This window comes from Protopterus annectens, chromosome 16.part0 (genome assembly GCF_019279795.1).
Source record: "Protopterus annectens isolate FY-2018-M chromosome 16.part0, PAN1.0, whole genome shotgun sequence".
NCBI classification, from domain to species: domain Eukaryota; kingdom Metazoa; phylum Chordata; order Ceratodontiformes; family Protopteridae; genus Protopterus; species Protopterus annectens.
The window spans coordinates 320,441,364-320,513,452 of record NC_056750.1 but is presented as its reverse complement, the minus strand read 5'-3'; positions in this window follow the sequence as shown (position 1 = coordinate 320,513,452).

Genomic DNA, 72,089 nt, shown 5'->3' with positions numbered 1-72,089 from the left:
TACTTCAGGTACAACTAACACTGGGTAAGACAGCAATACAATTCATAGCCTGCTACAGAACCCCAAACATGTCCCTAGACTCTCACTCCAAGTTCCTATGCACCCTGGAATCTATCAAGGTCCAACCCAATACTCTCATACTGGGTGACTTCAACTACCCTTCCATCAATTGGGAAAACTATTCAAGTACCAATGTACAGGCCCAATGTTTCCTGGAATTTATCAGTTCCAATGCCGTGGACCAGCTCATTCTGACCCCAACTAGAGGAAGCAATATCCTCGACCTGGTTATAACCAACATGGGAGACCGTTGCTCCAGACCTATAGTCAGTTCCTCCCTGGTTAAATCTGACCACAAAGTAATCACCATGGAAATCTCCATCTCACCTACACCACCCGCTAAGGTGACCACCCTGAAAATCTTCCCTAATGCCGACTTTAGGCCCCTAAAAACAGAGGTGGCTAACTTCTCGGCAAGCATGCCAATGGAAAATAGCTGCATGACTGCTGAATCATACACCAATGCACTGTATGAGCATGTACACAAATGCATGTACCTTGCCGTACCAAATAGAACTAAGATGCTCTCCTCCAAAAAAAGGAAGCCAGTCTGGTGGTCCGCAGCCATCAATAAACTCTACAACAGAAGGAAGAAACTGTTGCAGAAAAAAATAAAGTCACAAGACTGGAAAACCTTCCTTATCAATCTCAACAAAAAGCTGAGATCTCTTATCAAATCCTCTAAATCCAGCTTTGAAGGCAGAATTCCGGCTGACACTAAAAACAACCACAAAGCCTTCTATAACTATATCAAAAACCTCCAAGGCAATACCCAGATTTGCTCTGAGTTATTGCACAATGGCACCCCCTATACCGAGCCAATAGATATAGCCAACATACTGGCCGACAGATTCAATGCCAACTTTACCCCCCCCCGGGCCTTATCACAGTACCCAGAGGAAAGCCTGGCACCTACCATTTCTGCAGCACAGGTAGAAGTTGCATTGTCCAAAGCCAAGAATACAGCACACATGGGACATGATAATATCCCTGGCTGCATTCTACATGACAAAATGAACTGGCACCACATCTGTGTGCCCTGTTTAATCACAGCCTTACCTCAGGCTATGTCCCTAACAAATAGTGCACTGCTACAGTCATCCCACTCCATAAAATGGGGAGCAACTACAGACCCTGGGAACGTTTGCCCCATTAGCCTGATGAGTCTGGTATGCAAAGCTATGGAGTGCATCATCATGGACCTGCTTAACAAATATATAGTCAATCTCCAAACTCTTGACTCCACACAGTTTGGCATTGTCAAGGGGAGATCCTGCCTGCTGAACCTGGTTGACTTCTTCGAGGCAGTCACCAAGGCTGTGGATGAGGGTAAGGCAGTGCATGCAGCCAACCTCGACCTGGCCAAGGCCTTTGATACCATTCCCCACTCAGGTATTATTGATAAATTCACCAAACTAGGCATCAATTGTTACATCACTAGGTGGGTTGCAAATTGGCTTACAGACAGGACCCACAGAGTGAAAGTTGCGGACTCCAAGTCAGACTGTCGACCAGTCACGAGTGGAGTCCCACAGGGCTTGGTCCTGAGCCCTCTCCTGTTTGGCATCTATTTCTCAGAAGTCCAGGCCAACACAGAAGGACTCTAGCTGACCAAGTTTGCTGATGACTGCAAGCTAGAGTCATTACCAACTCCCCAAGTGATGCAGTCATCCTACAAAAGGGTCTCTCTCAGACCAATGACTGGTGTTGGAACTATGGCCTGAAGCTTAACTCCAAAAAAATGCGTTATCATCCCCTTTGGAAAAAACTCAGTTCCCATGAATGAATTACCCCATTGATGGGAGCCCACTGAACACTTAAGGGGCCATAAGAGATCTGGACACCCAGGTCAACAGCCATCTCACTTTTGACCACCACATTGCCACTGTGGTCAGAAAATCTTTTTACTTGGCACATCTTACAACCAAAGGTTTTGCATCCAGGAAGAATGAGGTCATCATCCCTCTCTACTCATCCCATATTAGACCAATCATCGAATATAACACCCCATTTGGCATATACCTGACCAGACACCTACAACAGCTGGAGAGGCCACAAAAGTACCTCACAAAAAGGATCCTAGGCCTTAAAGACATGTCCTACATGGACAGATTCAAGAAACTTCAGCTGTTCTCAATCTCTTATTGTCTACTTAGAGATCATCTCTGCTTAACTTACAAAGCCATGTCCAACCCAGCCCTACGTAAAATGCTACACCAAAAGAAATCCCAATCCCCCCAAGCCACACGCTCCAGAGATTACAACCTCATTACCACGATTAACAGAACATGCTGGAGGGACAAGTTCATCTCTCAAAGACTGCCCATACTCCGGAATAAGTTTCCCATTCATGTCAAGTAGAGCACCTCACTGGCCCTCTTCAAGAGGAATTTTGATGAGTGGATTGGTAACAGAAAGTTCACTCCAGGGATCACTCCGTTTGCCCTACTGGATAGGGGCACTGTGAACTAACATTGGGTGGCACGGTGCCTGGGCAGTTTTTTGGGGCTAGGCTTGTAAAGGCTCCAGGGCCATTAGCCTAGTACACACCTGCACCCCCCACACCCCCCACTACTTAAATATACCAACTTCGAGATCGCACTACAATGCAGACAATGGAAAACTTCCATGTCTGCACTGTACAGAGATTTCCACTGAACCATTCGACATTCTGATGGTTCGACATTTAGGGGTTGATTATTACGTGTTCGAACATTTCACTGTTTGATCACGTAATAAAAACCCGAACATGGACCACTGTAAGTATATATCTTTGAATTACCTTTTGCATTTACCAGTATTCACTCTATGTATCTACATTTCTGTCTTATTGTAAGCATTTACTTTTTATTTGCATTTATACCTAGGTCATGACTGAAAAAGGTCAATCAACCTGGTAAACATAGTAAAATAAATAAATGGACTGATGCTGTATGTTGCAGAATCTTTTTAGATGTGCTTTGTGCATTAAATGGCAAGAAAGAAATCCAAAGTTTATTCATATACAGAATTTAGAGAAGCCAGTCACAAATCTGATTTTGAGAGGTTGGAGGAAACCACAGTATTCAGTAGAAACTCACATGGAGATCAACAGAAAACAAAAAAACACAAAAGTGATAACTGGAGATCAGAAACAAGCCCCAGACTCTGGGATTGTAAGCCACCAGCTGTAACTACCTTGGCTTTAATGTGTGAACAGTGAATTTGGATTCACAAGTAGGGAGATAGGCCTGCATAAAAAGTGGTGGCAATGAATCTGGGAGGTAAAGGGTTGACCCTGGACAACAACAGTTGCATATAAGTACATGAGTTGGAAAGGAGTCATCGTGAGCCATGAGTATTAGGCATGAATTGTGGCCATGGGAGGGCATGACTCTGGCAACAACCACTAAACATAAGCTAATGAGGTAGAAAGGGGCTGTCCGAAATCATGAGTAATAAATATGAATTCAAGCCATTGGGGAGTGTGCCTCTGGACAGGAAGTATGAACACTGAATATGAAACCTGTGCAGAAACCCAAGGACAGGTGGTAGCATCAGATTTGATGTAAAAGTGCTGAATTTCATGAAGTTCTGATTAAATGATTAATACATTAATTGTATAAATATCATCTTTGTAATTAGTACCATTCTGTGACAAACATTTCATAATGATCATTTTATGAGTCTAAATCATGACCTTTAGAGTGTTATTGCTCAGGTCCATCTTAAAAAGGGGATTTTTGTAATTGCTATGTGAAATTGAAATATATAACTACTTTGCATGTATGTGTAAAATTAGATCTTACAGATGGAATTTTACAAGTACTGTAAAAATGGTGAATTTCAGTAAATGTTTCAAGAAAATGCTCACTAAATTAAATGCAAACTCATTTTAGTAGACGGTAAAATATTAGGACAAAGGTTCAAAATACCCACTCTAAGGAAAGGATCTCCATCATGAAATCTGTAATAACTCACAGATGTCATTTAGGAAATGCTAACCACTGTGCCATGGTATATATATATATATATATATATATATATATATATATATATATATATATATATATATATATATATATATATATATGGTTTACTATCATTTAATTGAAGTGGACTCGGCCGAATCTACTTCATGCGAAACCCGAACATGGAACATTGGCAATGTCGAACTCCGATACTGCCGAAGTACAAATCTCGCCCCTATCTTGACCCATGTTAACGCTCATCCCTAGGTCGCATTCGAGATGTATTTCGGCAATTCTGGAGTTTGGCATTGTGTGTTTTCGAGGATGTCGATCGATGATATGATCATTCGACTGAGTCAGTTTCAATTAAATGATAGTAAACCTATATATATATATATATATATATATATATATATATATATATATATATTAGAAAATGTTTCCCAAATTAAACACAGGCCCAAGGATTCAGAAAAATGCTCACCGCTCATGCTAGTCACCCACTGCAGGTTGATCAATGTGGAAAAATGCAATTCAGAGACAAGTTGGGCCACAATGAGAAAGATGTTATTATCAGCTCATCGGCATATCTCAGAATCAGCCACTAACACCATTAGGCCTGAACAAGCTATTGATTTCACTAGTGGTCCATGCATTGCATTTGCAAAGACATCCTCACACACACACACACACACACACACACACACACACACACACACACACTAGTGTAGTTTCATTCAAATTCTGTCAAATATACACAGTCCCCCATTCCTATGATTTTGTTGAACTTACCTGCACTGTAAGTACTCTTATATGAGTGAATGCATATCCACTTTATTTTATAGTGTACACTTTTTTTTCTCCTATAGTAAAATTGTATTCATCTGAGGAGTAGCTCTGCCTGCAAGTCAGTCCTCTGTGTTGAGGCCCTCATGACGGAAAAACCTCAGTAGTAGAGCATTTAATTCAAAAAGACGTAGCACTATTGGGAAACCTGCTGAGCAAAGGTTTCCCTGTCATGCTAAGCATTTCTGAATCCCAACCAGAGTGTCATGATACCAGCTTTTATTATTGATTTTGGACAAACTTTCAAACTATTCTTCCTATGAGTTTACATACTGAAACCTGAGGTGTTGTGCAGTTGTCTTAAAAGTTGATTTTGCAGACACTGTATGAAATTGTTTCCTATCTAAAATCGGGTCTATATTATAAGATCAACGGTTGAAAACATCGAACACCATAGGGTCAACACCATATGGTTAATGTCTTCAAACATCAAACTTATAAAAACAACAAATAAAAAAAAAAAAGAAAAAAGTACCCTAACGGGTTTAAGCAGGAGGGGGGAGCCCACCTGCACCCCCCACACCTCCGCTACTTAAATATACGAACTCCGAGACCACACTACATTGCAGTAAATGGAAATCTCCCCTTATGGAGATTTCCGTTTACACATTCGATGTTGTGCGCTTTCGCTGTTCTTGTGTCGACAATATCAGCTTCGATATTGTCCACTTTCGAAAATATAAGATAGACCCCTAAAATCATCTTTTGCAAAAGAAAAATCTAAGTACAGTTCAATTATTCATCAAGTGAGGCCCCATAGATGACATTCTGCAATTCTGTATACAAATGTGGAACTATAAAGTTAAAATTTTTGAGACCTAAACTATACCTGTTATTTGAGAATTGTAAGTTTGTGGCAGGGCTTAAGGGGAAACCTTGTGCTGAGATACCTGTGTATGAGCCTCTCCTACTGGCACACCAGAATGTTGCTTGCATATATATTCAAGTTAACACAAAATGTTGAATGAAAGAGCTTGAGAGATTATCTGAACTACTGACATTTTGCAGCTTAGAAAAGAAAGCTACACTTCCCCCTTGCATTCTCTTGCCCCAGGTATCTCAAAGATTTCTAAAATTCTCAGCTGTCTTAACCAGTTCCACCAATTCTAGCAACTCATTATACTCACCCATGCCTCTTTGAAGAAGTACTTCCTATTATTTATAGTGAACTGCATTCCCTAAATCCTGTGTCTTCTCTTACCTTCATTGTCCTTAATCCCCTTCAGTTCTCATTGCATGTCATCTTTAAAGTATTGTGACCCTCATCAGTTCCTCTTATCTCTCCCTTTTCACTTTTCTAATGAAAAAGAGAACAAACTCCTCAAACTGTCTTCATAAAACTTTTCCTACACTACACAATTCTTGCTGCTTTTTTGGACTCAGTTTAATGGTGTAATCTCTCTCTCTTTTCCTAGCAGTGAGTTGCTGTTGTGCTACCACTTTCGAATTCATTCTCAATTATGTCTCTACCATTTGCACATTTTACTACCTGCTTCTGTCCTGCCCCTTTCTGGAACAACCTTGTGGTAGGAGAAAAAGTTAAGTCTTTATTGAACTCCAGGTGCATTGTGCTTGGTGCTGACAGGAAAGCAACCTGGCACATTTTCTGGACTGAAGGAGTTAGTATTGTTGGACTTGTTGAGTGCCCCAAGGACTACTTAACATTGGCTTGGTGGCACATTTTAAGGAAAATCTCTTAATTGATGAGAACTTTTTTAGCAACACAGTGCTGTAGTTGTATTTTTCCCATAAACACTAAAACAATAAGCAGAGTGGAAAAATGTTATGGAGGAAGCTAGGGAGGACTGAGGAGATAAATGAAGACTGCAGCAAATAGATGAAGCCAGGAAGAAGATAATGCATTTCAGCATGGATTCACAGCAGGGAGATCTTGTCAAATGAATTACTAAGTCACCCTTTAGATGAGCAAAGGCTACTAGGCCTTATAGATTCACTACTAAACCAGTTCATGCTCATCCTCTACACTAGATCCATGCTTAAGGTGTGGAGAACTGCTGTTGTTCATCCCACTCCATAAGGACCCACCACTGACCCTAATAACTATGGACCTATGTAAGTCTAACCAGCCTTATTTGTGAGGAAATGAAGAGCATCATTATAGAATGTATTAACAATGATATCAGTACTCTAATATCCCTTGATCCAAACCAGTTTAGGTTTATTAAAGTTAGATCCTGCCTCCAACACTTAGTGGACTTCTTTGAACAAGTTTCTGATGCATTGGATGCAGATAAATTGGTACAATGCTGCTTACCTTGACCTACCAAAGGCCTTTAACACCATCCCACATTTTGTCATTATAGACAAACTAATAAAACTAAATGTACATCCCTATATAAGCAAACTGGCTCACTGAAAGATCTCAATCTATTAGTGCACAGAGTTCACTTTCACCTGAAGGGGTCATTACTAGTGGATTCCCTCAAGGAATTGTCCCTGGTGTACTTCTGGTCAGTATTGGCTATATCTGACCAAGTCTGTGGATAATTACAAACTCAGAGTTATGTTAAACTCTCCAGCTGAATCTTAAGATTCTCTAGGGTGATGTAAAACATACAAATAAATGGTATTAGGACAATGGCCTTAATCTAAATGCCAAGAAATGTAGTATAATGTCCTTTGGCAAGCATGAGCACCCACACATCTAAAACATAGCTAATACCCCTTTGAAAACTGACACAGTTATTAGGGACTTGGGCACACTTTAATTCATAATGAACTATCCTTTCACCACTGTGCAGCTGTCATTAGGGAATCCCTTTACCTAGCCAGACTGATTAGCAGGTGCATATCTGTTTCCTATTACATGATCAAATGCTAGAAATAGTGAATGCTCATTTGTCGAACCCAAATGCACAAAACCACAGAATATCGAAGGAACAGATCAGCAAATTTTTTTCCAAGGGAAAAATACACTGGGCAATTCTCCGGATTTTGCTGTTTTCTTCACTATAATGTGATCTCGGAGTTGGTATATTTAAGGTGGTGGGTGTGGGGGTTGAAGCCCCCCACTTTATGTTGCCTGTACATTTTTTTTTTTTTTGGGATCAGCAAATTTTTTTCCTGGGGAAAAAATTTGCTGATTTGTTCCTTTGACATTTTGTGGTTTCGTGCATTTGGGTTCGATAATAGATCGTTTGCTATTTCTAGAGTTTGATCATATGATATGCTGTCATATATATCATATATATTCATATATATATATATATATATATATATATATATATATATATATATATATATTCATATATCTTCTAGGTGAAGAGAAATTATTATTCCTCTATTATTCCCTCACTACACAGTCTTTATTGGACTCATAATTTAATATAATGTTCCTTTAGGTCTGTATTTGTCTAAACATATGACTCAATTCAAAAGACCAAAATGTTTCTTTACAAAGAAAATCAAGGGCATGTCTTCCATAAGCTATATAGAGTGCCTTAAAGCACTTTCTTCTCTGTTTTTTACATATGTTTGAAGAGGAACCATTACCTTACCACAAAACCTCGATGGGTCCAGTCCTATGCAACTTCCTGCACATTTGCAAAACAAATAACACCTTAAACATCTGCTTGAAGGATCAAAACATCCACTATAGCATAAATGGGACTGCTGCAGTATTCTTAACATATTTCTTTCTTTCTTTATTTATTTACTTACTTACTTACTTACTTTTCATTTGTTTACTGGGAAATTCAGACTGGGACAGAACCCATTTTCAGCAGAGACCCAGGGAGAATTGCTTCAGATGCATGTCTTTGGAATGTGGGAAGAAACGGGAGCACTTGGAGGAAACCCACACGAATGCAGGGAGGATATGCAGACACCGCACAGAAGGCACCCCAGCCGAGAATTGAACAGGAGAACCTCTTGCTGTGAGGGGGACAATGTTAACTACTGCACCACTGCAATGCCATAGAAACCCAAAATCTGGCCAGTCTACCAAAAACTCCTGTGTTACGCTGGACGTCGCCTGAATGCTCCTTGCATAGGGTAGGGCATAAAAGTGACGTTCAGGCCTACCATAATCAGAACATCTTTGCCTCCAGATCAAATGTATCTTCTCACCATTGGTCTGTTTACCTGTTTTTGTTTTCTGCCAGTTGAACGCATTTTTGTTCTCTAGTGACTACATACACCTGTTTGCAGGTAAATTCTCTGCTGGGGCTTTTGTTTATTCTTATTTTCTGCTCCTTGGGGTTAAAGCCATCCAGGAAGGGTAAATGCCAGTGTGGGAGACAGATTTCTTATAAAGATCACCACAATAAGTGCCTGTTTTGTGTAGGAGCTTCTCTTGACCATACATTTTGTTCAATTTGTCAGGCATTCATCATGAAAACTCTTTGCAGTAGAGTTCTTCCCTTTCCTTGTATCTTGAGAACCAGCATCTTAAGCTTCTCACTAAAGATACAATGGAAGGAATCTCCTGCCCTGAGGGACAGCCATTAGGAAAGGAGAAGGTGAAAAAGGTGCGACTGGAATCATCCGCTGTCCAGCCTCTGACAGGTTTTTCATCTCGGTCAGTACAAACCCAGAGGCTTGCCTGGCTGTGTTGTTGGATTTCTCTGCCATGACCGTGTTGGAGGCCAGTGAGGTTCCCACTGGTAGCATGTCCATCTTGGACATTTAAGGGGAACCATGGTAGATTTTTTTTCTGACAGGCCCAGAGGAGTTCCTCCATTTTTAGTTGGGGAAGAAGTTTTTACTACTGCTGTTGACTGTCATCCTGGTTTGAGACTTCTCAATATTTTGGAGGGGATGTTCCCTTAAAAAAAGAAGCAAAAACTTAAACATGTTTGTTCTGCTCCTAGGGATCCACAATGTGTCTGGTAGGCCTTTACTCAGGGGCTATTTACAGCTTTAATGTCCTTAAAGCCTCCTCAAGGAATTTCGGTTACTGCTCCTCCTTGGTCCTCTACTCCTCTTAAAAGGCCTAGAGTACAGGATTCTTCTGAGGATGAATTGGATTCTGATGACGAATCCTTGACTTATTCTACTCAAATTCCTTATCCTTTGAACTATGGGTCAGAGGAGGAGGAATCTATTAGTACTGATGTTCCTTTTGAGGAAATTTCCTTTGGCACCACACACTCTAGGATGATGGATTTTTTTAAGTGGGATTGTGTACAGGCCTCTGATATCCATAAGAGGTACTATGAGGTGCTGCAGTTGGAATCTTCTAAGGGTGTGGCTATTTCTCCTGTTTTGGCTGCTTTGCTGAATGCTTTTTCCAGTGCCTCTCATGTGCCTGATTCTCTGCCCCCTGCTCCAAAGAAACCTGACAGGTTTCATAGGGTGCCTGAAGATTGTTTTTTTATTATATAAATATCTTGCTACTCACCCCTCTGTGATGTCTGTAGCCTCTGATAATCCATCTCAATTGCTTCCTTCACCCAAGTTATTGCCTTCTGAAAAGGACAACAGAGCTACGGAAATCTGGGTAAGAAGATTTACACTTCTGCTACCCTAGCTTTTAGGGATATTAATTATCAGACCCTTATGTCTAGGTATGTGTTGGCTCTATCAACTTATTTCTGATTTTCCAGATTCTGATTTTCTGTTTTTTCCTTGTTAGGGATTTCCTCTCAAGTCATTTATCATGCTATTAAATGTAGTTATGATGCAACAGATGCCTCTTCTAGGGATGCCGTTTTTGGTTCAGTGATGAGGAGGTATTCTTGGCTTATGCTTCAACTTCTACATGATGATATTAAGGCTAAGTTGATGGATGCAAATCTGGATTCCAAGCTTTTTTCTGGGTAAGCTGCTGCTGGTTTGTTTAAGTCCCTTCAGGATAAGGGTAAGGCCTTACAGGAGCTTAAATATGTTTGCTACTCCTCTGCCTAAATTTCAGAGGAACTTCCCCACTAAGCCTGCCTTTGTTCTTAGGCAATCCTACCCTTCTACTAAAGGTAAGAAGAGTGGTAAGTGGGCTCCTCTTATTAAGGCGCCTACGTTTTCAGGGACTCCGAAGCCTTCCTTTCCAGACAGACCAGGTGCTATATGACTATCTGTCCATTCCCAGCCACATTGCTCTTTGTCTTCATCTTTCTCTTTCTCTTCTTGTTTGGCTTCAGATCACTAAGGATTCTTGGGTTTTGTCAATCATTCCTCAGGAGTACTTAATGGTTTGAAAATCCCATCCTTCATTTATGGGCATTCCTCAGCCTCCTCAGGAGCAACTTCCCTTTTTCCCAGAATCTCTTGACTCAGGGTACTATTCAAGAGGTGCCTGTGTCCCAAAGGGGGAAAGGGTTGTATGCCAGACTGTTTCTAGTGCCCAGCAAAGAGGGTTCTTGGCGAGGTCTTCTAGGCCTCTCTCATCTAAAGACTTTTCTAAAAGTGCCTTCCTTTCAGATGTTGTCCCTTCAGATTCTGTTTCCTCTCTTGCTCCCTCAGATCTGTATGGTGTCTCTGGATCTCAAGGATGCTTATCTCCATATTTTGATCCATCCTCTTTTCAGGTAGTTTTGCATTTCTCTGTTGCTTCCTGGAATTTTCAATTCCCTGCTTTGCCCTTTGGCCTTTCTACTGCCTCAAGGGTGTTCACCAAATGCCTTGCCTCTGTGATTGCTTTTTGCAGGCTTCAAGGGATCCAACTGTTTTGTATTTGAATGACCTGTTGATTCAGGCATCCTCTCCAGAGACCCTTTTCAAAATCTTCATTTTACTGTTTCCCTTCTTCACAGTCTGGGGTTCACTATAAATTTCAAAAAGTCTTCATTGACTCCTTCTCAGGATCAGGTTTTTCTGTTTTGCAGTATTCAGATGGTGCCAATGATGGCTTCCGTGCCCTCTCCAAAGGCCTTAACTCTCATTTCTTTCACACTCTTCTTCCTCTGGCTTCCATTACTACCAGGGAGTTACTGAGAATTCTGGGTTTCATGACATCCACCATGCCAATGCTCCCTCCGGCCAAACTTCACATGAGAAAGTGGTTTCTGAAGTCAGTGTGGCTTCAGCATGCATATCCTCTACACTTTGTAGTTCCTCTTCTTCCTTGTCTCAGACAGGAACTTCACTGATAGATTCAGCAGTTGTCTCTAAATCCAGGGATCCCTTTTCATCACCCCCTTCCCTCTCGGGAATTCTTCACAGATGCCTCAGACATGGGATGGGGGGGGTGACATTTGTCTCCGTAAAAGTTCAGGGGGTGTGGTCACCTTGTTAGCAGAAGAAGCACATCAGTATCTGTTTAAAAACTTTCATTTTGTGGCTTTCTGTAGTGCTTACTGTCTGTAGGCTAATAGATTTATTATGTCCTAGTCAGAATTGCTGGCTCTGGGCTTGTTTGTTTATACAGTGATTGTTCAAAGCACATGAACAGACCATCTTGAATTAGCTGAAGCCTTTCTTTACCTTGGCTAGATTGTGTTAATTGGCTACTGGCTAGTGGGGGCTGATTCTTTTGTGTTTTTGTAAAAAAAAAAAAAAGTTGTCTTAAGGTTGTATCTTCTGGTATTTAAGCCCTAACTTTGAGAGGATTTCTACCTATACACACTGAGAAGAGTGGAGGAGAGGTGTTGACTGCAACTCTTAGCTGAGATATATAAATTAGCCGAGATATATAAGTATGCTGTTTTTTTCGATTATTTATACTGATTATTGTTTCTAGAAATTTATATATAGCACTTTATATTGCCTGCTGCACAGTTTTTGAGTGTATTTTTATTGCTATTAACTAATCTGCACGGGTAACTGATTTGTTTGCAATTAAAAAAAGCATTCTGTAGAGTCTCATTGCTCCTTTATCTATTTAAAAACTTTCATTTTGTGGCTTTCTGTAGTGCTTACTGTCCATAGGCTAATAGCTTTAGTATTGTCCCTACCCTTCCTCCCTCCCTGTTGGTGTCTTGCTGCTATACTTGGTGGCTTTGCAGTTACCCTCCCCTACTGTAAATCTGAACTGGGACACTCCTCCCAGTCTAGTGTCATTAGCTCATTCTACCTAATACAGAGAGAACATCTGAGAAGGCCTTCTGTTTCTCCATTTTCCCTTTCAAAAAAAAAAATGCCTAAATCTCCTTGTGTTCTGACTGTGCTTCTCAAACATTTTGTGAAATATAGAATATATTTTAGGGCATTTATTATAACTGTAATTGCCTTAATATTGCTACAACTCAAGTGCTCTAGGTTGCACTGCATCTGAAGTGTTTGTGTGTTTTAGCTGCTTTTCTGTATATATAGACTTCTCTGTATATGTAGACTAGCTACTTATTCTGCTGTGTTACTGCCTCTTAAATCGTTTTTCAGTTGTGCACTTGCCTTGCTTCATTTAAAAAGTTCTAAATTGCTAATTTTGTAGAGTTTTAATTCCATTTACTGTTTAGGACTACACACTCAAGTGTGTTAGCCTTTTCTGTGTTTATTTACTGTATTGTTGCATTGTTTAACCTGTTTCAACAAAAAAAAAAAAAACACTGTCTTGTTTGCTCGTTTCCCATCTTTTCTAGCCAGTCCATATCCCAGGCTTTGCTTGTCTCAGGACTTTATTTTCTGTGCTCAGAGCTATCCAGACCTTGCTGTGGTAGAGAGAAGTCCTACTGCCTACCAGTGGGACTGGTGAGCATTGTACTGCCTATCTAACGCTAGAGAAGTGGTTTCCAGCTCTGAAATTGTAATTTTATTAGCCTTTTTGGGCTGATTTCTATCCCTTTCAACTTTCTGGCTTAAAAACGCGTGTGTTTGCACATTTTTCACATTGTGCAGCACTGCGAGACTACAGATAAACTATTCCAGGTGCCAGAAAGTCTGCTCTTCAAATTTTCCCTTAGAACTTGTTGGTTTCTCAGTAGTAGCACTAAAATCTGAACCCCTGTGACTAGCACTTGCTCTAGAACCTGCTGGAAAGCACTAGGAAGCCTGAAACTGATTCAAGCACTCAGCTCTCCTTGTCAATAAGGAGAAATTAATCATAGGCACTAAACAGCCTATAATTGCAAAGTACCTTGCAAAAGGTAAGGGAAAACAGCTCTTAAACATTACAAGAAATCACTAGGAAGCCTGAAACTGATTCAAGCACTCAGCTCTCCTTGTCAATAAGGAGAAATTAATCACAGGCACTAAACAGCCTATAATTGCAAAGTACCTTGCAAAGGTAAGAGAAAACAGCTCTTAAACTTTACAAAAAAGCATCTAAACAGGCATGTCCAAGGGTCAGCTTCCGGTGATTTCTCCTGTCCACCTGGTGAATCTGGGCAACTGCCTCATGTACACAGACAATCCTCTCCTCCTACCACCCAACACTACAACCTTCGAGAGATGCACTTACATAGCCAAACTGGAAGCAAAGCTCTCTCCGGCAAAGATTGTGCTAGACAGTCAAGAGGAGAAGGCTAACACATGCATTACACCTCAAGCAACTCATAGCCCTTCAAAACCCTCACCATCAACACCCACACATAGCAACACTAAACCCACATATGCGGAGGCCCTTAACATTAACCTGCCCAAGCAACAAGGACCTCCGAAGCCGAAACGCAAACAAACACCAGTCACAACCAAAATGACACATAGCTCATAACACCAGTGTGCCACCCAAAAACATCCCCTAAGGCAAGACAATGTACCCAACACTTTAGTCATAGGTAACTCTATAGTCAGGCACACTGATGTCCCACTCACCAGGCTGAACAAGGAGAAAATTACAGTCAGCTGCCTGTCGGGTGCCAGGATCCGCCACATAACGCATGCACTCAAGTCACTCCACAACAAGTACAAATACGACACTGTCATTGTCCATGCTGGAGTGAATGACTTGAGACGTACCTCCCTGGACTACATGAAAACAGACATGGAAGAGCTCTTGGATCATGTAACCCAGGCAGGTATGACCCTAGCCCTGAGTAGCATCCTGCCTTTGCCTAGAATGATACCACAGTATAAGGACAAAATGATTGACTTCAACAATTGGCTAAGCTTCTGGTGTCATTCAAAGGGGATCCAGTATTTATCTGCCTGGGAAGACATGATCGACAAACCACGATGCTTTGCCAGAGATGTTCTGCACCTGTCACCCCTGTGATTCAGGTTACTGGCTAAAGCTCTTGCCACCCCTATAGTGCCTTTTTTAGGCAAGGTTCAAAGGATAAAACCACCACAGTAACAGATACAAGCATGCAAAATCTGAAGGTAATGCTACTCAATGCTAAAAGTCTAAACCTCAAAATGCACTCTCTCGAGGCACTCCTAAAAATGGAGAACATCGATATCTGTACAGAAATTGAGACCTGGTTCAAGGCTCCAGAGAGCACCCCTGCAACACCAGGCTACAATTCTTAACACATTTTTCGGCCACAAAACCAAGACCGAAACACTAAAGTTCGACTGCAGAATCCTACACTAAGGCACTGTACGAGCACATCCACTCATGCATGAATCGTGCCATCCCAAATTTTTATTTATTATTTATTTTATTTTATTTTACATTTGTTAACCGGGCTGGTTTAACTGGATATATTTCCATTTTCAGTAGAGGCCCGGGGAGAAAAGCTCCATTGGCAACAAAAAATTGAAATATAACAAATTAAAAATTACAAATTAAAAAATCAATATTAATACTTAGTAAATGAACTGATTTCAACAGAAGATTATTAAAAGACAGGAAAAAATAAGATTATTAAAAAAATACAGCAGTATTAATAAAGTAAAGTAGGTATTTACAGTAGTCGGGTGACAAAATGTACAGGATAATGCAATATGCAGTAAGATACATGTAGCCTATCAGTATATCAAACAGGATAAAGACTTGCAGAGCATCAAGCAGGATAGAGTATGCCAGTATGTTGAATTCTATTAAGCAGTAACAGTCCTACTTCAATGAAAGGGAAATAAGTAGAGGTTCAAAAGGAGAAATAGCTATAGTGAAGGAGAAGATTAGTCAGGGTTGCTGCAGGGGCATAACCAATGTGTTTTCAGGTGTTTTTTGAGGTTTTGTTTAAAGAGAGGCAGTGAAGAAATTAAAGTTAGGTCATTAGGCAGTAGGTTCCAGTTTTTTCCCACAGAGTTGGAAAACAGAGAAACTCCAGCCATGTTGTAAGACTTGCTTATGCTAGCAAGAAGCTTGCTGGAAGAGCGAAGAGAATTTAGATTTTTATAGGGGATTATGGGATTGGAGAGTATAGGAGTGCTGTTAGGTTTATAAAATATCTTGTGGGCAATGGTGAGTTGGGAGAGTTTCAATTGGTTTTGAAATTCAAGCCAGCCTAGCTGCGTTAGATTCAGACAATGGTTCTAAAAGGATTTCCGGTGGCAAATCTGGCGATGTTATTATAGGAATTAGCTAGTTTGATGAGATTATTTATAAAGTAGGTTAGATATTTTACTTTCTTTACAGTGGGTTTATTGTATTTAATGTGGGAGAATCTATGGTATTTAGGTAGTAGATAGGTGGGATCAAAACTGATATTAGTTTGAATATTAGGGAGTATGGGACTATGTATAGCTGTTTGTTTTGGAGAGTAGCTAAAATTGTAATAATACAATTTTTCAAAGGAGGTGATGAGGTAGGTGGAGGTGAGAGCAATTGAAATTAAAGCTAAGAGTATTGGTTTGGTCATTTTAGTTTTTAGTACTAAAGGCAACTTGTAGTGATATGTATAAGAAGTTTTAGGAGTTAAGTCTATAATTAAAAAAGGTGGTGTTGGATAAGAAGAGAGTTTAGAGATAGGAGATAAAACTTGTTAGTTGAAAAGGAAGGGGATAAGGTAAAATACTCTAAGTATTGGGTTATAGTCACAGGTAGTAAAAAGATGTAGGGGTGTGGTTAAATTTGTAAGAAGGAAGGGAGGAAGGGATTGGTTGATTGGGAAAGAGGGTGTGGTTTAAGAAGTATAAGTGTAGGACCACTGGGAGTGGGTGGGAATTGGGGGTAAGGTAGGGGAGCGGAGTGAGCCCGCAGGGCGAACGGAGCGGGTCACAGATGAGCGAGACTGGAGGCAATCAGTTATACAGTGAGACTGTGTTCTACAAGCTTTGAGTAGGTAAGAGGCACTTTCTTTCTTTAACATAAGAGCTTTTAGTAAATATGTGAAGGGGAAGATATAATATTAGAGAGTTCTATAGCAGGAAAGAAAGGTTATCTAGAGAGTCAAATTAAGTAGCTCTATAATTGGGGTAGTAAGTGAAAATAGGATAAGTTGTCGGGTTCATTTAAATTTAAGGCTAACAAGGTTAAATTCCTTTCTACAATCCTTCAAAGGGTGTGTGTGGGGGGGTAGTTACCTGTATTAAGAGTACTAACAGGGTAACTAAGAGAAACTAGTATGCAGGGCTAGAGGAGTTTGGCTGGCAGTAAGAAACAGCTTTACATGCCTTGAGTTCTGCTGGCCTCTAGTGGTATATATAGGAAATTAAATGAGATCCACTAGTAAAGGAGCTAAAGGGAGGGGAAAAAAAGTAGTATATTAATAGCTTAACATATGGCCTATAGGGTAGGTCCACGGGTGTGCTAGCCCTTACAATTCGTACAACTTTAAAGCACTCACAAATTAGTAAAATACCTAAAAATAACTGTAGGTTGATGAGCAAGGAAAGACTAGGTAGTTCACGTAGGGTTTGCAGGTTGGGTATTCCCTCGCATTCAGATAGGATTTCTTACCCTTGCTAGGTTGCTGAAATGGGGCAGCCTGTAATTCAAGCACAAGGCTGAAAAGCTGAAAAAGAGACAGAAAAAGTAAGGTTATAAGATGGTAATTAGGTTAAAGTCTAAGCAGAGGTGGGAGGTGAAATGGTAAGGAAAGAGTGCAGGTCAGTAATGAGTGGAGGGTAAGACATAGTACAGTGAAAATGCAGATATGCAGCAATAGATACATAAACATCTGATTTTGTGGCACATAGGAAAAAAGAAGAAATAATTATGGTCACATTCAAGTCAATCCTAATTCCTATGAAATATCAAATAGAACCAAGATGCTCTTCTCCAAAAAAAGGAAGCCAATCTGGTAGTCCCCTGCTATAAACAAACTATACAACAGAAGGAAGAAACTGTTGCAGAAAAGAGGAAAATCCCAGGATGCAAAAAACTCCCTCACCAGCCTCAGTAAGAAGCTGAGATCCCTCATAAAATCCTCAAAAGCTAGTTACGAAAATAAAATTGCCAAAGATTCCAAAGACAACCACAAGGCATTCTATAGTTATGTCAAGAATCTAAATGGCAATGCTCAGATCTGCTCTGAGCTACAACAGAATGGCATTAAATATACTGATCCCCAGGATATTGCCAATATCCTGGCTGATCAATTTAGTGCCAACTTCACCCCCCTCTCACCCCCTAAAGGGCCCATCTCAATACCAAAAGATTGCCAAATTCCGATAATCACGTCCACACAGGTAGAAACCGCACTCTCCAAAGCTAAGAATACAGCATCCATGGGACCAGATGACATCCCAGGCTGTGTACTACATGAACTACAAAATGAACTGGCACCTCACCTAAGTGTCATGTTTAATCATAGCCTCACCTCAGGCTTCGTGCCCACTGAGTGGCGCACAGCTACAGTTATCCCGCTCCACAAGGCAGGATCCGCCTTGGATCCCAGGAACTACCGTCCCATCAGTCTGACAAGCCTGATCTGCAAGGGTATGGAACGCATTATCATGGAACTTATAAACAAAGACATTGGCAACCTTTAAACACTGGACCCCACCCAGTTTGGGTTTGTGAAGGGCCGATCTTGTCTCCTGAATCTGATTGACTTTTTCAAATCAGTCTCCAGAGCTGTGGGCGAGGGTAAGGTGGTCCACACAGCCTATCTGGACCTTGCCAAGGCCTTTGACACCATCCCCCACTCTGGAATCATAGTTAAACTTACTAAGCTGGGCATAAATCCCTATGTCACTTGATGGGTTGCCAACTGGCTTACTGACAGAACCCAGACTGTAAAATTAGCCGACTCCAAATCCAGCTCCAGACAAGTGACAAGTGGAGTACCTCAGGGTTCAGTCCTGGGACCACTCTTGTTTGGCATCTACTTTTCTGAAGTACAGGCAAACACTAAGGGACTCTGGCTAACAAAGTTTGCGGATGACTGCAAACTGGGAGCCATTATTGAATCCCCAAATGATGTGGATATTCTACAAAAGGGCCTTACAGAAACAGATGCCTGGTGCCAGAGCCATGGGCTCAAGCTTAATGCCAAGAAATGTATAGTTATCCCCTTTGGAAAAAAAAACATGTATCCATGAATTACCACATAGGTGGCAGGATGTTAAACATTGAAAGTGTGATGACAGACTTAGGGACACAGGTGGACAGTGGTCTCATTTTCGATAACCACATTGCCACAATAGTCAGGAAATCCTTCTATGTGGCACACCTCATCACTAAGGGTTTTCATCCAAAAAAAGGAGGTCATTGTCCCACTGTACTCATCCCTCATTAGATCCATTATAGAGTATAATGCCCCATTTGGTATGTACCTCACAAGACATCTGCAACAGCTGGAAAGGCCACAGAAATACCTCACTAAAAGAATCACAGACCTAAAGCAGATGCCATATGCTGACCATCTAAAAAAACTCCAGCTATACTCTGTGGCATATCGTCTACTTAGAGGCAACTTCTGCTTAACATACAAGGCCATGCAAAACCCTGTGCTGTTGGACATGCTCCACTTAAAGAAATCACAATCCCTCAGAGCCACACGCTCCAGGGATCTAAACCTTGTCATCACAATGAACAAAACATGCTGGAGGGATAGGTTCCTGACCCAGAGAGTCCCCATACTATGTAATATATTGCCCATACATGTCAAGCAGAGCGCCTCACTGGCCCTCTTCAAAAGGAACCTTGATGATTGGATGGGAGATAGGAAATCCCCCCCCCTGGGATCATGTCAGTTGCCCTGCTAGACAGGGGCCCAGAGAAGTAAATATTGTGGGAAGAAATATCTAGGGAATTGTTATGGCTAGGCTTGCATAGGCCCTAGGGCCGATAGCCTAGTACCAGCCTATGAACCTAAGAGATGAGGGCACTTCTGCTGGCTCTTCAGGCCTTGTATTCTCTTTTCTCTAGATGGTCTCTGAAGGTGTTCACAGACAATATCACAGTGATGTGGTATATCAATAAATGGAGGAACAAGATCTTATCTTCTTTACCAGTTGGCACTTCTGGTATGGGATCTTGCTGGCAAGTATCAAGTGACTCCTCAGGCAGTTTGTATCCCTTTCTGTCAGAAGATTGTGGCAGACACTCTGAGCAGGTCCTTAACTCAGTCCTATGAATGGATGCTTCATAGGAATGTGTTTCTGGACATTATCCACCAGTGGGGTACTCCTCAAGTGAATCTTTAAGCCTCTCCTCTAAACAGACAACTTCCTCTGTTTTGTGCCAGAGTTCCAGGTCCTCTGGTGTGGGAGGTGGATGACCTCTCATTTTCATGGAAAGGGATGTTTCTTTATGCATTCCCTCCCCCTTCTCTCATTCTGAAAGTCATGTTCAAAATTCAATAAGATGCTCCCAAAAGCTTGTTGGTTACTCCCTTTTGGCAGCGACAGGAGTGGTTCCCTCCTCTTCTGCATTTAGTCAGGGGTAATCATCACAACAAGTTACCTCACAGGGTGGATCTACTCTCACAAGATAAAGGGTCTCTCAACCATTTTCACCTGTCCACACTTCAATTGACACTGTTGGTGATAAGATTTTTATTTCTTATAGATACCTTTTTCTAAGGATGTGCTGCAAGTCCTGCAGGAGGCCAGGAAACCTACTACTAAGAAATTCTACTTATCCAAATTGAAGAGGTTTTCTATTTGGTGTCTTTCTCATAACCTGGACCCTCTTACTGTGGAGGTTCCTTTGATTCTCTCTTATTTGTGTAAGTTACTCAATGCTGGTTCAGCCTAGTCTTCTAGTAAGGCCCACTTATCAGCTGTCACAGCTTGTCTGCCTTTTTCTCATCCTTTAGTTTCTAGAATTAAGGTGAAAGAATTTCTTAATGGCGTACTTAATATTAGACCTCCCAGGAAGCCTATTACTCCTCCCTGGGATCTTAAGTTTGTTTTGGAGAAGTTGACTCAGGTTACTTTTGAGTCTGCTGCTTCAGCTTCCATGCAACATTGTTCCTGGAAGACTGTTCTTTTGTTAGCTCTTACTTCTGCTAGATGGGTGTTTGAGGTACATACCCTTATGGCTTCTCCTCCTTTTTTATCTTTCATGAGAAAAGAGTGTCCTTGCACACTAACTGTTCTTTTATGCCTAAGGTGGGTAATGAGCTATCACTTAATCAGTCCCTATTAATCTTTTTCCACCTCTCCATAAACTGACAGTGAGAGGGTGCTACATACGTTGGACGTGCATAGGCAACTCAACATTTATTTGGATAGGACTAAGGTTGTTAGAAAATTTGATCAGTTATTTGTTTCTTTTCATCATGGATCTTTGGGACTTGCTGTATCCAAGCAAACTATTTCTTCTTGGATTTCTAAGGCTATTTCTTTTTGTTACACTTTCCATGGCAAGAGCCTTCCCTCTTCAGTCAAGGCTCATTCTACTAGAACTGTGACTTCTTCTGGTGCTTTTTTCAAGGGCTTAGATACTAATTATATTCTTGAAGCAGCTATCTGGACTTCTGTGCATACCTTTACCAAGCACTAAAAGTTGGATGGTATCTCTAGAGGTAGGGGTGGTTTTGCCAGTGCCATTCTTCATGGCTTTTTAGGGGGCTTTTCTGTGCCTTCCCCCTACCAGGTTTTCTCTAGAGCTTTGGCACATATGTTAAGGATACTGCAGCAGTGAATGCAATGACATAGTATAGTTTTGTGTAAAATCTTACCATAACGGTAGATGTCCTCACTTTCACTGCTGCAGTATTCGCTCCGTCCCTCTTTCTCCCTAGTCCTTTGCCTTCCTGGATGTACAGATTACCTATTGGGTTACTTGGACTGGTGTTCCTACTGCAGCAGTGAAGGGAAGGACATCTACCATTATGGTCAGATTTTACACAACTGTATTATATCTTTGTTAAAGAATCCTTTTATGGAATACACTTCCTTAAATGTTAAACAAAGTAGCTCCCTGACCCTCTTCAAACTCAGCCTGGAAGAACAGATGGAAAATGTAAATTCACTCCTGGTATGCCCTCCTCAAATTCTCACTGATTGGGGAGGAAATTGTTTAGTTGTTATTTTCCATTGTACTGTCAAAATGAAATCTTGAGGCTAGGCTACAAATCCTCAGTTTGATAAACATCTAGTATGAAGCTTATAATGAGACTGTTGTGACCAATGAAACCCTATCAGTTATTAGTGTAGTCTGATAAATGAAATGTAAGTCAACACATTGAGCAAGTGCATGAATATTGGTGTTGTACAGATAGGTTATGAGGGCAAATAAGTCACTGAGACATCAAGAGGCACAGGTGCTTAAGTTGTAAGCCAAAGAATACACTGTTGTCTGTTTACTCATCAGGAGAACAACAAATCTGATGGTTCAACATTCTTCTGGACATGATGAAGTTGGAAAGCAGCTACCAAAAATTTTATTACTATTGTTACTTACAACTGTGTCATTGCTGGTTGTAACGTCAGCTGTGGGAGCATGTTATACAACCTTATGAATTAATCAAGGTCTTTGTAGTGGATTCCAAATTTTAGTACAATTGTCTAAAAAAGTGGCCTTGCCTATACTCTTAGTCAGGGAACAACTTCACCCCTATATTGTTGTTGTTATTATTATTATTATTATTATTGTTGTTGTTATTACATATGCTGCGGTGGTACGGCGGTAGCGTTGTTACCTCACAGCAAGAGGTTCTCCCATTCGATTCTCGGCTGGGCTTGGGAGTGCCTTCTGTGTGGAGTCTGCATGTCCTCTCTGCGGTTGGGTAGTGTTCGAAAGACATGCATGCGTAAATGGGTGTGCCTTTGTTGAAGGTTGAGCATCGAGCTGGCACCTCGGCGTTTCATAAAAATCTACTGCCAATCATTAGCGGACTGGAGTTCCACTGTGGCGACCCCATTGCTGTTGTTATTACATTTTTTGTAATTGTATTAATTTACTATGGCAGCAGAGTATTCAGTGATTAAAATTCATTAACTCAGGACATCAAGCACAATCCTACTAATGGACTGATTTTATATTTGTTAATTTGTGGTTGTGCTGTGGGTAATGTATGATGTGAAGAAGGGCTACTGACCTTGACAGCAGCAATCCTTTTATTTCTGGAAAATTATAATTATTACCAAAATCACAATCATGGTAATTGTAAACTAGACGTTTTAATCAGAATAACTGATTTTGTCTTGTAGTACCTCAAACAAAAAGTTTCTGAGCAGGGACCTTGGGCTACAGACTTTTTAGGCTAATATAGAATACACTGCAATATTTTATTTCTAAAGTTAAGCTGCTATCTCTTCAAATATGATTAAATTTCATTAAAAAATTCAAAATAATTACTAGATTAATACAACTAGCTATATACAGCTTTAAAACTCTCCACATCATTTTGACAGCAAAGATATCCATTTAAATACAATGTTCCATTCCAATGTTTTAAATCCCAGCCAAAAACTATATTTTAAACTAGTTCAAAGCAAGGAAAGATACAGGCTATTAAAAAGCATTGTAAGGCAAAGCCCCAGTACAAAATATGGTATAATATGAAGCCTGTTTTACTTCTTAGGACAAGTTTTACCTTTACTTAATGAAATAAAGAATAATTAATGGATTACTTCTAACGTCTTCAAAAGACATATAGTTTTTTTGTCACACATAACTAATGAAAATATCCTTATCTTATTTTCCACATAGAGCAGTTTCATTTCTTAATAGAGAGTACAAATATGTAATAGGAAATAAAATATCAAAGTCAACCTCCTTAACAAGAAAGAGGTACATGGTAAGGTTGTCCTTCTACAGCAAGAACCCTTTGCACAGATGATTAGGCATATAGATAAAAACTCAACAAATATAATAAAAGGTAAACTATTTTTTTTTTTGCAGATGCCTTTTAAATGTATTCAATGAATTTGTGTATTGTATCCCAGAATTTACAGGGACCTTAAAGGAATAAAGCAGTTTTTAAGCATACAAAGTAAATGTAGAAAACTAACACAAATCAGCATTAATCACTCATTCTGAGCAAATATGTATACAATATCTGTTTAATAGGAATAAAAATGCATCAAATCCTTGTGCAGACATATTTACTCAGACCCTGTAGAAATATGTAGTACTATTTTTAATATTATTTTTTGAATATGTACTCTGTTATTCAAAAGGAAAAGAATCAAACAGGAAAACCGAATAGTATAAATAAGCATACAACAGAAACACATGCTACACAAATAGTCATACAGTTTGAAATTCCACATGTAGCTCAAATCATTCTTCCCTCACTATTCATGACCCACCAGTTATTTATATGGAGCCCTTCATGACCCATTAGTTATTTATATGGAGCCATTCATGACCCACCAGTTATTTATATGGAGCCATTCATGACCCATCAGTTATTTATATGGAGCCCTTCATGACCCACCAGTTATTTATATGGAGCCCTTCATGACCCATTAGTTATTTATATGGAGCCATTCATGACCCATTAGTTATTTATATGGACCCATTCATGACCCATTAGTTATTTATATGGAGCCATTCATGACCCACCAGTTATTTATATGGTGCCATTCATGACCCATTAATTATTTATATGGAGCCATTCATGACCCATCAGTTATTTATATGGAGCCCTTCATGACCCACCAGTTATTTATATGGAGCCCTTCATGACCATTAGTTATTTATATGGAGCCATTCATGACCCATTAGTTATTTATATGGATCCATTCATGACCCATTAGTTATTTATATAGAGCCATTCATGACCCACCAGTTATTTATATGGAGCCATTCATGACCCACCAGTTATTTATATGGAGCCATTCATGACCCATCAGTTATTTATATGGAGCCATTCATGACGGAGCTCACAAAGAAGTTAGTAGGATCAGTTTTGAAACATGATCTTACACCATATTGGTTAAACCTTAATTATGCGTCAAATTGGAAGCATGTTCAACATGGTGGGTATCATCTGACCTAATAACTTTTTGAGACAGATAATCTCAAATTCAGAGAACATTTTCAACAAATCACATTATAGGTAACATTAATAAAATTTTCAAGAGGCTACCTTTGGAACTGAGGAAGGACTTCTTTTGCCTCATTCTAATCATGGCAACTTTGAATACATGGTAGGGACATTGGTCAGAAAGAGATTTCACACATTTTACAAGCTATTAATATTTATACCCTTTGCCCCAATTCACCATAATTTCATCAGATGGTCCAAAACAAATTCCGCTTATATATCATGGCATGCCTGGTCAGCCTTCTTTTAAACATGAAAGTGCTAAACCTTGTGTTTTGCCTCAATAAATGAGTGGTTCCAAGCAGCAAGTGGATTCCTTGTCATGGTTTGGTATTCCTAGTTTGTTTTCCGGATTTGTATAGATTACTTTAACTTATAAAGCAATTAAAATTATTACATCTGACAATTCTTATTAGAGAGGTGAATTCAAACAATATACTGGCAAAACATGTTATTTCTGTTTTTAACTCACAAAATTATTTTCCCATTTGGAATTTCTCTGAATGCCAATATTGCACTCCTAGTTGGCTAACCTATTCAGGCACCCCCCCCCCCCACACACACACACACTATATGCTGTTTATAAAATAGTTGTCAAACATAGCTGTTGAGTTACTAGAGTCTTATTACTGTAGAAAGTTATAATTACCTCTGTAAACAGATCAATTCACGATAGCCCAAACTGTTCAAATTCACTGCCATTAAGACACCCAGCATCAAGTTTGCAAAAGTAAATACAATGTAAAAAATCTCTCTTGTCCCCACAAACAGCCTTTCAATATTAAACTGACCATTGCTACTTTTAATTTCTTTTAAACTTTTGAAATATATATTAAATAAATTGTGTATGGTTGCATAATTCAACAATGCAAGTGGCAAGTGGCAAGTTCATGATTTCAGTATGTCCTTGATTATGTGTATATGCTTAGTAAGCAGAATAGTGACTCGTTGGGAAAGTCTCTGAAAATGCTTCTCATTATAAAAGAGATTCATTATACAACAGACCTACTAAAAATGGAAAGAAATATCCTTTTCAAATAACATTAATGCGTAATGGTAATAACCACTGGCAAGTCCTGATTGATGCAGAATTGACCACACAATTCATGGTTAAAGACTGCCCCGTCCCATGGATGGCTAGTGATTATTAGCCTATACACCACAACATGTTGGAGGTATCATTCTAGGAACTATTGTTGTGAGCCTGTCTTTTGTCTGTGTTCTTCTTTGCCATCCATTATTTCAGCTGTCAAGCATTGATAAATAATATATATTGTAAAAGGACATCATTAACTCAAGCTTGATCACATATCACTGTGGGGAAAGAGTTTCTGAACCAAGTTTGAATAGCAATGGTTAATGCTCATCCTATTGTTGCCTGAAAAGACAATAACACAAATAAACATCAGCTAGTACAATCAGCATAAGTCATTTATATAATTTTTAGTGAACATTATCAAATGAAACTGTTTATAAACCAGTAAACCTAAAATCTATAAATTATATCATTATGACTTCTTGATCAACATCTCATTAATTCAGATAGTTGAACAGTCTACCTAGATGTAATTTAGCTTTAGACTTAATATGGTTTAAACCCTTAGTTTCTCTTATATAATGTTGTGATTGTCCTTCTGGCATTCTGCCAGCAGTCATGGCTTAAGCAAATCTAATGGTTGTAACAATTAACATTAATAAATAAATATACAACTGTGGAATTTTTGGAATATATCTTCACATCAGTCTTCTTTCCCTCTACATTCCCTGTTAAAAATCTATTACTGGGTTGAATAAAAATCAGTTAAAAACATTTCTTAACTTACCTCAAACATGTGTTGATATGTGAGATGATTCCTTGGATTTAATTCAAAGATCAGTATATGGTTAACTCCAGCCTTCCTCCAGCCATATATGTTTATTCCTAATAGAAAGAGAAACTGAATGATCAGGAATCCACCTCTGTACATTCTGAGCAACGGCCATATGTTGATCCTTTTGGACACATGAAAAACTGGAAGACAAAAAGTAAGACACTTAAAAGGCCTATTGTAGGATAACATCAGTAAGGTATCTTAACACAGTTTATAGTAGAGGTGGTGATACAAAATACATACATACCTTAGAGAATGAGTGTGAGGTATATAATTAATATTACAGAATATAATTGTAGCATTACAATTACCTCCACATTGCATGTGTGGTCTAACACTAAATGAGCAAAAAATAGATTTTTCACCTAAAGTAAGAATTATTATTCAGAGATAATCAGACATGCCAGACAATTTGGTGCAAACAGTACACAAAGACGCAAAAAAGCAGCCTCCACATAATAACTAGCATTAATGATGCACCAAGTATCAGACAAATGTAGCTAGTGAATGAGATTCTGTAGAAAGATAGCTTGATGTATAGGCACACACACTTGAACACATAAAAACAGAGACAGAGACTGATCACCTGAACAAGTATAAGAACTCTTTTAATCTGAACATTCATAGAAGATGTTTTGTCTCTGTGTTCTCTGTTAATTCAAAAGTGTAAGTCAGATATGAGTGCAGTACACCTGTTCAGATTGTGCACTGTAGGGTTTTAATGTAAATCTTAGGGCATAGACATAGACATGACCCTGCTCCTTAGTATGAAATGAGTGGATGAGTGTACAGATCAACATATATATATGTGTGGTGTGTATAAGTGTGACTGTGTCAGAGTATATCTGTGAGATACCTAATCTTAATGTAAGTTGCATTGCATATACTGTACATAAATATGCACACATAACATGCACACATATATATATGTGTGTGTGTGTGTGGGGGGTGTATATATGCAGGGTCTATACTGGATCATTAATACAACTTAAATTAAGATTAGAAACCTCATAGAAATGTCATCAAAACACAATCTGTTGACTTTTTTCTGATGATTATGCACTGGTGAACAAACATTCGATGAACCACAGGGATTCCCTCTCTGTAAATTACTGCATTTATAAAATGGCATGATTTTTTTTATTATACTGTCAATTTTTTGGGGATACTCATTTTAGATGTACATTCATTGTATTTTAGAAACCTATATTATCTAGCTTAGGGGTAATAAAAGCAATAACATATAATGCAATAGGAAACATAAATTATAAGTAGGAAACCCAAAAGTGAGATAAGCCACACATTTACTTTATACAGCTATATATTTATTTATGTATTTATTTGACTTTGTGGCTTTGGACTACTTTATGAAAGTAGAACAGAGAAGAAGAACAACAACTAAAATGAGAAACATTAAAGTGAGTAAATGAGATTTTTGCAGCTCTGGGGTTCAAGGCTATATGATCATTTTATTTTTGGGGAATTACTCTGCTTTATTGGTGGATTTTTTACATTTCTGTTAAATAGATTTGGGCTTTAGGCTGTAGGGATGTGTGATGGGATTCACTGGTACATACCTCATCTCTGTAGCTTGAATGTTGATAAAATGAAGCTGGCATGTTGATGCTGTGTTTCAGTTAAATGTTTGTTCCTGTTAGATTTGGTGAATGGATTTGTGTGTTTATGTGGTCATAGGTCTTGCACAAAATGTATTTTGTGTTAGTATTTTTAGTATGTTATTGTGTTATTATATTTTTGTGTGTTTATACATTGAACGCTTATTCTCAGTCTTTGATTTAAATTTTTGTTTATAATGTGATACTGCAGTTTTCAGTAGTATTTTGTTTGATACAAGGGTGATGTTGGCAGTCCATGCAGGATGAATTCCTTGCTACCATTTTAAACAGTTATCAATTAATAATAATCTTGTTGTTAGTTTCTCTTCTACATGATCCTTTGGACCCTGATTAGCTGCTTGATATTCAGATTGCTAATAACTCTGATTCATGCAGAGACCTTGGATTTAAAGCTTAACTGCAGTTGCTGTACTACTGCTCCATTTTGAACAGTGACAGCTCTGATTTCTGTAGTCTTTTTGGTTCAACTTCAGGGTGGCACTGAAGCAGTGAGAGACTGTGTTCTTGGATTACATCATCAGTCAAATGGTCCAATCAGATGTGCAGACACCAGGTGTTGAATCTACTTATAGCTTTGCCCTTGAACCTGAATGTAAGCAGTTAAAAATGAAGCCATAAAGTATGGACTACAGAATTGTAATTTTGACAGTTTTCATGAGAAGATGTCATACTTGCTGAATTCCGCCCCCATCATAGTAGAAGATATGCTCTTAAACATTTTTGCAATTTGTATTTATGCTTTTGGATTACTATATAATTGTGTTAAGATTCAGGAGTAAAGTAAGGATATGAAATTGCAGCTAATTTGGAGAATGCAGTCATGAAAAAGTGGTAATTTGCAAACTTTCACAACTTCAAAGTGTAGGTATTTCTTTAGATTGTGTAATGATTGTGATGGCTGCCTTTATCCATTATGTGGATTTTTCATTTTTCAGGAATACTGTATTTTATGTGCAAAACTGTCTTCCATACTAAACATAAAAGCATTCATTACTTATACTGCAAGGTTCAATGTGAGAAGTGGATGCCTCTTCTAATATACAAGCAGCTGACAAATGAAATGTGAAGTGCATTAATGCCTTCAGTTTATCTTTAGCTCTTACTGTTTTTGTTTGTTTGGTAGGTATGTCTTAACCATTATTGCTATTAGGAGTACCACATGAATGCTACTTCTTAGCTCAATGTCAAAACAGCTGATTTTTTTTAATACAAATGATTCATTCAATTTAAAACAGTAAGCACTTTCACCTCACAAACATAAAATAAGGAAAAAAGTGTTCCATGATGTACATTTACTTGAGTGCCTATTAACACTCTTACTCTATTTTTCTTTTTGATTGCATGTAAACATTGTTAAGCAGTCAAGCAGACTATATGCTTTCATAGCCAGTTTTAGGCATCAGCAAATCCTGCAATCGTTGGGGCCCTAACCACAACAAGCTATCTTATTTTGATATTTTGTTATATGTTTGTCAAACACACAAAAGCTAATACAGCACTTTTGTGTACTTACTAACTAGGTGGGTAATAATAACACTTAGGATGAAGAATGCCAAGGACTGACACCGCTTCTTCTACTTTAACCTGACTACTTACCTATCTACTTTTAGCCTGATGAGCTTTGGAACGTATCATCATGGAACTCATAAACAAAGACATTGGTAACCTCCAAACTCTGGATCCCACCCAGTTCAGGTTTGTGAAAGGCAGATTATGCCTCCTGAACCTGATCAACTTCTTTGAGGCAGTCACCAAAGCCGTAGATAAAGAATGTGGTTCACACAGCCTATTTTGACCTCGCCAAAGCTTTCAACACCATCCCCCATTCTGAAATTATAGCTAAACTCACTAAACTAGGTATAAATCCCTATGTCACAAGATGGGTTGCCAAATGGCTCACTGACAGAACCCACACTGTAAAAGTTGCAGACTCCAAATCTGACCTCAAAGCAGTGACACGTGAAATACCACAGGGTTCCATCCTGGGATCTCTCCTGTTTGGTATCTACTTCTCCGAAGTACAGGCTAACACAGAAGGCCTCTGGCTAACGAATTCACAGATGACTGCAAACTAGGAGCCATAGTCAAGTCCCCAAATTATGTGGACATCCTACAGAAGGTCCTCGTTGAGACAGATGCCTGGTGTCAGAGCCAGGGCCTCAAGCTCAATGCCAAAAAGTGCAGTGTCATCCTCTTTGGTAAAAACTCTGTACCCATGAACTACCACATAGGCAGCAATCTACTTAACACTGAATGTGTGATAAGAGACCTTGGGACCCAGGTGGACAGTAGTCTCTCCTTTGATAGTCACATCGCCACAGTAGTCAGGAAGTCCTTCTACATGGCACATCTCATCATAAAAGGGTTCTCATCCAGGAAAAAAGAAGTCATTGTTCCCCTCTACTTGACACTCATTAGACCCATTATAGAGTATAATGCCCCTTTTGGAATGTAGCTCACAACACATCTGCAGCAGCTGGAAAGGCCACAGAAGTACCTCACAAAGAGGATTACTAGCCTCAAACAAATGCCCTACACTGACCGCCTCAAAAAACTCCAGCTTTACTCCGTAGCATATCACCTATTCCAAGGTGATCTCTGCCTAACATATAAAGTTATGTCAAACCCAGAGCTGTTGGACATGCTACACCTAAAGAAATCCCAATCCCCTCGAGCTACATGCTCTAGGGACCTAAACCTTGTCACCACAATAAACAGGACATGCTGGAGGGATAGATTCCTGTCCCAGAGACCCATACTCTGGAACAGGCTACCCATCTATGTCAAGCAAAATTCTTCATTAGCACTCTTCAATAAAAATATTGATGAGTGGATAGGAAATAGGAAATACACCCTGGGGATCACTTCTGTGCCTCTGCTCGACAGTGGCACAGGAAAATAACTTTCTTGGGTGGCATAAGTCAGGGAACCTTGTTGGCTAGTCTTACGTAGGCCCTTGGGCTGATAGCCTAGTACCTACCTATGAACCTATAAAATTCATAGACATCCCTGGGTGTAGTAAGAGTGTCTTGTTGAATAGCAGGCTTTGTAATTTCATTAAATGTTTTATCACTGGCATAGTGCACTCGACTGAGTGAGATCCCACTGGTGGGCATTCTCTCCACAAAAACTGACATCCTAGCCAGCTTTAGGCATCAGCAATACCAGTGGCTGTGGGTTCTTATAATCATCCTTGAGTGTGTTGGAGCTCCGCAAAAGCTGCTATTGCCTGGAGGAAATATGGAAAACAAAAACAAAAAAGAACATTCATTCTCCAATTATTTACATGCTTTATCCTAAAAAGGGTTGTGACATGACTCTGTTAGGATAAAACCAGTAATCAGGCGAGATAGCCACTGACCTTCGGCAGCCCAGAGCGAGCGATCTCTGGGCTTACCTGAGATTTTAAGAGCAGACACTCCTGATCATCGGTGATAGTTTTCTCCTTCAGCAAGTTTTATGTAAAAACTGTCTGGACATCAGACATAGTAACTCTCAAATCCTTTGCCCAAGAATTCGGGACAAAGACAAAAGTAATGGCAGAATAAAAGTTCAACATCAGGAGCACTTTTTAAATATTACTCTAATTTACCTGAAAAGTTAATAAAATAACAGATTTTGCATCAACATCCATTTTTTGAATAATAAGAAGTATCAAATTTTAATGTCTGGCATTAATGATGAACTGTAATCCTGAATAATTTACCAGCAAATCAAAATTTAATGAGGGACATGGCAGAAATATGAGGCAAAACTCAGGAGCATTCTGTGAAATCATGTTCAGTGGCAGGTATGCATTGGTCTTGATGACTACTAAACAATAATCATTAATCTGGTGTGACAGTACTAGTGCCATTTGCTGAAATCGGTCTAAAAACAGGATTGCTTAATGAAGTGCCATTTACTGAAATCGGTGTAAAACAGTATTGCTATTGCTTGTGCATTTGTGTGTGTTGGGGGAGTGCAGTGTAAGACTAATAAATTGGCAGTAATTTCTTTCAATTTCTATCACAAACATCACTGGCATGTTCATTCTGCTTGTGTGTGTGTGTGTGTGTGTGTGTGTGTGTGTGTGTGTGTGTGTGTGTGTGTGTGTGGGAGGCTAGTTGTAGTTTTACTTAACAATCTGAAAACAGGTTGATCATAATTTCTTTTACTTAATCACAATCATAGACCTTATACATGATTGGTGGCTATCTTTGCTGGTTTGTCAGGAAGTGGATGCATGTAAAAGTAGATGCAAAGTGCCATAGTGGCATGGTGAATATCACTGACATTTCACAGTACTTTTCTCTGTTGAGTTCTTGGCTACAGCTTTTTCTATTTGGAGTCTGCATGCCCACCCTGTCTCCGTGCTTGTCTATCCATGTGCTCTGGTTTTCTCCAGCATCTTAAACACATACAAAGGTGAACTGCCATTCTTCCATTTTCCCAAAAGGCAAAAGTGGTGTGTGTGTGTGTGTGTGTGTGTGTGTGTGTGTGTGTGTGTGTGTGTGTGTGTGTGTGTGTGTGTGTGTGTGTGTGTGTGTAAAAATGTCATTGATTTTTATTGATATACATGCACTCAATAATGCTGAGTATATACATGACTCTTCTGGGCAGCAGTAAAAATGCAGTTAACAAGAACATTCCAACCCTTAGAACTTCTAGGGGTGTAGTGGCCCCATAATCCAGACTGTGTAAATAGATTTTCCACATGGACCTAGTGGTGACCTCTGTCCTTAACCACACACATTCTAAAAAACAGCCCTGCACAGAGGTGTTTTTGGAAGATTGCTGAATCTTGTAAGGGGGACATTGATGGTGTGGTCATTACATCTTTAATTTTCCTCACAATCAGACTTCAGAGGTGTGCATAGGTGGCCATTATAGCTTGAGTTGGGGTTGGGCACAGTGTAGTCAATGTTTCTTTTACTTTTTTCACAAACCTAAGAGGTATACAAATAAAAGGTTACTGTAGCTTATGTAGGGGCAGTGTACTGTCTTAGAGCAACAAGTTAGAATACATTACTGTGATCATTATTTTTTTCACTTTACTCATGATTACACATCAAGCACATATACAGTTAGCTGCCTTTAGGGGGTAAGTGTGAGGAGTAACAAGGCAAGCTATGTATTCTTTTAGTTTGAGTTTATTATTCATGTCACCTCCTCTTATATTCTTATAGACAATGGTCAAAATTCTAAATGCAAAGTTATGTCTAGAATCATTCTCATTAATATGTTTTGCCAATGAATTTGTTAAGTTATTCCTTCTTATGTCCGATTTGTGCTCTATTATTCTGTCCCTGAGATGTCTAGTAGATTTATCCACATAAAAACTAGGACAAGCTTGGCAGGTTGCTAAGTATACTATATTGGAAATGTTACATGTAGCAGAACACTTAAGAGCACGGGTTTTCCCAGTAACAGGATGTATAAAATTACAGTCACTATTAATAGATGAACAACTACAATTAAAACAAGGAAAAGTACATTTCTTCATGGTAAGTTGACTATTATTGCCACATTTGATGTGTTTATAGCATAACAATTGTTTTAGATTCATGCAGTTATGATAAGAAAAACTAGGTTTATCTGGAATAGTATCTAGTAACTGTGGAGCACTTCTCAGAATGCTCCATTTTCTAGAGATTATATTTTTCACACCATCAACACATCTACTATGTGTGGTAGGATATCAAAGTATATTTTCATTTGTTCTTTGTCTAATACTATCATTAATACTATTTTTATCACTAGGTAGGCAGTATACTCAGACACAATGTATGTATGTATCATCTCAAAAAAAAATACCTTGTTACTGTATTGTGAGATAATATTTTGTCAACTTTGAACATTAACCTTTAGGCATTACTTATGTTTTCCTTGAAAGAAAAAAATAAGATTGAAATTATTTTTGCTATTCATGATTTTTAAGCTCCTTCTGGATCAAATGATTGAGAAAATTCTCTAAAATGCACCTCAGAGCATCCATACCCCTATGGTTACTGGGAGCCTTATTATGTGCTGTCTTGGATAGATAAGATGTATTAAAAATATTTAAGAAAAGGTAAACCTGTGCAGCAACACTGAATTTCATTTCTTAATCATAATGTTTGTTCAAGCCATCAATAGATAAAAAGATTGTTAAAAAAAAACAAAAACTTTAACATACTTCAGAACATATACGAAAAGATAGCTTCTTGAAAAAAATGAAGATTAAGGCAAAATGGGAGAAAAGGAAGAAAAAAATAATCTGCATGGTGTAGGGAGCCCCAAGCATAGCTCTCAACCTTCCATGTCCAAAATGAGGAACACTAGCCCTCTTAATGTGGAGCAAATGGGCAAAATGTGGAACACATACTAATGGCTTGCTAACAACTTCAGCTAAGAAGGTTATAAGATGGTTAACACAAGCTGGTTTTACTTATAAAGAAGATCTTTTAATGAATTAATATGATTCACTTCTATTTACAATGGATTTCAATTAAAAAAATTCCTAACACTGAATGTGTGACAGAGTCTTTCAATGTGGAACTTTGAGGAACTTTGAGGAACATGAACTTTTTAAGACCCCAAATGAGGTACGTTCCTCATAATGAGGTACACTTGAAAGGTATGGCCCCAAGATGGGTGGAAATGGGAGAGGGGTGTGGGGGGCACTGGATGATGTGCCGGGGGGGTCTAAAACAGTAGGCAATGGATGACCCCATTGGGCACCATTTTATTTAGTTCCAGCCCTGTACACAAGGTCCTTGTAATGTATCATCATTGTAACTAAATGCCAGTCCCTTACAATGTCCCTTTGTGAGATGGGACAACATAGTGTGCTACACATGCCTGTTAAACTCTAAGGACATTGTAGTTACAATTCTGGCATCCATGCTACTCCTAAAACTCAGCAGCATTATCTAAAAGGTTAGTAAAGAGGAGTGGCAGTGACAGGGTGATACTTAGACCGAAGTTCTTCAAGGGCACCCAACTTCACATTTGAAGGGGACCTCCAAAATGCTGACACTGGTGCACTATGCTGTCTGTAGACCTATGAGTAAGTGTTTATCACAGGAAAACTTTTTTTAATATAGATTCTTAACCATATGAGGTTTGTGGAGGGTGGAGGGGCTCAAAACTGGAATATAAGTAATACTGGTTGCAGATTTTTTTGAATAAGGCTCATAGGCAGTTACTATGCATGCAGACCAGGAGACCATTAAACAGCCTGTCCAAAATCTTCAGTTACTCAAAGCACTGTCTAGTTAAGCAACTTGCTCAAGGTCACACAATAGGCAAATGACGGCTGAGGTAATCAAACCCGGTACCACAAAAAGAAGCTTAGTAACAGCTCATAGCTTTAATCTTCTTTACTAGCTGCAAGACTGCCACTCTTCCACCAGATTTAAATGATTATATTCATTTTAGTTGTATATTGAAGTATAAATCTTCAAAATAAACATGAAATCGTGGATTAAACTAGCCGATGAGTGATTTGAAAACCTTATGGCTTTTATTACGATTATAACTATAGCTTAATCATAATTAATTGTCAGCAGTCTGAAGAAGGCTATCTTTATTATATCTGCAAGATGAAATCATTTACTGTTTTTAAATGAAATCATTATTCTCTGAGATTTAGAAAGAACATAGTGTCAGCGAAGAGCTATGCAACCCGATTGGCTTTTTTTTAACTGTCCATGTTTCATGGAATGGAGGTAATGTAGAAAGGTATTCATTTAAACAAACTGTCATTGCACCTAAGTTTAGTTTAGGAGCATATTTATCTACATTCCATGGAATATGTAAAAATCAGCCAGTTGGGTAATGTCTTTTTCTGAATTGTCTTTTCTTCAAGAACTTGCACATTGTGGTGTCAACTGTAACTTTAACAGTCTTGTTAAAGTGAAGCTGGACATACATGGGCTGTATGAATTCATGTAAAATTAACCAATAATAGACATGAATGAAGCCTTTTATAGCTTGAATGTTAGTAATCAGAGGTACATGCATAAAATGAAAATGTGATATCTCTAAGTATGTGTTTTCTGCCTACCCAGGATTAGTTTTCAGCTGCATACTATGCCTAAGTCACAGCACAGATTATAACTTTTCACAATGCAGAATAAATCTAGTGAAAAAAAAACATAAGGTTATTCTACTTAAACATTATATATGAATATTACCCTGAAGTTGGTCATTCCAGTTTTAGAGGTCTGGTACAATTTTTGGCTACACACCATTAAGTGGCATTGGAAATTAGCTCTGCAGTTCAAAGACTGCTCAGATAATTGTGGGCCAACACATAACAAGTTGTGTTTTATCAAAATATATTGTCAAACTATATTGTCATGCACTGAGGTACATTATTAGGAGGTTAAAAAAGCAACAGTCTTACTTTTAGTAAGATACAAATATATCTTGTAATTATGCTATGATGCAATGTGCCCAAGGTACAAAAACAAAATATCGTACCTCTTTCTGTCTTTGATGGAATAAGTATTTCCATTGGCAAGCTATCTGATGATTGACTCAAGTCATCATGGAAGTAACTCACCAAAACAGTGAGTTTTTAAATGTAAATTTCTCCCCTTTTCCCCCAACTGTAATGTGAGCTGGAGTTTCCTTATATATTTTGGGAGGTGCATACTGCAGAATTTCATTTTTGGCCATAGGACTTACATTTAAAAACTCATCACTTTGGTGAATTATGGCTGTAATTACTTTGGAGTCAAACAATAGGAAGCCTATTCTCACAGCTGAGGAAGATAGCTGATTAACCAGCTTTTGAGCTTCTTGATGTCTAGTAGATAAGTAAACAATAAAATAATGCATGTTTATCAATGGATAATGTCATGCATTGACGTACACTGCAGAGCAAATACTTGTCCATGCTCAGCAGTACAGCATACTCGGTTACTCCCCATAATGCTTCAGATTCTCCTTCAGTATACTTTCTGCTCAGTGTCTTGCCACTAAATACATTTACTTAGATATGGAGATTGAACTATAGGCAGGTGCTATTTCTGCTGACTTAATTGTTTCATTCTTTTCAATATGCCATTATAGGTGTTGAACCGAATCACTGTAGTGGGTTGAAAACTAATTAGAAAACAGATCTATCTCTATTTACTTCAGAAATGCTATTGCCAACATATCCACTCATCAGCTTTGTATCCCTAAAGTTTAGTTCATTGTTCTGTTCTATTTTCATTCTTCATAAATAATCTCTGCTGGCATCTTACTGCTTGTAAAATATATATACATGCTACTGACCTCCTCGTTGTGAAAATTCACCCACTTGGCCGGTCTGAAAAAGGTCCATTTTGATCACTGGTTTACTATGATGAACACATTTAAATAGATAGATAGATGACTTGGAAACATCTCTGCAAAACGTAGAAATAATGTAGACATACAGAACACAACCAAAAAAACAAAAGAACTTGAAAGCTGTAGACAATGCAACAAAAGAATCCAGACACCAACTTAACGCTTTCATCCACTTTTAATTCAGCTGGACTTCATCAATAACAGAGTCACCCATCACACAAGCCCATAAATACAAAATTTCAAAAGTCACATCATAGCAAACCATTCAAAATTTAAAGGCACATTTCAATATAAATCACATTAATACAAAGATGCTAATACTAAAGGCAGTATAACCATACCTTTGTAAACTTTAGTATAAAAAGTACTTTAGTATAAAAAATACTTATTTACAAATGTTATAAAAAAACAAATAAATAATTACATAATACAAATAAAGTTTCAAGGTCTTTGTGCTTGTAAAAAGCACTTTATATTAACCATTTCGTTGAGACCTGGGGGGCTGATCAGCCACCAATAAAATTTGCCAAAGACTTTCATGACATTCTAAAGTAGTCTTAAAATTACCACTAAACAAACTGGCATCTACTTGCTCCAAAAAATAAAAAGAAAATTTCTTGAAATCCACACAACTCAATGAGTATCTGGCTAGCCCATTAGAAGGTTCTTTTTTTTAATAGCTAACGTATGTTCATAAACTCTCCTACATAAAGCTCTGATAGTTTTTCCTACATAAAATATTTACAAGAATTACAGACAGCCACATAAACCACATTTAATGTGTCACAAGTATAACGCCCCTTAGCCCAAAAAGTCCTGTTGATGTGTTTAAATTCGATAGAAGACGAACCCATAATAAATCTACATTGTCAACACTGTCCACATAGGTAAGTATCTGGGTTGTCAACTTTTGACTTATGATCTTGGCTATTACCTTCAAGAATGGGTTTAATGTTAACTGTCTTCTTGTACGTGAACAATGGTTTGTTACCCAAAATATTAACTAAATCTGGATTACCCAGAACGACCTTCCAATTGTCAAAATTAATGGATCTTATCATGCCCATTTCATTAGATATTGGAATGGGGTATGCCGACCTATAATTCACTCTTTTTTTCTTGTGCAGCCGTAAGAATAATTACCATAGCTGCAGACTCAGACTCTCTTTTGTTCATACCTTCATTACCCAAAATTGGTCGTGCTATGTTGTCTCTAAGCCCCATAACTTCAGAAATTATGTTATCCAACCAGAGTCGTAACACCTCTGTTGAAAAAAACAAAATAATTTCCTGACCTCATTAATAAAAACCAAATGGTCACTAGTCAAATGACTCAAACGTATAAATTGTCCTATAACTACTCCACGCTTCATGTGACTAGGATGTAAACTATCTTTGTGTAAGTACTGATTCACAAATGTAGATTTCCTATAAATCTGACTAACAAAATCCAGGTTAAGGGAGTCTATTTTCAAATAGATATCCAAAAAATCTATCTCATTACCAAGATGTTCAATGGTCAACTTAAGAAAGTTAGTTGAATTGTTGAAATCACAAACAAATGTAGACAAGGACTCCATATCACCCCTCCACAAAAAATTTAAATCATCAATGTAACATCTATAAAAGACTATGTTGTCAGCCATGGCATGTGTGGTAAGATGTTACAATTCCCACATGACCATGACTAAATTAACAAATGAAGGGGCTACTCGTGACCCCATGGCCACACCTTTGGTTTGTTGAAACAAAAAATCTTCAAACTTGAAAAAATTATTCTCAAGTATATGTTCCATGAGGACACAAACAGTATTTACCATGTCATTGTCAATGTTAGTATACTGGCTTAAATACTCTCCTAACAAATTCAAACCACTTTCCTGTTCAATACATGTGTATAATTAATTCACATCAAGTGAAACAAAAGTAAAAGGAAAATATTCCCAGTTAACCTGAGACAAAGGCTCCAACAAATGCCAAGAATCACGTAAAAATGTTTAGAGTTTTGTACAACAGGATTTAAAATGTCGTCTAACCAAATAGACATAGGTTCTGTCTTAGAAAAACTGGCTGACACTATTGGTTGAAAAGGCAGATGTTCTCCATCTTTGTGCACTTTAGGTATGCCAAATAGTGTCGCCAGTTTAGGGAACTCCACTTGCAAAAAACTGTAGGTAGAATGATCAATGTTCCCCTGACTGAATAAATCAAACAGAATAATGTCTACATTAGTAAAACTTTGCTTAATAAACTCCGGGGTAACAACCCTATAACATGTCTCATCCTCCAACAAACTTAAAAGGGAAGAACTGTAGTCTGCAGAGTTCATGACTACTACAAAACCCACCTTATCAGCCTTTATCATTCGCAAATCACAATTGTTGGCTAAACATTTCAAGGCTGTTAACTCACTGAGTGGGAGATTCTGCACACCTGAATAGTTAGTACACAACATCCTACATTGTTTTTCACACAAGTTGTTGTAAAAGCCTGTAATGTGGGATGTAGCACTGGGTTATAGACACTTCTTCTTACCACAGTCATTATTGTCTAAACCTTGTATACCATTAAAAATATATTTGAGGTTTAATTTACGTGAATAAAGTTTTAAATCCATGATGAGTCTAGACGTATTAACAGTGTTAGCAGTAATAAATAAAAAAACACGCATCAAAACAGAAACAGTATCATTTCTAAGTACAGAATTACTGAGATTCAAAACATTAATTTAAAAGTCTAATTCTTCTTTCGACCCTTCAATCCCACTTTGTTCTTGATTTGGCTGTTGTTCGACCATTTTGGGGTTTTCTTGCTCCCTGCACTGTCCACTAAAAAAGGACCTGGGACATTATTGGAAGAGTTTGAAGAAGTAGAAGGAACAACTGTTTCTATATCACTAGTCCCTGTATTGTTTTGCCCAACACCAGAAACAGGAAATTGAGAATCATAAGACACATTGATAGTTGTATTAACAATAGTATTTGCCTGATTCTGTCAGGACTATCTTTAAAAGTTTTTACAGGGTAGGCTGTGTTGGCAACATATGCTGCATGGTCCCTATTCAATTTACCTTGCTTTTGATTGACAACAGAAGCTCTATGCCTACTAACTTTAGCAGGAATACCATGATAAAAAGTAGAAAAATTAGAAAACACTTCAGATGTTCTAACTTTAACATCCAATGTCTCCATTTCAGCCTTCAGTTTTTCTAATTCAGTCTTATAGTGTTGCACCAGTGTATGCATAAAAGTGAGTCCATTATTATTGAAAACCTCAACCAATTGTTTATACAATGGATCACCATGCTGAACACCATTATGAAATTTAGAAAACCTCAAGCCTAAAGAAACACAGCCCAAATTAATGTTCTATTCCAGGAAGAAAATTTCCAACTGTACAAGAAACAGTCTTAATGGCTAACTTTTCTAATGAAAGAAATTGTGTTTGCAGCTATTTAAAGCATTATCCAAACAGTCAGCATCTGATGCACGTACTTGTAAATTAGAAGAAACACTTGCCAAATCACTGAAAGGATTGGAAGCTTCACCAAAAACGTTGTGTAACAAATTACAATCCTCGTTGACATTAGTAGTAGTGGAAAAACCTTCACTGACGTTACCGATAGTAACCGTCATAGAAGATCCTTGTGGAGGAGTCTTAGTAACATTAGAATGCTGACAAACATCATTATGTGACATTTCCTCACCTTTCTTGTCACTATATTGACTCTGTTGTCAATTAAAATCAAAGTAAATTGAAGAGGGACCTTGTAGCATATGCTGCCAACACAGCCTACCCTGTAAAAACTTTTAAAGATAGTCCTGACAGAGTTAATCAGAATCAGGCAAACACTACTTTTAATACAACTTCTATCAATGTGTCTTATGATTCTCTAGACACATCGTGGATTTAAAACTTTATTCATGTAAATTAACACTCAAATATATTTTTGATGGTATACAAGGTTTAGACAATAATGAGACTATGGCAAGAAGAAGTGTCTATAACCTAGTGCTACATCCCACATTACAGGAGTTTATTAAGCAAAGTTTTATTAATATAGACATTATTCTGTTTGATTTATTCAGTCAGGGTAACATTGATTATTCTACCTACAGTTTTTTGCAGGTGGAGTTACCTAAACTGGCGACACTATTTGGCATACCTAAAGTGCACAAAGAAAGAGAACATCCTCCTTTTCGGCCAATAGTGTCAGCCAGTTTTTCTAAGACAGAACCTATGTCTATTTGGTTAGACATTTTATATCCTGTTGTACAAAAGTCTAAATATTTTTTACATGATTCTTGGCATTTGTTGGAACTTTTGTTTCAGGTTAATTGGGAATATTTTCCTTTTACTTTCGCCTTACTTGATGTGAATTCATTAAACACGTATTGAACAAGAAAGTGGTTTGAATTTGTTAGGAAAGTATTTAAGTCAGTATACTAACATTGACAATGACATGGTAAATACTGTTTGTGCCCTCATGGAACTTATACTTGAGAATAATATTTTCAAGTTTGAAGATCTTTTGTTTCAACAAACCACAGGTGTGGCCATGGGGTCATGATTAGCCCTGCCATTTGCTAATTTAGTCATGGCCATGTGGGAATTGTAACATCTTACCATACATGCCATGGCTGACAACAGAGTCTTTTATAGACGTTACATTGATGATTTAATTTTTTTGTGGAGGGGTGATATGGAGTTCTTGTCTACATTTGATTGTGATTTCACCAATTCAACTAACTTTCTTAAGTTTACCATTGGACATTTTGGTAATGATTTTTTGGATATCCATTTGAAAATAGACTCCTTTAACCGGGATTTTGTTAGTCAGTTTTATAGGAAATCTACATTTGTGAATCAGTATTTACACAAAGACAGTTTACATCTTAGTCACATGAAGCATTGAGTAGTTAAAGGACAATTTATACGTTTGAGTCACTTAACTAGTGACCATTTGGTTTTTATTAATGAGGTCAGGAAATTATTATTTTTTTTTCACCAGAGAGGTTACGACTCCATTTGGTTGGATAACATCATTTCTGAGGTTATGGGGCTTAGAGACAACATAGCACGACCAATTTTGGGTAATGAAGGTATGAACAACAGAGAGTCTAAGTCTGCAGCTATCGTAATTATTCCTATGCCTGCACAAGAAAAAAGAGTGAATTATAGGTTGGCATTCCCCATTCCAATATCTAATGAAATGGGCATGGTAAGGCCCATTACTTTTGACAATTAGAAGGTCATTCTGGGTAATCCAGATTTAGTTAAAATATTGGGTGACAAACCGTTGTTCATTTACAAGAAGACAGTTAACATTAAATCCATTCTTGAAAGTAACAGCCAAGATCATAAGTCAAAAGTTGAAAACCCAGGTACTTACCCATGTGGACAGTGTCGACAGTGTAGATTTATTATGGGTTCATCTTCTATCAAATTTAAACACATCAACAGGACTTTTTGGGCTAAGGGGCATTATACTTGTGACACATTAAATGTGGTTTATGTGGCTGTGTATAATTCTTGTAAATATTTTTATGTAGGAAAAACCATCAGAGCTTTATGTAGGAGGGTTTATGAACATACCTTGGCTATTAAAAGAAAAGACTCTTCTAATGCGCTAGACAGACACTCATTGAGTTGTGTGCATTTTAAGAAATTTTCTTCTTATGTTTTGGAGCAAGTAGATGCCAGTTTGTTTAGTGGTAATTTTAAGATTACTTTAGAATGTCATGAAAGTCTTTGGCAAATTTTATTGGTGGCTGATCAGCCCCCAGGTCTCAATGAAATGGTTAATATAAAGTTCTTTTTACAAACACAAAGACCTTGAAACTTTATTTGTATTATTTATTTTTTTATAACATTTCTAAATAAGTAGTTTTATACTAAAGTACTTTTTATACAGCGGTAGAGTTGTTACCTCACAGCAAGAGGTTCTCCTGTTTGAGTCTCGGTTGGAGTGCCTTCTGTGTGGAGTCTACATGTCCTCCCCACGGTCGAGTGGCCTCTGAAAGACATGCATGAATGGGCGTGCCTTTGCTGAAGGTTGGGCTTCGGGCTGGCAACTCGGCACCATAAAAAATCTACTGCCAATCATTAGCGGACCGGAGTTTCCGCTGTGGCGACCCCTAACCGGGAAAAAGCCGAAATGACAACAAACAAACAAACTTTTTATACTGAAGTTTACAAAGGTATGGTTATACTGCCTTTAGTATTAGCATCTTTGTATTAATGTGGTTTATATTGAAATGTGCCTTTAAATTTTTAATGGTTTGCTATCATGTGACTTTTGAAATTTTGTATTTATGGGCTTGTGTGATGGGTGACTCTGTTTCTGATGACATCTAGTTGAACTAAAAGTGGGTGAAAGCACTAAGTTGGTGTCTGGATTCTTTTGCTGCATTGTCTACAGTTTTCGAGTTCTTTTGAACTCTGCAAAAAGATGTTGCTAAACTCTGACTTTGATTCTGTAGATACAAGTTAATAGTAAGCTCATTTAAAGCAGATTCTGTGCTATTTGTCACATCATAAAAACTTACTAAGTCTAGCCCCTTCCATGTTCTAGACCTCTGGGGTAATAATGTCTCCTCTAAGGAACTTCATAAATGTTTATGTGTCTACCTTGACAGTAGTGTATCTTTCTGCAGGCATGCTGAAATCTTACCATCAAGATGCTCAGTCAACTTAATGTAACCTGTAAAATGACTAGCCATCCCACCCCCAGAATCATGCAGATCTATCAATAAAAATGTACTTATCCGAATGCTGGAATATGCTGTCTCATGTATTGCTATTCGTAATACTCAAAATACTACCTTACTACAAAACGCACTAAACACAGTGGGCAGTATATCACTCCTGCAGACTCTGTAAGTCATCACTTTTTATTTTAACTCTCATTTAGTCCTGAACAACAGGAGGCTCATCAACACTCCTTGCTTCCTGAAGGCTTTTAAGCCAGGCAGCCACTTGCTTCCCAAGAGGTCTCCTTCAAAATCTTCCACTGAAAACAAACCTCATAAAATTTGCAATATTACATAAACAATGTGAGTTAAAAAATGTAAAATAAGGAAGCTCTTTGCTAGATAGTCATCTACACATTTAAGTTATTATCAAAGGTCTATTTTGTGATGGTAATATTATATTGCAAATTTATGAAAGAAAATTTGTATTTTGTTACCGAAATTTATTAGCTTTGTAGTCAATGGATTATATCTCTGAAGTGTGCAAGACACACACAAGCTACGATTAAGAGAGTTGTTCACCTGTTGGAGATATTTCAAATGATCAAAAAGATAGTTATACTTGGCCCACCAGTAGAAATCAGTAGAAACAATGTTCAGTTTTATTCAAGAATTAAATTGAAATTTGTTTCTACTGATTCCATGTTGTAGCACCAGTGTAACTTTATCTGTTAATTTCTTTGTTCTCACAGTTACGTTTTTGACTACTGCTATGGTTGTTTGCCAGATTTCAAATGGTGTGTGGCAACAATGATTAGCACAATGTCGTTTCTGAGATATTGTACAATCTATGCAAATGAGGCATATATTTTCACAATATTTCAAAACAAGATTAATCAGATGACAAGTATCAGTTGCATCAGTGTGAGTGTGTTAATATTCTGCATAAGATGCCACTATTTTTGTCATCTGTAGATTACACAACTTTTATGATATTAATGCACAGGGATGACAATATTGCTAATATACATAAGTATTTTGCCAAACAGACATTATATCTCTGAGCAGCATCAAATTATCCCCATGTTTTAATGTTATTATTTTGCTAACAACAACTGCTTGCACATGCCTTCTTCAACATGACAACATCACATTCCATTTTGCATTACAAACATAACTATGGAAATATTATATCCCAAACCAACCAGTTCAATGTGCATACTTAGCAAATCATGTCATTTTGTAGATGCCAGCTGGCTGCCTTTGTTTTATGTATGTACCTCTATCCACACTTCAGAAGTTAAACTTTGAAAACATTGAGTATATTCATCTCAGGAACATGGGGAAGTGTCCTGTTAGGATACGTATTCCCTTACAGAATACAGAAGAACTCTGAATTCCTGATGAATATACTCATCCAGGAAGCTTACACTCCCTGTCACAGAAAAAGCCATTGTTCTCTTCAGTGGCAGCTGGTGACTTCCAATCAAAGGGGGGGGGGGTGCAGGAGACAGTTGAATGGGTGGGGCCAATGGGAAGGGGTGTGGCCAAATAGAAAGGGGTAGATATATGCTAAAAACTGCAAAAACTGGGACTTTAATTAAATATGCTGCCCTGGGTGCCACTGCCAAACTGTCATTATAAGAGTCAAATCAAGACAAAATGAATTGTAGAAGAAAAAAATATTTCAATGCATTGGCTACATGACCGCTTATTTAATATCTAGATGGAAACAAAAAGGTTGCGAGGCATGAAACAAATAATTACTTTTTAAATACATTACTGGAATGCCAGACAAAATCAACTATAAAAAAACAAGCAGCGCTCAACTCAAACCACTTCTCCTTGCACTGCAGTTCTAATTCTAATTTATATTCAGCTTTATAAAAGTACCAAGTAACATGCTGAAAGTAGCAATTTCTGTGATACCCCTACTTGTAAAAATGTTTCTTATTCAAAAAAGATTTGCTGTCTGACAACAACTATCTACTTTTTTCATGGAGAAAACATGATCAAAGTAAAAAATGAATAGCAAATAAGAAACAAGCTCAAGATAAATTGCTTAAAGGATTACTGCTCACACATGATAAATTGGCATTCTGTTTAGTTTACAGGTAAAGCCTGCAAAGATGACCACAAGTCTCCAACAAATGTAATGAGCTTCTGAAAATACTGTAATCCTGTCCTTTATTACAAATACTGCCATATGCATTTCAATACCTAAGGTTTATACGCTATCTAGTTATGTAAATATTCTCTGCATGGCAACAACAAAAAGGCTTTCAATGTTGGCATTTTTTTAACAGTATGCTTATTAAAGCTTACTTGCATCTTACAGTCTCAGGCAAGCATATCTGATGGTCCTTAAAGCATTACTACTTAAACACAGAGCAACAGGCACTGCAACGACATGCATTTTCTGAATAAGAAGAAACATAAAGCAATAGTATAAAAATATGACAGAAAAACAGAACATTCTTCAAAATCATGGACAGCTGAAAAGCCACTGTAGTACTTGTGTCTACCTTGGATGGGGGGATACTCTGCACACTTACACTGCATAACTGCTCATTGCCTTGCTTGGATACATCCAGAGTCACTACGTGGGGGAGTGGGGTGCAACAAGTATGTCACAATTTGAAATGTCTCCGGCTGGCAGTGATGGCCTTGATACATTTGTCATACCTCCCAGCCTCTGGGCAAGAAATCTGGACAAAGCCATAAACAGAATTGGGACAAAGGCCAAACAATAAGAAACTTTTTAAAATATTGCTCTTATAAACTTAGAAAGATAATAGAATGGTAGGTCTTGCATTAGTATGAATTTTCTGAAGGGTATGAAATATGAAACTCAAATGTCTGTCATTATTTTCTAACTTCAATCTTTAATGATTTGCCACTAATTTGCCAGAAAACCACAATTTTATGAAAAAACGGACCAAAAATGTGATGCAAAAATATAAAATAGCCACACAATACAGCTGGGAACCTGTCAAAGAATGGGTACTTTTTTAATATTAGTACTGTTAACTTGATCAGCTGACAAAATAAGAGAATCTACATGCATTTCTGAAATTAAAAGTAGTATATAACTCTGATCATTACAATTATTTATTAATTGTAAACCCTCCACGTTTTCTACCAAATTTGCCATTTTGCGGAGGGATTATTAGGGGGAGAGCAACATTTTGAGCCAAAATCGGGGACAGTTGAGAGGTTTGATATACCTAATTCTATAAAGTGGCTTATTTGTGTGTACCTCTCATCTTCTTAATGCGGGAAATCTGGACAAGGCCAAATAACTTGGGGGAACATACAAACAGTGCTAAAAATTGCTCTTGTATAAACTGCCTGTCATTATTTAGTGACTTCACTATGACTTGGCTTGACTGATTTGCCAGAAAAACACAAATTTTATGAGGAACAAACCAAAATAAGAAGCAAAAATCTATTCATTCTGCAAAAATCTGGACAGTTATGAGGTATAGTTCAGCCGGGGCTGTCTGAGTTTGCTGCCCTTCCTCCCCTCACAAAATCATTCCGTCCCCCTGCAGCTATTCCAATCTCCCATTACTTGGCTATTTCGCTCCATTCACCATAAACACTGTAATGTGCATACTGCTTTACTTCTACAATGATTTGAGTTGCATTTAAGTTTTATTTTGCATTTTACAGCACAAACACTAATAGCATTAAAACTTGTCTGCCCTTGAAACTCTCATTCATTGAAACAGCATTGAAACTCACATTCAAAGAAAATACATCTGGCCAGTGGCAGATAAAGATTAACTTTGGGCTGTTTTCAAATCATAGGCCCCTTGCACAGGAAACACACGTGTTCTTTGATACACCTTCCTGATTGTATTAAATTATATTCCTTGTATAATCAGTACAGCTGTAAGAGGCCGTTTTAAATTTATTGTTTTGAATAGTAAACAATGAAACAAAACGCATGTACTAATAATGACAAAACTGCCCAGTTCAGAACATTTCCACCATAAAAGTCTACTCAAATATCTACAATCCACCAGTATCAGTAAATATGCACAATCTCTGCAGAAGTAAAAGTAATCTAAATAATTCCACATTAAAGAGATCTGTAACTAATGAAGAGGTTGCTGCTAGCAAACAACTTTATATTTCATTGTTTCATCAACAAATAAAGTGCTTGTTGCCATTGAGGAATAAATTGCCTATGTTACATTAAAAAATTGATAAGCTAGTAATATTGCAATAGGGAATGGGTGGCAAACTGATAACAGGTTCATCGTTACTAGGTATCTGTGCAAAAGAGGACATTCTCACGACTGCCGCATCCACCCCATTTAAAAGTACAACACAGTACAGTATCAGCAATGCATCTATATACTGTGGGAGTAGAACTCACAGCCTTCTGCATCAAAAGCAAGTACACTACCTGTTGTGCTATTAACAATACAAGCAGACTCAGCATAAGCAGCATTAAACTTCTCTTCAAGCTCTCAGTTCCTTGTAAATTCCACTCAACACTCAACTGTATTTCTCAACTTTGAAGCACAATAAATGTGGAAAAAGCCAAAATTAATTGGAGGGGAGACAAAAGCCCAAAAACTAGGAATACATTTTAAACATTGCTTGTATAATCTTGGAAAGTTGCTAGAATAAAATGCTGTGTTACCACCATGCATTTCACTGCCAAGTCTTGGGCCCAGGACCCTCTGCACTACAGTCAGAGCAACATACCACTATGCCAAATCAGCTGTTTCTTGAAAGACAGGTAGACTGAAAGTTAAATGGCTATCATTTAGTGAATTCAGTTCTCATCATATATCTCAACCTCTAAGCACAAACTCCTAGACAAAGCCAATAATGGGGGAATTTAGCTCCCAAACATATTCAGTGAATTCAGTTCTCACCATACCTCTCAACCTCTTAGTACAAAAAACCTGGACAAAGCCAATAATGGTGGAATATAGCCCCAAAAATAGGGACAAATTTCAAATATTGATCTTATAAATAGAAAATTTCTAGAATAAAAGGTTTTGTGTTATCATGTACTTTCTGAAGAATATGAAGTCTGGAATTCAAATGCCTTTCATTATTTAGTGAATTCAAAATCCAGAAAACCACAAATTTCACAAGAACAAAAATGTTGTTGTTGTTGTGTCTTTCAGCTTTTCCCGGTTAGGGGTCGCCACAGCGGAACTCCAGTCCGCTAATGATTGGCAGGTGATTTTTACGTGCTGAGTTGCCGGCCCTAACACACAACCTTCAATGAAGGTACGCCCATTCACGCATGTCTCCACAGTAGACGCTCTAGCTGAGAATCGAATGGGACAATGTCTTGCTGTGAGGCGAACAATAATATGAGGCAAAAATTTCACAAGTGGTGGTGGGTAGGGAATTCAAGCTCTTGCTACCTGCTCCTTAGGTACAAGGTTTGATTCTAGCCACCAGGTATATTTCCTGAGTTCTCTGGGGCATTTCACACACACACACACACACACACACACACACACACACACACACACACACACACACACACACACACACACACACACACACACACAACCTGAGTAGCACATTGCTGCAAAGTATAGCCAGCAATGTCCATTGATAATAATCTTTCCATTGCTTCCTGTAATGTCCGTTGATAGTCCTTCCATTGCTGCACAGTAAGACCATGAGTGCAAAGTCCTTCCCCTTCATGTGGCAGCAAGCTGCTACCCAGCCTGCAGACATTGCAGTCCAATCCCCTTCCAATCTATGCAGTTGTAACTGCATAGATTTCTGGGATCTCTGCTGTTGAATGCTGTCTTCATAATCCAGACTGTCTCACCAGTAGTCTGGATTCTGTGTGCATGCTTTGACTTCTGTGTGCATGCTCTGGACTGGTTCACCACCAGTCTGGATATCTCGGGAAACTCTGTGAGTGCACATGCGCAAAGTTCCAGGACTCACATTTGTTTTTATTGTTCTTTTCTTTTTACAGCTGGTTTTCTTTTCCTTCTTTTTTTTACAGCTGGGGGGCTGCAGTCCTGCAGTCCAATAGCATGAGGCACGCCTGGTTCTCCTATCAAAAACTATTCAGAAGTTATTATACAGAGTTATCTGCCCTCTCAAAGCTGTTGACTTCTATCAAAACTACAGGCATAAATATCAGACAGTATGCACCATTATTTTACAAAGGTTTATTTTTCCCTAAGTACTGCTGAAAGAGCTTTACCTATCCTTGCCCCAGTCATCACCTCCAACTTTAAAAGTCTCCCCACTTTTTCTTTGTGTATGCACTTTTCTATTATTGCATTAGCTTCCCTTAGTATAACTGCTTTGCAACTATTGATTCCCCTCAAAATCCTTTTTATTTCAGCCCATTATTACTCTCTTTTCATTAATCTTCTAAACCATTTTCCCTACTTCCTGCGATATCTTATAGCTTTATAGGTAGGTACTAGGCTATTGGCCCAAGGGCCTAAGTAAGTCTAGCCAACAAGGTTCCCTGGTTTACGCCACCCAAGAAAGTTAATTTCCTGTGCCTCTGTCAAGCAGAGCCACAGAAGTGATCCCTGGGGTGTATTTCCTATTTCCCATCCACTCATCAAGATTTTTCTTGAAGAGTGCTAATGAGGAACTTTGCTTGACATAGATGGGTAGCTTGTTCCAGAGTATAGGAAGTCTCTGGGATAGGAATCTATCCCTCCAGCATGTCCTGTTAATTGTGGTGATAAGGTTAAGGTCCCTAGAGCATGTAGCTCGGAGGGATTGGGATTTCTTTTGGTTTAGCATGTCCAACAGCTCTGGGTTTAACATAGCTTTATATGTTAGGCAGATTTTTTGAGACGGTCAGTGTAGGGCATCTGTTTGAGGCCAGTAATCCTCTTTGTGAGGTATTTCTGTGGCCTTTAAAGCTGCTGCAGATGTCTCGTGAGGTAAATTCCAAAAGGGGCATTGTACTCTATAATGGGTCTAATGAGTGCCGAGTAGAGGGGAACAATGACCTCTTTTTTCCTGGATGAGAACCCTTTTGTGATGAGGTGTGCCACATAGAAGGATTTCCTGACTACTGTGGTGATGTGATTATCAAAGGAGAGACTACTGTCCACCTGGGTCCCAAGGTCTCTTATCACACATTCGGCATTAAGTAGACTGCCGTGTATGTGGTAGTTCATGGGTACAGAGTTTTTACCAAAGGGGATGACACTGCACTTTTTGGCATTGAGCTTGAGGCCCTGGCTCTGACATCAGGCATCTGTCTCAGCGAGGCCCTTCTGTAGGATGTCCACATCATTTTTGGACTTGACTATGGCTCCTAGTTTGCACTCATCTGCGAACTTCATTAGCCAGAGGCCTTCTATGTTAGCCTGTATTTCAGAGAAGTAGATACCAAACAGGAGAGGTCCCAGAACTGAACTCTGTGGTACTCCACTTGTCACTGGTTTGAAGTCATATTTGGAGTCTGCAACTTTTACAGTATGGGTTCTGTCAGTGAGCCAGTTGGCAACCCATCTTGTGACATAGGGATTTATACCTAGTTTAGTCTTTATCTACATATGCAAATGAAAAATATTGCATTGAGTATTGTTTTCAATTATTTAGCTTTAACATCTGATTATATTTCTCTTTATCCTTATAAATGTACAGCTATCCATCCATCATAACTACTTATAATTTGTCAATTGAAATATCTGTTTATTTACATAAAGATTGTCCTTGAATATATGGTATATGCAGTGACTAGGTTTGTAGCAAAATGGTCTTTGAAACGGTCTACCCACCCAGTTAATAAATGAATGAATACGTAAATAAATGAATAAAAACATGATGCATGGATGAATGACTTACTCATGGAAAATGTGATGACATCTGATCTGAGACAATTATTCAAAATATGCAGTGAACACATAGTGTAAAATAAAACTATACAGCCATTTCATTTTCAGCTTTGGTGATATCTAGGAATTACCATAGTAACAAACAATCAGCTTTTGAAAGTCATATTATTTGGAATATAACATTTGTTTTATTCTTAGTTGTGATTGGAAAAGAATGCTTTCATATTTTTCTGGGTACTCTACAACTGCTAAAACAATTATGTGATTTGTCTAGTCATTCAGTATCTGAATAATGCAATACTGAATTTATTTCAAGAATGCAAAATACATATGGTACACTTTTCATTATATTTCATTTGCTGAGCTTCATAATTAAGCATTTATATTATTTAGCCTGTACTACAGTGTGTGATCAGATATCACAGTACATGCAAACATCACTTATTGTAGTATATTTGTAACACAGCAAGTGTTTTTATATGGAGCTGTAACCATCACAAAAATACAGTAACAATAATACAAATGCTATGCATATGTTCATAGGTTCATAGGTTCATACTAGGCTATCTGCCCTAGGGCATTTATAAGTCTAGCCAGAATGTGTTTGGCTTTCGCCACCCATTTTAAATTTATTTTGCTATGCCCTTTTTCGAGGTTAGTATACTGTGCCTCTGTCTAACAGTGACACAGAAGTGATACTCGGGGTAAACCTATGATCTCCCATCCACTCATCAAGATTCCTCTTGAAGAGAGTCAGTGAGGGACTCTGCCTATCCTGGACTGGGATTTTATTCCAGAGTGAAGGGAGCCTCTGGGTTATGAATCTGTCCCTCCAGCATGTCCTATTTATTTCAGTGCTGAGGTTCAAGTCTCTCGAGCGCGTAGCTCGATGGGATTTGGATTTTCTGAGGTGCAGCATGACCATTAATTCTGGGTTGGACATGGCTTTATACGTCAGGCACAGATCGCCTCTGAACAGGAGGTATGCCACTGAGTAGAGCTGGAGTTTCTTTAACCGGGCAGCATATGGCATCTGTTTGAGCCCTTTGATCCTCTTGGTGAGGTACTTTTGGGGACTTTCCAGTTGCTGCAGGTGTCTGGTAAGGTACATCCCAAAAGGGGCATTGTACTCAATTATGGGCGTGATGAGGGATGAGTGAAGAGGCACGATGACCTCCCCTGATCTAGATGTGAATCCCTTCATGATTAGGTGGGCTATATAAAATGTTTTTCTAACCACTTTGGCCACGTGGTTGTCAAATGAGAGATTGCTATCAACTTGGGTCCCCAGGTCCCTAATTACTTTTCTGAACTTAATGGATTACCACCTATGTGGTAATTTGTGGGCACTTTGTTTTTGCCAAAGGGGATGACTATACACTTTTTGGCATTTAGCTTGAGGCCATGGCTCTGGCACCAGTTGTCTGTTTCTATGAGGCCCTTTTGGAGGATGCTTGTGTCGGCTGGAGAGTTGATTATGGCGCCCAGTTTGCAGTCATCTGCGAACTTGGTCAGCCACAGTCCTTCCGTGTTGGCCTGTACCTCCGAGAAATATATACCGAACAAGAGAGGTCCCAGGACTGAGCCTTGTGGGATACCACTTGTAACTGGTTTGGAGTCTGACATGGCTCCAGAAATTCTAACCATGTGGGTTCTGTCCTTGAGCCAGTTTGCAAGCCATCTAGTGACATAGGGGTTTATATTTAAGCTGGTGAGCTTATCTATAATGCCCGAGTGGGGTATTGTATTGAAGGCTTTTGCGAGGTCCAGGTAGGCTGTGTGGACCACCTTCCCCTCGTCAAGGGCCTTGGTGACTGTTTCAAAGAAATCAACCAGGTTTAAGAGGCAGGATCTGCCCTTAACAAAGCCGAACTGGGTAGGATCCAGTGTCTGTAGGTCCCCAATATCTTTATTTATGAGGTCCATGATGATCCTTTCCATAGCTTTGCAGACCAAGCTAGTCAGGCTTATGGGGCGATAGTTTCCAGGATCCGTTGAGGCACCACCTTTATGGAGAGGGACCACTGTTGCTGTACGCCACTCTTTGGGCACATATCCTGTAGTAAGGCTGAGATTGAACAGTAGTTTTATGTTTGGGTTTAGCTCTTCTTGGAGTTCATGTAGGACGCAGCCCGGGACACCATCTGGTCCCATTGATGCTGTGTTTTTTGCTTTGGAGAGGGCGGCTCTTACCTAAGCATCTGAGATGTCAGGGGACAGCACTCTGCTGGGATAGATATTTGCCCTTTGGTGGGAGGGGAGAAGTTTGTGCTGAACCTGTCAGCTAGGATGTTGGCAATGTCTGTGGGTTCAGTGTATTTTTTGTCATTTTGGACTAATTCTGAGCATATCTGGGAATTACCACCCAGGTTCCTAACATAACTAAAGAAAGCCTTGTGATTATCCTTAGTGTCCTGTGCAATTTTTATCTCGAAGCTGGCCTTAGACAATTTTATGAGGGCCCATAGTTTTTTGCTAATACTGATCAGTGATGCCTTCCCTTTTTGGGATTTTGCTCTATCATTTAGTAGCTTCCTCCTTCTATTGTATAGTTTGTTTATGGCTGGGGTCCACCAGACAGGACACCTGCCTTTGGAGGATTGGGTCTTGGTTTTATTTGGGATCGCATGATCCATGCATTCCTGAAGGTGTTCATAGAATGCGTTTATAAAGGATTCTGCGGTCTGGGCCATATTTTCCACAGGCCCGGGGCTTTGAAGGATTCCACCTTGGTTTTGAGGAGTGTGAAATTTGCTTTAGAGAAGTTTTTCACTGTGGTTTTCTGGGCAGAGGTTGGGGTCGGGATGTGAATATCCAGTGAGATTAGTTTATGGTCTGATCTTACCAGTGAGGGATACACTTCTGGTCTGGAGCATAGAGTCCCCATGTTGGTGATGATCAGGTCCAGTATGTTTTCCCCTCTTGTGGGAGTGGTAACAAGTTGTTCCATAGCATTTGAGTTTATAAATTCTAGGAACCTTTGGGTTAGGGTGTTGGAGCTAGAGTAATGCTCCCAGTCTATGTTTGGGTAGTTGAAGTCGCCCAATATAATGGTGTTTGGAGAGACCTTCATAATTTCCAGTGTTCTCAGGAAGGCCGAGAGGGGTTCCTGGGTTTGGGAGGATGGTCTGTAGCAGGCTATAAACTGGAAGGCAGTTTTACCCACTGTTAGTTGCACATGGATAGTCTCTGATGCTTCGTGCTTTGCCACCAACCTGGAGGTGTGGGTATCTTTGATGAATATCAATACTCCCCTCCTTTTGTGGTTCGGTCCAAGTTTTGGGGCCAAATTGCATGGTATGAGGTATAACCTGGTAGTGCTGGGGTGCTCTCGGGAGCCCTGAACCAGTTTCTGTTACTGCACAGATATCGATGTTCTCCATGCTAAGGAGAGTTTCGAGTGCGTGCATCTTGAGGTTTAGACTTCTGGCGTTGAGTAGCATTACTCTTAGTTTCTTATCCCTTGTGATACCTATGGAGGTGGGTTTGTCTTTTGAGCCTTGCCTAAAAAAGGCACTATGGGGGTAGCAAGAGCCTTTGCCAATATCCGAAAGCCCAGGGGTGACAGGTGCAAGCCGTCCCTAGCGAAGCATCGTGGCTTGTCGAGCATATCATCCCAAGTTGACAGGCATTGGATCCCTTTTGAATGACACCAGTACTTAAGCCAATTGTTGAAATTGATCATCTTGTCTTCATATTGTGGCATCATTCTTGGTGAGGGTAAGATGCTACTCAAGGTCAGGGTCATACCAGCCTGGGCTACATGCTCAGAGAGCTCCTTTATGTCTCTTTTCATGTAGTCCAGGGAGGTACGTCTCAGGTCATTCACACCAGCATGGACAATGACTGAGTCATATTTGTACTTGCCTTAGAGTGACCTGAGTGCTTGTGTTATGTGGCGGATCCTAGCGCCCGACAGGCTGCTCACTATGACCCTCTCCTTGTTCAGCCTGGTGAGCAGGACGTCAGTGTGCCTGACGATAGAGTCACCTATTACAAGTGTATCAGGTGTGTTGTTTAAGGGCTGTGACTGTTCGGCACACTGGCTTTGTGAGCTATGTGTTGCACGTGTTTTGTTTTGGGGTAGTGGTTGCTTGGGTGTCTGTTTTGGAGGTCTCTGCTGCTTAGGCAGATCTTTATTTAGAGCCTCCGAGTATGTTTTTGTGTGATTATGTGTTTGGTTTGCTGTCGTGGTAGGTCTATGTGAGACTGGAATTGTAGTGAGTGTAGTTTCCTTCTCCTCCTGACTGGTTATGCCAGTAGTGAGTTGAGAGAGCTTGGCCTCCAGTTTGGCTATATGGTTGCATCTCTCACATGTGTTATGTGGTCATACAGAATGTCTACATGGTACTTGCATCACAACCATAAAACTAAAGCTGCTGTTAAAAAAGAAATAATTAGTAGGTCATTTAGAATATTGCTTCATAACTATAAAAATAAATCAGAAGAGATAAGAAAAGATTCAGAAGAGGGAAGGGAAATTCTGTATGCAAAGGAACATCTATATAGCTCCCAAACATATATCAAAGGCCTAGAAAGTTCAGGATTTTTGTATGGAAGTATTTGTATAGGTATTTTTATACTCCAAGCAGACTTCAGATATATTTTTTTCTCTCAGGTAGATAGCAACTGCAGGAGATATAATGGGAAAGAGAGAGGCAGAAACATAGCTAGGGTAGGGCAAGCGAGGCAGTGGGGGCCATGGCATAAAGTGCTGGGTGGGCACAATTGGCCAGCCATCATCCCAAACAGTCTTAAGTGCATTACTGGCTTTTAAAATCCAGTATTGCATTTGTGGTAAAACCTGAGCACTGCAGCGCTCTGGTTTTGGTTTAAACTATAGCAACTGTTTGCTAGAATTTAATACTATAGTGTTCCATGCAGGCAGGATATAAACTGTAACAAATGTTTGCTACATTTGTAGCAAGCAGTTTGCTATGGTTTAAATGACTTTTTTTAAGTAATACATTAGTATTATATTGCTCCCTGTTGGCAGGGTATAAACTGTAGCAATTGTTTTCTGCATTTTTAGCAAGTGATTTGCTACAGCTTAAAAGAAAAAAATATTATTTTTTTTGTTTAAATGTGCTAAGTATGCAGAAGGAAGGTCAAGGGCAGGGTATAGAAACCAGATCTCAAATGCTGGGTCAGGAGGGAAGGGGGCATGTCATGTAACTTGCCCCAGGTTGGTGTGCCAATAGAAGGAACGGTATTTCATTTCTCTTCAGTGGAAGAGCTGAAGGGGCATGGCTCTAACTGTAATAAGCCTGGGGGGAATCTCAGTCTAATAAGCCAATGGCTACAATATAGCCATTGGCTTATTATAGCAAAATGTGTTTTTTTTTTTGGCTCCTCAATAGAAGAGTTAGCTGGGTGGGTGGATGCCAGTGTAATATGCTGATTTTTGGTTTGTTACATTAAAGTATGTTTTCCTTTTTCTTTTTTGTTCTTCACTTGAAGAGCTATGGGGGTAGGGTACTAGTGCCGGTACAGAAGACAATCTGGTGAATATTATTTGACACAGCAGGAAGATAGCAAGAGGAAATGAGGGCATCTAGTAAAGTGATGAATAGTTTGGGAAAACCTGCTGTTGAAGAAGGTAGGATAGTGGCTCCAAATCGAGAGAGATGGTGACAGTTGATGCACCACACTAACTTGATATAGAAAATGGAAACCCAGGGTTGATAATGCTGATAATAATTTTACTGTCTCCCCATGTCATCATTCCAACTGTGACATTAATAGAGGTGTTTCTTTAAATACCTCCGAATGAGCCATCCATCCACAACCCCTTTTCCTATTTTTGCAGATGGGGTTGGAGTGTCACCCCAACAGTGACAATCATCTAGAATGAAGGTTCACATCATCAGGTGGCTAGCCCTGCTTCCACACTACTTACACACCACAAACTCACAAGCACAGTCATACCTATGGCTCAGTTTGAGTGTCCAGTCTACCTACTGCAAGTTTTGGAATGTGGGAGGAAACCAGATCACCCAGAGGGAATCCATTCAAACAGAGAAAGGATATGCAGACTGCACAGAAGGTAGCACTGCTGAGAAATTAACCAGAGAACCTTTTGCTTTGAGATGAAAACACTAACCACTGTGCCACTCTAATATACCATAAAAAGTTACAGTCAGTAGGAGTGCACAAATTTCCTGTAGTGTTCATGTAATGTAAACATTTGAAGACTCCTTGAGCTTTTCTGTTGAGATCACTTAAGCTTCTATCACTGCCCACACACACAGCTACTGAATATCACTCAACTGTCACACTGTCATATATTGCAAATTCTTATAAGACCGGTCTTGTGAATCTGTCATCACACATATCCTAAATCTGCAGTTTTTTATTTATATCATCATTTGTGATTATTTAGACATGTAGCAGAGTATTGCAAACCAGAGACTTACTACTTTATTTCTTCTAAGTATAAGCGGGGAAATGAGATGAAGATGATGTGTAACAGATACAGGAAGTTATCTATGTTAAAAGCAATGTGAGATCATGGAAAAAGGACACACAGAAACGGCAGTTGATTTTATTTGTATATTATTTGTTAAACATTTCAGAATATTTAATGCCACTAAATCATTCAAAGTCATGAAAGTTTACCTTCTGTCAAAAAATACAGATTTGGTTATCTTCTTCAGCTTCTGCCATTCTGTCACATGACCCAGACAACATGATCCTAATTATTTCATCAATATTTAAAGCTGCTGTGTATGGGCTGCTTGTTTACAAACAGCTTAAGAAAGAGAAAGGTAACAAGAGAGTGACCAGAGATAAGGATCACAACTGTACCTGTAACACATATTAGTGTGGTTAGTGTCATTATCAGTCCACACTGTACTCCAACACGAAATGTTGTCCAGACTGGTATTGGCTAGAGAAATAAATAAAACAAAGTTACACTCACATAATGATTCAATATTTTATCTGCATTCTTTACTGCTTGGTAATGGCTAACAGAATTCTGTCCTCCATTATCCTCACTCTTAATGTAAGTCCATGTGTTATGACTCTCTTTAAGGCTGAAAATGAGCATTTCAAGGACTAAACAACAATAAAAGCAATCAGTCTTCAAAATCTGGACAAAAAGAATTTTGAGATATAATACTTCTTAATTAATCAATATGCTCATGATATTAATATATATTACAACTGACCTGTGTTTAAGTAGATAACATATCTTTGTATTTCAAAATACCAAAGACTTCACTATTGCAGAGTATATAATACTGCATTCATTGCCAACATATTTTAACCCTAATACAAAAATTGTAGGGGTTCATATTTATGGATTTTTTCACTTTAAATGGATGTGAGAGAAGTGCAAAAATGAAAAAAAAACCCCTCATATTTATAATTTTCACCTCCTCCCTAACCTAGTGCATACCCAGGGAGGTACTGGCAGAGGGCATGCAATACACTATCCATGGAACATATTCCCTCACTTTTGCTAGGTTGTACCTTCCAAGCATGCCTGCCTCTCCCCATGTGGTACAAATGGTGGCCTTTTGGATCTCCATTAGGAAGATCGCACCATCCTGTGTGCCTTTGAGTGCATGCAAACTCCATCTTTCCTCAGAGTGGTGAGCAGGCCACACTCCTCAAAAAATTTCAAATCAGTCTTGACAGCTAGACAGAGACCCCCCTCTCAGTTGGTTGATGCCTAGTAGGGAACAAACAGGCCAGTTAACTAAGAAAGGGTGTGTGTGATGGTTGGCAGACAGAAAAGGCAAAAAAAAAAAAAAAATATATATATATATATATATATATATATATATATATATATATATATATAGATATATATATATAAAATGTTAACTTTAAATTTTGGCTCACTGTTACAACATATGTCATAACCAGTTCCAGAAAGAACAAAGTACTATAGAAAGTATAAGGTATGTGCACAGAATCACATAGTAATCATAAGCTGCAGAGACTAGCCCTAAAATTTTATTTATTTAACATTTGTTTACAGGGAAAGTCCGACTTGGAACGAGCAAATTTTCAGTGGAAGCCCAGGTTGAAACACCCCAGAACATGTCTTTGTAACATGGGAGGAAACTGGAGCACCCAGAGGAAACCCACACAAATGCAGGGAGGACATGCAGACTCCACACAGAAGGTTCCCCAGTCGAGAATCGAACAGGAGAACCTCTTGCTGTGAGATGACAATGTTAACCACTGCACCATTGCGCCATCGATAAAATAACTAGTAGAACTCACTTATGTCTCATCTCCAGGAGTTCTTTGCACTACCACCAGAAATAAATAAATATATATATATATATATATATATATATATATATATATATATATATATATATGAATACACGTATACAAGTTGCACTGTTCTCAAACCTTGCTTTAAGTATGTATTTCCAGTTGTTTAATTAGTCCCCTTATTATTATTATTATATAATCCAGTAATTCAGGCAATTTGCAGACCCCAGATCTTTCTGCTTTTGATAGATGAATGGTAAAAATAAAATTTTAAGGCATGTGAGCTCTATGAGTGTAGCATATCCACAAATATGTATTTTGAGATGTATATGAGATTGCAATAACAGTATTATTTACCAAAATACTCATAAATGACAGGAAAATCAATAATGTAAAGAAAAACATCAGAAATGCATCAGTTATAGGCCCTTTGTGACAACAAATATCTCAACAATCTAAACACTATGGTAGCAATACTGAATAATCATTTCACTTTTTATTTGAAAGAATTAATGAGCTCTATTTACACAAAATTATATCTTAATCAAGTTGCTCTGAAATGTCTTCAGAAGTGGTAAAGAAAGACGTATATAAAGTAAATTAGGTGAACAGTATGGGGCCAGCCATGGTATCTGGTAAATAATCAATTAATATATTTGTTAACTCCTTGGCAAAGGCTATTCAACTTGTTACTAAAAGAATCAGTATTGCCTAAGAACTGCCAGAAAGTATTTATCACACCTATGTATAAGGTGGTGCTTTTATCTAGTTTTGAATTCCTGGCTCTATAAGTCTAATATGAATCATGGCAAAGTGCTTTGAACATCTTTCAATTACAATAAAAAAGCAAACATAGATCCAGTTATTGAATAAATTCCACAATGGCTTCACTCAGAACTGATCTGCATTAACCAGACTGATCAGCTTTTGTGAGCCAGTTAATCAGCCATAGATATGGGAATCGCAATAATTACTATCCTCAAAAGCTTTATTTAAATGTAAAGGAACTGTTGACATCCTGATAATAAAAATGATAAGTACATACAATACAAGATGGGTAACCTGGCTAAAACAGTGAAAACAAAGAGTGGAGATACATGGTCATGATTATGTTTATCTAAGAGGGTACAGTAGAGATCAGTTTATTTTGTCTAAGGGGGTACCCCATGGACAGTGCTGGGTGTGACTCTATTTAGCTATTTATTTTAATCTTCCCAATTAATAACTATGTGATATCAAAATATGCTGTTGACTTTTAGAATGCTACTTTTCAAGCAATCAGTAAAGATACAGGAAATCTGAACAAGTATTTTGATATCAGCATCTGGATACTATCAAATGCCTTAGAATTTCATATAAAATGCAGTGTTTTGTCATTTTATACTGGCCAAACAATAGGTATCCTATTGTTGTGTGATACAAGAATGGGTGAGTTGTACTTTCTTAGGTTTTACTGCTTGAGACCATCAATGCTCATAGTTACGTAATGTGTAGTGTTAGGTTCATATGTGTGTACTAGGCTAATGGCCCTGGAGCCTTTACAAGACTAGTCCATAGGATTACCCTGGCATCGTGCCACCTGACCTTAGTTCCCAGTGCCTCTGTCAAGTAGAGCCACTGGAGTGATCTCCAGGGTGAATTTTCTATTTCCCATCCATTCATCAAGATTTCTCTTGAAGAGGGCCAATGAGGTGCTCTGCTTGACATGTATGGGAAGTCTATTCCATAGCATGGGCAGTCTGTGGGTTATGAACCTGTCCCTCCAGATTGTTCTGTTGTTTGTGGTAATGAGGTTGAGGTCTCTGGAGCGTGTAGTGCAGAGGGATTGTGATTTCATTGTATGTAGCATTTCTAACAGAGCTGGGTCAGACATGGCTTTATTAGTCAAGCAGAGATCGCCTCTAAGTAGGAGATATGAGACAGAGAATAGTTGGAGTTTTTTGAGTCTGTTCATATAAGACAAGTGTTTAAAGCCTAAGATCCTCTTTGTGAGGTATTTTTGTGGCCTCTCCAGTTGTTGTAAGTGTCTAGTGAGGTACATGCCAAATGGGGCATTGTATTGGATGATTGGCCTAATGAGGGAAGAGTAGAGGGAGACCATGACCTCTTTCTTCCTGTATGCAAAACCCTTAGTAATGAGATGTGCCAGATAGAAGGACTTTCTGACCACAGTGGCAATGTGGTGGTCAAAAGAGAGGTTGCTGTCAACCTGTGTTCCCAGATCTCTTATGATGCCTTCTGTGTTCAGAGGACTACCATCGATGTGGTAATTCATGGGAACTGGGTTTTTCCCAAAGGGGATGATGACACATTTTTTTGGCATTGAGCTTAAGGCCATGGTTCTGACACTAGTCATTGGTCTCAATGAGGCCATTCTGTAGGATGTCAACATAACTTGGGGAGTTAATTATGGCTCCCAACTTGTAATCATCTGCAAACTTTGTCAGCCAGAGTCCCTTTGTGTTGGCCTGGACTTCAGAGAAGTAGATACCAAACAGGAGAGGACCCAGGACCAAACCCTGTGGAACTCCACTCGTGACTGATCGACAGTCTAACTTGGAGTCAGCTACTTTCACACTGTGGGTTCTATCTGTGAGCCAGTTTGCAACCCACTGAGTGATATAGGGGTTGATGCCTAGCTTAGTGAGTTTTTCTATGATTCCTGAGTGGAGAATGGTATCAAAGGCCGTGGCCAGATCAAGGAAGGCTGTATGAACCACCTTGCCTTCATCCACAGCTCTGCTGACTGACTCAAAGAAGTCGACCAGGTTGAGCAGGCATGATCTACCCTTCACAAAACCAAACTGTGTGGGATCCAGAGTTTGGAGGCTCCCTATATCTTTGTTTATTAGGTCCATGATGATGTGTTCCATAGCTTTGCATATCAGACTTGCCAGGCTAATGGGGCGATAGTTCCCAGGGTCTGTAGTCACTCCTTCTTTGTGGAGAGGGATGACTGTAGCAGTACGCCATTCGGTAGGGACAAAGCCTGAGGTGAGGCTGTGATTGAACAGGGCACACAGGTGAGGTGCCAGTTCACTCTGTAGTTCATGTAGAACACAGCCAGGGATATTGTCAGGTCCCATAGAATCCGTATTCTTGACCTTGGACAGTGCTGTTTTAACCTGTGCAGCAGTAATACACCCTGGCAATCAACAGATATTGTGATTGGTCCTTTGGTGGGGGAGAGAGGGGTAAAGTTTGCACTGAATCTGTCGGCCAGTATATTGGCAATATCTGTTGGCTCAGTATAGGAGGTGCCATTGTGCAACAGCTCCGAGCAAATCTGGGTATTGCCATGGAGATTCTTTACATAACTATAGAAGGCCTTGTGGTTGTCTTTAGGGTGAATGTATTAATGTTCATAGTTACGTAATGAGTAGGGTTAAGGTGAGAGTGTCAATGGTCATAGTTACATAATGTGTAAGGTTAAGGTAACAGTATCAATGCTCATAGTGATGTAATGTGTAGGGTTAGGGTAACAATGCTCATAGTTAAGTAATGTGTAGGGTTAGGGTGAGTGTATCAATGCTCATATTTTTCTCCTCCTATCTCATACATCCTGATCTACTTGTTTAAGCCTTGATACCGATTGCATAACATGCACCTCTTAGTGTAACATACCATATATGTAAAGTCACCTCTGTTATCATATTGTAAATTTTATTCTCTCTTTTGATTGTATATTAATCACTATTCTGTTGTATTTGTAATTGTTTTTACTAGGCTTTTGTAACTATAACTTTAATAATTTGTAACAAGATATTTCACTGTAATTTTCTGCTTGGAGCTTTTCTCCCCAGGACTCCATTGAAAACGGGTTCTTTGTCACCCAATGGACTATCCTGGTAAACCAACTGCAAATAAATAAATAAATAAATAAATAAATAAATAAATATTTATGTAATGTGTATGGTTAAGGTGAGAGTATCAATGCTCATAGTTGCGTAATGTGTAGGGTAAGAGTGAGTGTATCAATGCTCATAGTTATGTAATGTGTAGGGTTAAGGTGAGTGTATCAATGCTCATAGTTACATAATGTTTAAGGTTAAGGTGAGAGTATCAATGCTCATAGTGATGTAATGTGTAGGGTTAGGGTGAGACTATCAATGCTCATAGTTGCGTAATGTGTAGGGTAAGAGTGAGTGAATCAATGCTCATAGTTATGTAATGTGTAGGGTTAAGGTGAGAGTGTCAATGGTTATAGTTACATAATGTGTAAGGTTAAGGTAAGAGTATCAATGCTCATAGTGATGTAATGTGTAGGGTTAGCGTTAGGGTAACAATGTTCATAGTTAAGTAATGTGTAGGGTTAAGGTGAGTGTATCAATGCTCATATTTATGTAATGTGTAGGGTTAAGGTGAGAGTATCAATGCTCATAGTTACATAATGTTTAAGGTTAAGGTGAGAGTATCAATGCTCATAGTGATGTAATGTGTAGGGTTAGGGTGAGACTATCAATGCTCATAGTTGCGTAATGTGTAGGGTAAGAGTGAGTGAATCAATGCTCATAGTTATGTAATGTGTAGGGTTAAGGTGAGAGTAGAATCAAAAGCACATAACTGGGGAGACAGCACGATATAGTCAAGAAGGCTTTATTAAACACAGTAATTAACACCAACAAAATGGATAACTCGTTTTCATCCAAACCAAGTCGGACTTCATCAGATAATGCACATTAACCTGATAAGTTCCTTTTAAAAGTAAATTTAAAAAGTTTCAACCAATCATGCAAAACCAATTAGTTTAAGTCATTCATATGAACGTATTAAGTAAATAAAACTCTGACATTTCTTAAAATTATTCTTTTCAAGTGTCAAAAGCGTTCATGATATATTCACTTATATTTACTCATATTTTGAACATGTTTTAAAATCACTTAAACATTATAAATATAAATAACTCACTTAAAAAATTTTGTGTAAAAATGTAATAGCTTAAAACAATATGTACAACATATTGTACAAAATGTAATAGGTTAAAAATGGGCAAAAAAATGAGCAAATAAAAAAAGCAAAAAAAATGTAATAGCTTAAAACAATATGTACAACATATTGTACAAACAATATGTAAAACAACAGTGGCACTGCACAAAGCATCTGAGACCATCCATGTGCAACTAACAGTGGGCAAAACTGCCTTCCAGTTTGTAGCCTGCTACAGACCACCCTCCCAAACTCAGGAACCCCACTCGGCTTTCCTGAAGACACTGATGAATATGAAGGTCTCTCCAAACACCATTATATTGGGTGACTTTAACTACCCAAACATAGACTGGGAGCACTACTCAAGCCCCAACACCCTAGCCCAACGGTTCTTAGAATTTATAAACTCAAATGCTATGGAACAACTGGTCACCACTCCCAAAAGAGGGGAAAACATATTGGACCTGATCATCACCAACATGGGGACTCTATGTTCCATACCAGAGGTATACCCCTCATTGGTAAGATCTGACCATAAATTAATCACTATGGACATCCATATCCCGTCCCCACCCCCAGCAAAGGAAACCACGGTCAAAAACTTCTCAAAACCGAGGTGGAATACTTCAAAGCCCCAGGGCCAGTGGAAAATATGGCCCAAACCGCAGAATCCTTTACAAACACATTCTATGGATACCTACAGGAATGCATGGATCATGCTATCCCAAATAAAACCAAGACACACTCCTCCAGGGGCAGAAGACCTATCTGGTGGACCCCAGCCATAAATAAGCTGTACAACAGAAGGAGGAAGCTACTACATGATAGAGCAAAATCCCTGAAAGGGAAGGCAACTCTGATCAGTACTAGCAAGAAACTACGATCCCTCATAAAATCATCTAAGGCTAGCTTTGAAAGAAAAATTGCACAAGACGCTAAAGATAATCACAAGGCCTTCTTTAGTTATGTCAGAAACCTGGGTGGAAACTCCCAGATATGCTTTGAGTTAGTGCAAAATGACAAAAAATACACTGAACCCACAGACATTGCCAACATCCTGGAAGACAGGTTCAGTGCAAACTCCCCCCCCCCCTTCCCCCCCAAATGAGCAAATGACTATCCCAACAGAATGTAGCCTCCCTGACATCACAGATGCACAGGTGAGAGCTGCCCTCTCCAAAGCAAAAAACACAGCATCAATGGGACTGGACGGTGTCCCAGGCTGCATTTTATATGAGTTCCAAGAAGAACTGGACCCTCACTTAAAATCTCTATTCAGTCTCAGCCTTACAACAGGATATGTACCCAAAGAATGGCGTTCAGCAATAGTGGTCCCACTCCATAAAGGTGGTGTCACAACAGACCCCGGAAACTATCGTCCTATAAGCCTAACTAGCCTGGTTTGCAAAGCTATGGAGCGTATCATCATGGAACTCATAAACAAAGACATTGGGAACCTCCAAACACTGGATCCTACCCAATTCGGCTTTGTTAAGGGCAGATCTTGCCTCCTGAACCTGGTCGATTTCTTTGAAACAGTCACCAAGGCCATAGACGAAGGGAAGGTAGTCCACACAGCCTACCTTGATCTTGCAAAAGCCTTCGACACAATACCCCACTCGGGCATCATAAATAAGCTCACCAACTTAAATATCAACCCCTATGTCACAAGATGGGTTGCAAACTGGCTTAGGGATAGAACCCACATGTTCAGAATTGCAGGTGCCATGTCAGACTCTAAATCAGTTACAAGTGGCGTCCCACAAGGCTCAGTCCTGGGACCTCTCTTGTTCGGTATATATTTCTCTGAGGTACAGGCTAACACAGGAGGACTATGGCTGACAAAGTTTGCATATGACTGCAAACTGGGGGCCATAATCGACTCGCCGGCTGACACAAGCATCCTCCAAAAAGGTCTCACAGAGACGGATAACTGGTGCCAGAGCCATGGCCTAAAGCTAAATGCCAAAAAGTGCATAGTCATCCCCTTTGGGAAAAACAAAGTGCCCACAAATTACCACATAGGTGGTAATCCATTAAGTATGGAAGAAGTAATTAGGGATTTGGGAACCCAAGTAGATTGCAATCTCTCCTTTGACAATCACACTGCCAAAGTGGTTAGAAAGACATTCTATATAGCCCACCTTATCACAAAGGTGTTCACATCTAGATCAAGAGAGGTCATTGTGCCCCTCTACTCATCAATCATCAGGCCCATAATTGAATACAATGCCCCATTTTGGATGTACCTTACCCGACACCTGCTACAACTAGAAAGACCCCAAAAGTACCTCACCAAGAGGATCAAGGGACTCAAATAGATGCCCTACGCAGTTAGGCTAAAGAAACTCCAGCTCTACTCAGTTGCTTACTGCCTACTCAGAGGTGACCTGTGCCTGAGGTATAATGCCATGTCCAACCCTGAATTAATGGACATGCTCCACCTCAAGAAATCCAAATCCATCAGAGCTACACGCTCCAGTGACTTGAACCTCAGCACAGAAATAAATAGAACATGCTGGAGGGACAGATTCATATCCCAGGGGCTCCCCTCACTCTGGAACAAAATCCCAATCCATGTTAGATAGAGCCCCTCAATGACCCTCTTCAAGAAGAATCTTGACGTTTGGATGGGAGATTGTAAATTTACCCCTGGGATCTCTTCTGTGTCACTGCTAGACAGAGGCACGGTAAACTAACGTTAAATGGGCTATCTTCTGTGACCTACTATACAGAGGCACAGTCAACTAATCTAAAAAGGGTGGCGAAAGCCAAACACACTCTGGCTAGGCTTGTAAATGCCCTAGGGCAGATAGCCTAGTATCAACCTATGAACCTATGAACCTATGTAAGTGCTACCATCTAGTGGCCAAAAAATAGAACACTTACAAAAGGCACATAAAATGTAAGTTTATAGACAAGCGGAATGTCAGCCTGAAACATAAGGAACATAGGGTTATTGTACCCAACTGGTGTCAGTGACCCTCATGTTATGCTTAACCTGCATAAAAAATAAAATATAAGTTTAGAGTACAATATAAATTTAACATTAGTGCACGTTTTTACATAATAATTAATAGATCACAATTTATCTGCCCTAAGTTTTAAGAGGGGGACAATACTAATATGCTCGTTGAGCCTCGGTGGTCTCCCAGAATCAAGAGTGACCTGCCAAAACAGTTCCCGATACTCTAGATGGGCCTCCCAAGGGCCACCTCTAATATCCATAAGGAACTTGCTCAACTATAAAAAAATACAAAGTTAGCACCAGTACAAGTCAAAGTATGCGTGTACAAGGTATTTTTCTCATTAGATGTCCTGATGTCATAGTAGTGCTCATATATATGCTTCCTTAGTCTGTGTGATATCATTAGTAGTGTCTTTTCCAGCTGCAGCACTAATGGTGTTGTGCACTTGGCTTCCTGCTCATTTTGCCAGGCATTTTGTATAGGGAAAACGGAGTGCAGACTGAGGAATATAATGTTTAAGTGGTTTTAAAACATGTTCAAAATATGAGTAAAATAAGTGAATGTATCCTGAACGCTTTTGACACTTGAAAAGAATAATTTTAAAAAATGTCAAGAGTTTTATTTACTTAATACGTTCATATGAATGACTTAAACTAATTGGTTTAGCATGATTGGTTGAAACTTAAATTTAGTTTTAAAAGGAACTTGTCAGGTTAATGTGTGTTATCTGATGAAGTCCGACTTGGTTTGGATGAAAACGAGTTATCCATTTTGTTGGTGTTAATTACTGTGTTTAATAAAGCCTTCTTGACTATATTGTGCTGTCTCTCCAGTTATGTGCTTTTGATTCTACTTGGTTTTGGTCTTTTTGGCACGCTTTCCTTGGAACTGTGGTTAAGGTGAGAGTATGAATGCTCATAGTTACATAATGTGTAGGGTTAAGGTTAGCACACATATAGAAAGGATGCATATTTTGTTAAAATGTGTTACTTTGTTTTCATTTCAGGATCAAAGATACCTGGAGGAAGACCAAAACATTTTGTTGTCATTTAGTGATCATTTTTTCTTTGAGGTACAATGACTCTAGAATGAGATTATTACAAAAGAAGATATGGGAGGGTGCAAGGAGGCTTCTTCCCTAAAACACTTATTAGGAATTCTTCAGTTGCTCAGTTTGTAGAAAAGCATACAGTACCAAGAACTTGTGATTAGATATTTTGTGTACATGTACTCTCGGTATTATGCTCTTCTTTCTAAACTTTATAGTTGTGAGTAGTTGGAATATTATGACTTGCAGATTTGGTAATACTCTGTCATCAAAATCCAGTTGTTGTAAAGAAATGAAAGGTTTAGAACTTGTTTTGCAGCACAAGTTAAGCTTTAAATTAAATGTAATAGCTGTTAAGAGCAAAGTGAACAAACTTTAAGGCCCACCTTTTAGGACTCATAGGATCATAGGAGATTACTAGGCTGTCAACTCGGAGGTCATTTTAAGCCTAGCCATTCCAACCCAATGTAATACCATAGAGATACTAGTCAATACTCAAGATTGCATTTAGTGATGACTGCCCATGTCCATGAGGGTTGTGGGAACTCTCCCCAGTAAGAATTTACTGTGCCCCATCCACTCATACAGGTTCCTATTGAACAGTGTCATAGAGGTACTCTGTTTCACATGACTTGTCACTGGGAGATACATCTGTCCCTCCAGCATGTCCTGTTTACGTCTCAGGTCATATTTAATTCCCTGGAATGGGTAGCCCTAGACCCATTTGATTTACGGATATGTAATAAGTTCATTAGGTTTGGGTCTTGGGTTGCTCTGTAGGCCAGACATAAATCTCCCCTAAGAAGTCTATACGATATGGAGTATAGTGACAGGGGTTTTAATTGGTCTGTGTAAGGCACATACCAGAGGCCCTTCATCTTCTTTGTTAGAAACCTCTGAGGTCTCACTAATTGCTGTAGATGCTTAGTACGGTACATACCGAATGGAGCATCATACTCAATTATGGGCCATATAAGTGCCAAGTATTGGGGGGGGTTACAACTTCTTTTCCTCTCGAGGTGATGCCTTTACTAATTAAGTGAGCTACGTGGAAAGCTTTTATTACAATTGTAGACACATGGTGGTTGAAGTTAAGGTCGCTGTCAACCTGTGATCCCAGGTCCCTTACCACTTCATGGGTTCTTAGGGTATTGTTGATTTGATAGTGTGAAGGGACACTGTTTGTGCTGAAGGGAATGATGATGCAGTTCTTTGTATTCAGTTTGGGACCGTGACTAATACACCAGTCGTTGGTCTGGAGTATACTGACGTCATTTGGAGATTCAACAATTGCACCTAGTTTGTAGTCATCTGCAAACTTGGTCAGCCACAACCCTTTAGTTTTGATCTGAGCTTCTGAGAAGTATATACCAAACAGTAGGGGGCCCACCACTGACCCCTTTAGCACCCCACTGGTAACAGATTTGGTGGTTGATGTGGAGTCACTCACTTTGATAGTGTGTGTCCGGTTTGTGAGCCATTTGGCAACCCATCTTATAATGAAGGGGTTTACATTCAGTTTTCTAAGTTTATCACTAATCCCTGAATGTGGGATTGTGTCAAATGACTTTGCCAAGTTGAGGTATGCTATGCGCACAGATTTGCCCTTATCTGTGGCCTTGGTCACATTTTCAAAGAAATCCAACAGATTCAACAGGCAGGATTTGCACTTCAGGAAGCTGAATTGGGTAGGGTCCAGAGTTTGGAGTTCACCTATATCTTTTTTTATGAGGTCCATAATGATACATTGCATGGCCTTACACATGAGGTTGGTCAGGCTTATGGATCTGTAATTCCCCGGGTCTATGGCTAGGCCACCTTTGTGGAGGGGAATAATTGTAGCTGTTTTCCATTCGACAGGAACAAACCCTCTGGTTAGGCAATGACTAAAAAGGTACTTAGTGGCGATGCTAGTTTATGTTTTAGCCTGTTTAGAAGACAGCCTGGGATGTCATTTGGTCCCATAGACCATGTTCTTTGCCTTGGACAAGGCTTTTAGGACCTGCTCTTCAGATATGTAAGGTGGGGGGAAGTTTGGGGGAGGGTTTATTGTAGGTTAGGTGGGGATAAGGGCATGAAATTTTTGCCAAATCTATGTGCTAGCAGGTTCGTTATCTCTGTGGGGTCAGTGTGTGTGATACTGTTGGCCACCAGTTCTGCACATGCTTGGGTCCTACCCTTTAGGTTACTTACATAGCTGTAAAAGGCCTTATGGCTATCCTTGGCAGTACTTGCTAGTTTTTTCTAAAAGGAACTCTTGAACAATTTGACAAGTTGTCTGGTTTGCCTGTTAAGGCTGAGGAGGGTGCTTTTCCATTGTTGGATCCTTGTCTTTGTTTTCTTGGACAGCAACTTTTTGCATTTATTGTAGAGTTTGTTGATGCTGGAAGTCCACCTTGACAGCTTGATTTCACTTGGGGGTCTGGCTTTGATGGTTCGGCTGAGTTTATACTGTAAGTGTAAATTTCAGCATAGTTGCCACTTCCAGCTTGGGGTGGGGCTTGGAATGCATTCATACCGTCACCTAGGATGGTATAGTTTGCCTTGGTGAAGTGTTTTAGCCTGATTTCACCCTTTGTGAGTTCTGGTGTTAGTGTCAGTTTGAAGGTGACTGATTTGTTGTCAGT